A 72,089-nucleotide genomic window follows, 5' to 3' on the forward strand; every position below is an offset into this window, starting at 1 on the left:
ATATAATTTATTTCAGTAATAAACTTGTGGTTTCAAATATATAAATAATTTAATTTAGCAAACATGTAGTAAAAGTTTAGGTTTATTGTGTGAGAGAAGAGAGCGTGAAGGTGTTGCTAGTTTTCTGCCATGCATGTCATGTGAAGGACAATAGTGGGACCTAAATAGTTGTATTTCGCCCGATATAATTTTTGTATAGTAAAAAAGTGTAAATAAATATTCCCTTTGTATCATAATATAAAAGCATTTTTACACTACTCTAATGTAAAAGATGTTCTTATATTATGAGACAGAAGGAGTAACTAGCAACCGCACGCATCTTGATGGAAAGATGAACGATGAATATGTTACCGGTAGGAAACGTTAATGCGCAAAGTGACTTTTTGCCAGCAGCGGGCTATACTATTGGGTACTCCCTCTGTTCTAAAATAACAATCTTAATTTTATACTAGGTCTAAAAAAAGTTATATTAAGCTTAAACATTTATTTTAGAATGGAGGGAGTATTAACCACGCTCTACTCCCTCCGTCCCAAAATAAACGTCGCTCCTTTAGTACAAAAATTGTACTAATTATTATTAAATGTGGGTCACTTATTTTGAAATAGAGAGAGTAGAAGATAATGTGTTTCCATTGAATAAATAAAGGATTGTGCTAACTTTCGGACGTCCTGGTTTTAGCGAGAGATCCACACGACTCGCTCCTACCTGATCACTATCATCTCATGCTTGCTTCCACTGATTTTATAATATCAAAATAAAAGAAAAGTGCTTGAGAGAGGATTCAAACCCAGGTCTATGCAATAGCTATTGAGCCTAATAACCAACCAAGCCATCTTTCCTTGTTGTCTATTGCAGATAAGCAATGTTATTTGAACCTTTCTTATTTCTACCATATCATAAAAAATAATAAAGATTGGTTTGGTAACTTTGGCATGACGAGCGTGATAAATATGGTACGAGCAACATGACAACTATACCATTATAAGGTTGATAACTATAATATGAGAAGGTTAACGCATGGGGCAGTTATGATGTATACCATGTGTATATCACCTTGCTATTAACACGAAAGTTATCGGAGGTATGTTTTCAAATAACCCACCCCGGATCAAAGTTACCATGTTGTTTGTGGGTGAGTTATCAGTTTGGTTGTGCGCATGTTACCATCCTTTTTATACATAATTTATCATGTAATTTTTCAACAACCACCCCCGACCCTCCGCAAGTCAAAAATAGTTACCATGTCTTGGCTAAGTAAGTTATCAACGCTGATGTGTTTAGATTACCATGCTACTAGACACGCATTACCAGGGAAGGGAGGTTCAACAACATTTTTCCCTGGTAAAAAAATACCACATTTCGGTTAAATAAATTATCAGCTCTATTGTGCGTATATTGTGCGTGTAGCGCCTTGCTATTAACACAAAAGTTATCGGGGGTATGTTTTCAAACAACCCATCCCGGATTAAAGTTACCATGTTGTTTGTGGGTGAGTTATCAGTTTGGTTGTGCGCAAGTTACCATGCTTTTTATACATAATTTACCATGTAAGTTTCAACAACCCCTCCTCCTCAGCTTCGGAAGCCAAAAATAGTTACCGTGTCTCGGCTAAGTAAGTTATCAACGCCTATGTGTGTAGATTATCATGCTAGTAGACATGAGTTACCAAGAAGGGCGGTTCAACAACTTTGTCCCCCAGTAAAAAGTATCACTTCGGCTAAGTAAATTATCAACTCTATTGTACGTATATTACCATGTTGATTTTTCATATAAGTTACCGGTGTATGTGTGTCAACAACTTTTTTTGGGGTCAAAAGTTATCATGATGTTTGCGCGTGAGTTATCAGCCACGATGTATGTGTATTACCATGTATTTACACAGAAGTCACGAGGAATATTTGCAGTAGTTTTTTCGAAGTAAAAAAAGCTATCAAGATGTTTGTATCGTAAGCTAGTAGTGCGTAAATTATCTGGCTCATTACAGAGAGTTTATCGGGGATGTTTCAAAATAGATTCTCTTTTTTTGTGACACATGAGAAGAAGAACATTGTTCAAATTTCGTAAGGAGCGGGACATTTATTTCTCTAGAAAACGTTCATCACTATGAAAAATAAAAGGTATAGCATGATGCATCAGTCTTTTAAAAAATTCGAATTAAATGGTTTTGCTCACTGGTCAAGATGGGCTCGGTTGCTTTTCTTTTTCAATCATTTAGTAAGGTATAAAACCAGGTAGTTCGAGTAAAAAAATAGATCAAAAAGTTAGCTCAGTTGGTGGCGTGTCGTGTGCTCAACCAATAGGTCGTGTATTCGGTTACTTGAAACGCCTCATTTTTTTCTTTTCATGCGCGAGACTGAAAAGACAGAGGATCGAGCGGTTTATCAACGAAAAAAGATCGTTCAGATCTATTATTAAATTCTAGTCGACAGAAATTTAACATTCTTGATAAATAGAAGGACTTCTATTTAGAGAGTTATAAAAAAGTACTTTCTTCGTGCCTTTTTTGACACTAATACTTACATTATGTGACCGAGGAAGTAGGAGAAAGAAAAATTAAACCTTCCTCAACTTAATTTAGTCGAAAGTCCACTTCGAAAAATAATGTCATGACCGGTACACCAAATAATTCAATATACCAGCCCCCTAAAGAACGCCAATACTAGAAGGACTGAAACGGAAATACCCACACGCTATCGAAGGGAAGGCGAGGAGGGCAGCAGAAACACCATTCAATCTGCTCTTGTTCCCACCTCGCCGGCCGGCCGCCGCCGCCGCCGCCCTAACTGTGCTGAGCTCTCGCCAGAATCACATACATGAGCTCCACGGCTTCTGCGGCGCCACCAGCCAGGCGCACGCGCAGCCGGCCGCCGTCTGCCTCGTCCCGCAGGTCTGAGGACCCTTCATCCGCCGCCGCCGCCAACGCCAACGGAAATGGGAAGACCTCCCCGAAGCTCGCTTCTCCCAACCATCTCCCGTAAGAGCCTCGATGCTTTCACCCCTTTTAGTATTGGGATTACGAAAGATTGGATTCTGACTGAGGTTGTGCTCTGGTAAGGGGGGAGAGGACGGTGAAGAAGCTAAGGTTGTCCAAGGCGCTGACGATACCTGAGGGCACGACGGTGTACGACGCGTCCCGGCGGATGGCGGCGAGGCGGGTCGACGCGGTGCTGCTCACTGATGCCCAAGGCCTCCTATCTGGCATAGTCACCGATAAGGTGAACTACTTTTATTACTTTTCAGTGGAATATGTTGTGTGCTTTCATAGTAGCCGCGGAGAAATATGATAATCTGAAGCTACGAGGAATCTAAGATAGTAGCTCTTCCCACTTCACTTTTGGAAAAAAATGATGTATGGATTGGATTCTTTGGTTTGGACCTTAGCAAGTGGCCTTTTCTGTTTATAACGAAAGTTATCTGGAGTTTTGCTACCCGAAGTTTGCTTGTTTGGTTTTCCCTAGTGTGAGCCGGTTTTTGTGACCATTGAATTATATTGATATGTTGTGTGATAGATGTTGATCCGATGGGGGAAAAGGTGAATCATACTGAAGAAAATATGTCACCTTCCAACTAGACAGCCCAAAGTTCTTTTTTCTTGGTTTCGGGCTTTTGATCAAGTCATTTTTTGACAATTGCTAGTCGCTCGTTGGAAGTTTGGCTTACTGCTGTAGGTTTTCTTTTGCCCTTTCTTATCCTTCTCTCATTATGCTGTAAAGGGGATACTGATGTCCCTGTACTTGTTTAGTAGTGGTTTCTTGCTAAAAGAAACAAATTAGGTAAAGGCAAGACAAAGTTTTTCTGTGTTTATTTTTGTTGGCTAGTTCTGCTTTGTACTGTACTCTTGAGTAAAATTAAGCACACCATAGTAAGTTGTGAATGTTATTCATAACAGTGAATACTTAATAAGTACTATTATTTCAACTGGCGCATGGTCTTCTTTTACTGCTTTCAAGCTCAAAGCATTTTTTTCCTTGTGATTCAAATTTTGCTGTAGGATATATCCACACGAGTGATTGCAGAGGGGCTGCGGGTGGAGCAAACCATCATGTCCAAGATCATGACACGGAATCCTACTTATGTCTCCGCTGACTCACTTGCAATTGAGGCATTGCAAAAGATGGTTCAAGGTATATTTAGTTAATATTCTCATTCCCGTTATTCTGCCCCTTGGCTAAAAATTGAAGGACTTTTTTGGCAGCGAAGTAAGTGAAAACTCCTATACTTTTAATTTTCACCAAACAGTTGCGATATGCTTTTTGATATATGTATGGCTCTATCAGATTATTCATTTTATTCAGTACTGGTACTATCACATTAGATTAGACCAAAAACTCCATTGGTCCTGCTTTCTTTTTCAAAGGGTAGAATGGTCCTGTTTAATAGAGAGAATATATGACGTGTATCGGTCAGGGACACTGACTTTGTGTAGTAGTACAGTATCACTTTGAGTAATTTTCACCATCACGACTCTTTCCTGAGTATCATACTCAGTTATAATTGATTCAAGCAACTTGGTTGAACTAATTGAGAACGCCCAACTTTAAAACTGCCATGTGTGAATAAATGGGTTTCACTGAAACTTTGATGCAAGAGTTACTTAACTGCAACAACTGATAAGTAGCGAGTACTTGATGGAACATTGAAGAAAATCCGTTTATGTGCAATGTAAATTGCTTATGCTATTATTAGCTAGTTAGTTTCTCTGCATGTGCATGCTTAACTGTTAATTGACTACACATAAAAAAAACTGTTAATTGACTTCTCCCTCCGTTCCAAAGTAGTTGAAGTACTAAGCCAAACTTCTTCAACCTTGACCAAGTCTTTAGAAAATTTATCAATATCTAAAACACCAAATTAGTTTCATTAGACCATGAATATGTTTTCATGCTACAAATATTTGATGTGGTATATATATTACATATTTTCCTGTAGACTTGGTCAAACTTAAAGAAATTACTTAGTAGTACACATTTGGAACAGAGGGTCCTGAAGTTCTAGTGTAACTTGTGATTTTTGGTATTCCCAGAACTACAATATGATGTTTGATATCATATCATGTGATCATTGATGAGCCACTTTCATTCCTACTTCAAGTTGCCCTTATCTGCATGTGTAATAAAAACACGGCTTTGTTTTTCTTTGGCATGTTGCTGAGTTTCTGTCGTCATGACCCTAGTAGAATACTAACTTACATATGTGGGGTCTTGTTGTTTTCTTGTTCTTGCAGAGACCTTGTTTAGATTGATATTTCCTTTCTTCACTAATATTAGCTTTTCCACATGTTGTTTCATCTTTTAGGTAAATTTAGACACCTCCCAGTTGTGGAAAATGGTGAGGTTATGGCTATGCTAGACATTGCAAAATGCCTTTATGATGCGATAGCAAGATTGGAAAAGGCAGCTGAACAAGGGAGTGCGATAGCAGCTGCAGTAGAGGGGGTTGAGCGTCAATTGGGAGGCAACTTTACAGGTCTTGCAATGCAAATATTATCATTGAATTCACTCTCTTGACCCCTGAAGTAGTACCCTGATACGTAAAATGAATGGTCTATTTTTCAGTAATAAGCATGATATGTTTACCTTTCTGAAGCAAAATTAAATGAACATTCTTACTATACTAACTTATCAAGTGTATCATGTTGTATTGAGCTGTTATATGTGTCTGTTTTTCTTGAGCATGTCGCTACTTGTCACACCTGCATCCTGGGTGATTCAGGTGTACTTCAAGTGGCCTGGGGCCGTGTATATGTTTGGGTTCAGTGTGTGGGTAAGGACCAGCGGTGGGAGCATCTGTTATTTAAGTGTGGTGTAACCTGATTCTGAATCTCACCACCTGCTCCTGTTCTCTCACCTTCTTCCTCTGCATGCTATCTTCCTTTCCCTTGCCTACTCCCCGACATGCAATCTCGATCCCTCCGATCGGGCCGCCACATACAGGTATTCAGAGCCACCAATTATGTTCCCAAATTGCGTCGATCCGCTCCATTCTCTACCCTCTCGATAGATCTGTAATGTCACCGCTATGGGTGTGGCCTCGCCCCAGTGATGGCCGCCCAAAATCCCTAGCAGGCTGGATTGTTTCGAGCGAGTGCAAGGGCGACCTCAAAGCCCACCGCTCAGACTCGCCACGTCCTATCCGCCATGGCAGAGAACACAGGATAATTGAAGACACTGCTTGAGTCGATTCTTGGTGGAATTGAGGAGACAAAGACCGCCAGCGACAAGCAGCTGGAGGCCCAGTTGGCTTTCAACTCACAGATCAACCAGGAGCTGCAACATCTGCTTAAGCAGATCGTTCTCACATGCCGCCCTCACAGGCGGCCTTCCATCCGTCTGAGCCGCCCCAATTGTCCATGGAGCCGCTCTAGGGGAATTTCACCGCTGTTCGACGTCGTGCGTGCGTCTGGTTAATGATGGACCACCGGTCTTCACCACACACCTCTCCGTCCTGGACGGCATGACGCCTGGCCAACAGATGCCCCCACCCCCAGTCCAACAGGTGCCGCTGCTGCACGTACTGCCGGTCAAAGAGTACACCTCCAAACCGCCCAAGCATGATTTTCCCTGGTTCGACGGCACCGTGCTGTCCCTCTGGATCAATCGCTGCATCGCCTACTTCGCCCTCTACAGAGTGCCGCGGCAGAACTGGGTGGCACGGCTGTACATCGAGGGCCATGCTGCCCATTGGCTGCAGGCGTACAGCCAAGTCCACCATGAGCTCCCGCGGGACGCCTTCTGCGCCACTGTTATATAGGAATTTTGCCCGGATGAATTCGAGATGGAAATCCACAAATTGCTGCAACTTCGCCAGACAGGGAGTGTGGCTGAGTACAGGCGTCAATTCGACATTCACATGTACCATCTTGTTGCCCTAGGCGCTACACCTGAGTCCCAAGTTCTTCATCACACAGTTTCTTCTGGGATTGAAGGATGAGTTACGTGCTGCTGTTCAGTTGCGATCGCTTACCAGCATCACACAAGCTTCAGTCCTGGCTCAATTCAGGAAGAAGAGGCGACCACCCTCCGCCGCCGCTTCTACCCCCAGCGATTCCGCTGTGCCCACCCGCAGCAGCACGGGCACCGGCGGATGATTTTGGCGGACAGCGGCAACTTCGTGAAATCTGTCTGAGCCAATAGCCTTTGCTTCAAGTGCGGCGATCGTTATTCCAGAGAGCATAGGTGCAAGCCACAAGTGCAGATGCTAACCATTCAAGTGCGAGACTTGGAGAAATTCTCTGTTATGACGCTGTCCGTGCATTGGAACTATGAATGATTCAGAACAAGCCCAAGCTGCACCAAAATGCTGTCTGCTGTCCACACATGCAGTCGCGGGATCAGTCAGCAACTATTATTCATCTCCGAGCTCTGTCAGGGAATCAATTTATGCTACTCATCGATCTGGGCAGCACACATAGTTTCATCAACAAGGCTTTTGTCGAGCGGGTCGCTGCACTGAACATGGCCATACCACCTGTGGAAGTCAGGGTTACCAATGGAGAACGCCTCACCTGTTAGCACCTGGTGTCAGCGGTCAAGTGGTGGATTCAAGGGCAGTCGTTCGTCGGTCAAGTGGTGGATTCAAGGGCAGTCGTTCGTCACCGATGTGCGGGAGCTGGAGCTGGGAGCTTACGATGGCATACTGGGAATGGACTGACTCTCTTGGCATAGTCTAGTGAATTGTCATTGGCAAGAAAAGACAAATCTCATTTGAGCACGAAGGCACCATCATAACCTTGCAAGGTGTTTGTCCAACAGAACAGCCCACTTTGGAAGCTATGGAACCTGAGCAATTGTTGAAATGGCATGCCAGCAATGATATTTGGGCTGCTGACATCATGGACATCCCAGTGGAGCATGCTCTAGCCGAGACATCAGTGCCACCGCACCTCTGCATTGTCCTTGATGATTTCGCCGACGTGTTTGCCGAACTGCGTGGCCTGCATCCTCATCAGCAGTATGACCACGCCGTCACCCTCATCAACAGTACATGCCCTGCCAACTCATGGCCATACCGCTACTTACCCGTGCAAAAGGACAAGATTGAGCGGCAAGTATGTGAGATGCTTCACTCCAGGATCATCGCACATAGCATGAGTCCTTTCTCCGCGGCCGTGCTCCTAGTCAAAAAGAAGGATCACACATGGCGGTTTTGTGTCGACTACCGGCGGCTCAATGACATCACAATCAAAACAAGTTCCCTTTGTCGATCGTCGATGAGTTGCTCGACGAGCTTCCCAGTGCTGCTTCTTCTCCAAGCTGGACCTCTGTGCGGTATATCATTAAATTCGGATGAAGAAAGCCGACGAGGAAAAGACGGCTTTCAAGATGCAACATGGGCACATTCACTTTCATGTCATGCCATTTGGCTTGACCGATGCCCCGACATTTGTAATTGTTTTTCTTGATGACATCTTGGTGTATAGTGCCACCCTATAGGAACATGAAGCTCATCTTTGCATGGTGCTTGCCCTTCTCCAGGAGCACAAGCTATATGCCAAGGCGTCCAAGTGCTCATTTGCGTGCGACCACATCGAGTACCTCAGCCACATAATTTCACGGGCTGGGGTCGCGACCGACATCGGGAAGACGCCGGCGATGATAAAGTGGCCAACACCTATCAACGCCACTAAGCTCGTAAGTGCGCTCCATGCCAGCGCCGTCAATGGCCACTCCTGCACCACCATGACATATCATCGTGTCAAGAAACTCTTTGTGTGGCGGGGCATGAAGGTGGACATTGACAACTATGTTCAGCAATGCACGGGCATTCTTGCCCAGCCAGCAAGCTCGAGCCACTGCCCATGCCAACCATCCAATGGCATGACCTCACGGTGGACTTCGTCGAGGGATTGCCGAAGTCCGAGGGCTACGACACATTTATGGTGGGGGTTGATTGCTTGACGAAGTTTGCCCACTTCATTCACTTGCGCCACTCCTTCACCGCTGCCTAAGTGGTCCGAGCATTTTGGGACAACATTGTCAAGCTCCATGGCATGCCCGCGTCCATCGTCCCTGACCGCGACAAGGTGTTCACCAGTGCGCCGCGGAGAGAGCTTCTTTCCGGCGTGGGCTGTTGGGAGCCAATCGATCTATAGTTCACGATAGGATACAAGCATCGATCTCGGTTACAACTCGAGTTCTCGCAGAGACAGTCTCGCGGATCTTGCGGTAGGAGGAAGGAAGGTAAGAGAGGAGAAGAGGGCGCTGAGGGCGCCGGTAGCTCGGGCTTGATCGGAGTGCTTGGTGACAGGGCACAACGCAGTTGGGATACATGAAAGACGGGATGAAACTTGGCGCCCGCGGGAAGCTCTAGCTCGTACGCGACAGGGTTGGCGACGTGGGTGATCTTGAACGGCCCGAAGTAGCGGAAGGCGAGCTTGTGGTTGGTGCGGCGGGACATCGTAGTCTGGACATATGGCTGCAGCTTGACGAAGACCTTGTCGCCCACAGTGAAGGTGCGGAGCGTGCGCTTCTTGTCCGCCTGGGCCTTCATAATATTGCGGGCTCGGTGGAGGTGTTCTGAAAGAACTTGCTGCATGTGCTTGCGTTCTTCGAGCCATTCCTTGAGCGGGGGAAGTTTGCAGGTGGAGACTGCTTCAATTCCCCAGTGGTGGGGTTCATGCCCATAGAGAGCTGCAAAAGGAGAATTATCCAGAGCAGAGTGATAGCTAGAGTTGTACCAGAATTCCGCGAGAGCCAGGTACTGGTGCCACTTGTGCGGGCAGGCATGAATGAAATAGCGCAGGTAGATCTCCAGACACTGGTTGATGCGCTCTGTTTGCCCATCTGTTTGTGGGTGGTATGGGGTACTCAAGTTTAGCTCTGTGCCGATGGTCTTGAACAGCTCGTGCCAGAAACTGCTTGTGAACACTGGGTCTCTGTCGGAGACCATAGCTTCTGACAGTCAGTGCAGTTTGTAGACGTTCTCCAGGTATGAATGTGCTACCTTGGCCGCCGTGAAGGGGTGACTCAGGGAAGAAATTGAGCATAGCGAGTGAATTTATCGACGACCACAAGTATGCAGTTGTATTTACCCGACATGGGGAGGCCATCGATGAAGTCCATGGTGACAACCTTCCAAGCACCATCGGGGATAGGTAAAGGCTCGAGCAGACCTGGGTATCAGATGCGCTCGGGCTTAGCCTGCTGGCAGACAGTGCGAGATTGCACGTACTGGCGCGTGTGTTCCTTCATCTTGGCCCAGGCGAAGAGTCGGCGGAGGCGCCAGTGTGTGATTGTTGTGGCCGAATGACCGCCGATAGTGCCGTCGTGGAAAGCACGGAGCACGCGCTGCTGCAGGTTGGGGAGCCTCCCAGCCACAGCCTATTGCGAAAGTATAGCAGGCCGTCGTGCATGGTGAAGCGCAATTTGGGATCTGGTCAGCGCGACAGGTCTTGGATGATCTTCTGGGCTTGAGGATTGGAGTTGTAGCTGGCAGCGATGTCTGACAACCAAGCGGGAGTGCAGACAGAGATTGCTGTCAGGGAAGCTTCATGTGTGCGCCGCGAGAGGGCGTCAGCCGCGGTGTTGGTGGCACCGGACCGGTAGCAAGTTTTGTAGCGCATCCCCAGCAGTTTGGTGAACGCCTTCTGCTGCCGGGGGTGGACAGGTGCTGATCATCAAGGTGAATCAAGCTGCGCTGGTCAGTTCTGATGAGAAACTCGGCGTTGTGCAGGTATGTCCGTCATTGTTCTACAGCCATTAAGATTGCCATACACTCTTTCTCGTAAGTGGAGAGGCCTCTGTTGCGTGGTCCGAGAGGTTTGCTCATGTAAGCAATCGGATGGCCATCTTGCTGGAGGACAGCGCTGACGCCATGGGCACAGGCGTCTGTGTCGATGACGAACTGTTTGTTGAAATCAGGTAGTTGCAGAACTGGGGCAGATATGAGCTTCTCTTTCAGACTATCGAACGCTTGTTGTGTGTCGCTTGTCCACACAAAGAGCTGATTCTTCATCAGAAGGTTGAACAGGAGGGGGCGAGCAATGATGCCGAAGTGTCTGACGAACTTGCGGTAGTAGCCTGTCAATCCAAGGAAACTGCGCACATCTTTAGCGCATTGGGGTGTCGGTCAGTGTTGAACTGCTTGAACTTTGGCCGGGTCGGTGGAAACGCCTTGGGTGTTGATCACGTGGCTGAGGTAAGCAATTTATTGCTGCGCGAAAGAACACTTCGACTGTTTGACTTGCCAATGATCGTTCCGTAGCAGTTGTAGCACTTGAGCGATGTGTTGGAGGTGTTCAGACAATGTTTTACTGAAGATGAGAATGTCGTCGAAGAAGGAGATGGCGCAGTCGCGTAGGACTGGCTTCAGCGTGGTGGTTATGGCGCCATTGAAGGTTGCTGGGCCGCCGGCAACCCCGAACGGCATGGCGTGGTATTCCCAGTGGCCGGAGTACGTTTGAAATGTTGTCTTGTACTCCTCTCCTTCAGCCATTCTAATCTGGTGGAATCCCGTGCGCAGATCCAGTTTTGAGAACCACTTGGCACCAGCGAGTTCGTCAAGTAGCTCGTTGATGATGGGCACCGGATACTTGCTGACGACAGTCATGGAGTTTAGACAACGGTAGTCAATGCATAGGCGCCACATGTCGTCTTTCTTCTTGACTAGGAGTGCCGGTGAGGAAAAGGGACTGGAACTCTTCTGAATTACTCCGGCATCAAGCAGTTCCTGAATTTGGCGCTCGATTTCTGTCTTGAGTTCAGGTTTGTACCTGTATGGCCGGGGGTTGACAGGTTGCGTGCCTGGCATCAGAGGTATCTTTTGGTCGCACTTGCGTCTGGGTGGCAGAGTTCTTGGGTCCTCGAACACATCAGCATACTGTTCCAGCAGTCGGAGTACTTCAGCTGGCATTGGTGTGTCTGTGCTGCCATTGCTGTCCAGCGAGTTCAGATGGACAATGTGGGCGACAGAGGCTTGTTTGCAGGCTTTGAGCAGTTCTGGGGCAGATATAACCGAACACTGTGTCTGATCCGAAGAAATGGCAGATAACCTCAACTGACTAGCTGATGTAGTAACTGTCAAGTACTGATCGATCCAATTGATGTGCATAGGACTGTGTTTCCGCAACCAGCCCATACCGAGGATGGCGTTGTAGGAGCCCAGCTTGAGGATCTTGAAATAGGTGGTGAATTCGTGCCTTTGAGTGATCCACTGACACTCGGGGATACAGTGGGAGCAGGGAATGGTGGCGCCATTCCCCACACGCACTTTGCAAGGCCTTGACAGGGGAGCTGCGCCTGTGAGTTTGGCTGCCAGGGCGCTGTCCACAAAGGAGGTGGAGCTGCCAGAGTCGACGAGCATCAGGATCTCGTGTCCTTGGAGCCATGCATGGAGCTGAAGAACACCTGGGTCGGGGGAACCGTCATTCGCCTGGCGCAAAATGGTGCACATGTTTTCTTCTTCTGATTTTGGTGATGCGGGTGGAGACTCAGTATGAACATCGTCCTGGGCGAACATGGCGAGGAGCTCACCGACGACGTGCATCTGGATCGTGGGTGGGCACACGTGGTCCTTCCCCCACCGTTCTCTACACTTGAAGCAGAGGCCCTTCGCTCGGCGGAACCGTCGAAGGGCCGCGACCTTGCTGGCTTCTGACTGGGCACGTGCAGCGTCGGTCCCTCGTTGATCTTCATAGATTGTTGTTGGTGTGGCTGGTCTGCTGAAGAAGGATGGCGTGGCCGCGCGAGTGAACGAGGTTGGGTTGCGGTTGGTGGAGCGCCCGTAGGGAAGTTCACCGTCGGCTACTTCCTCCTGAAGTAGTGCCAACGAGCAAGCCGTGTCGAGGTCCGGTGGTTGTTGTACAAGCACTACCGCACGGTTGTCCGGTCTCAGCCCCTCGAGAGAACGAGTTAAGAAAAAAATAAGGGTGAGTTGCTTCAGATTAAGATATCAAATGATTCATGAAGGACTCAAAACGCTCGATGAAATCAGCGACTGTGGTGTTCTGTTTGATGGCATAAAACTGGCGGATGAACATTTGGTGTTTGTCACGGCCGAAGCGGGTGCAGAGGAGGGAAGTGAAGGACTCCCAATCCAACCCGATCAACTTCTTCTGAACCAACTGCAGCCAAATGCTTGCAGGGCCCGAGAAATTGAGGATGGCCATGGGAACTCGGTAGGTATCGTGGACCATGAACATCTGGAAGTATTGCTCGCAGGGCGTCTTCCAGAGTTGTGGATTTTCGCCTGTGAACACGGGGAAATTCATGGATGTGGTTGGTTGGCCAAGGGAAGCGAGAACTGGGGCCGAAAGGGGAGGGGTGGTGATGGGTGTGAGTTGTACCCATGATTGGAGTGCCGCCGGTGACACGATGGTCGCCCCTCCACCCCCCCCCCCCCCGCGCGCGCGCGCGGTGAGATCAGTGTCGCCGTGGTCACTTGGCCCGTGGAGATCTCCTCCTCGCATAGGAAGCAGCGGAGGGAGGGCTTGCGTCACTCCAGTTGACGACGGCGGCCTTTAGAGTGGTGACCGTGGTCTCCAGCTTCGCGTAGCGGGCTTCAAGATCTGGCTTCCAGGGGAGCAGGTCCTCGATCTGGGAGGACTGCGTCTGCAGTTGCTTGAGGACGAAGACGGAGTCGGTCTTGGCGTCCTGATGCGGCTTGTCCAGGTACTCCTTGAGTGTTGGATCCATGGCGGCGAGGGAGACTTGCCGCGCGTGGATGCGTTGCCGGGTCTCCAGAGTGGGCGCGGCGGGGAGGAGTGGTGGTCGTCTCTGATACTAGGATGTTAGGAGCCAATCGATCTATAGTTCATGACATGATACAAGCATCGATCTCGGTTACAACTCGAGTTCTCGCAGAGCCAGTCGATCTTGCGGTAGGAGGAAGGAAGGTAAGAGAGGGGAAGAGAGCCGCCGTTCGTTCTGATCCAACTGGATGCCAGACACGACGCGCTGGGGGGTACAAGTAGCTGGCGGTTGGATTGCGCCGAGCCCTAGGTGGCCCACTTGGGCCCGATGTATCTCCTGTTGGGCTGTGCGATCCGAGGCGGCCTGTTGGAGGTTCTGTTGCTTTGTCAGCAGTGGCGCTGACATGGGCACGCAGCTACTGTACTCAACAGCCTACCACCCGCTGTGGAGAGAGCTTCTTGCCGGTGCTGGGTTCAGTGTGTGAGCAAGGCCTTAGCCGTGGGAGGTTGTGTTATTTAAGTGTGTGGTGTAACCGGAAACAGGGCATGGGAGTTGACGATGGTATTCTGAATCTCACCACCTGCTCCTGTTCTCTCACCTTCTTCCTGTGCAAGCTATTCTCCTTTTCCTCATCTACTCTCTGACATGAGATCTCGATCCCTTTCGATTGGGTTGTCACACTTGTTTGTCCTTAAGAACTATATTTTGGTGTATTTCTGTCTTACCAATCAATTTAAGGTCTTAACTGTTTTTGCATACAGCTCCTTATGCTTTCATAGAAACTCTAAGAGAGCGGATGTTCAAACCTTCTCTGTCAACCATTGTCACGGAGGGCACAAAGTATGTATTTTGTCTGTTGTGATGATTTCCTTTCAACTGCAAGATGTTTGGATAGTGAGAATTAGTGTGATGTCAACTTTCAGGGTAGCAATTATTTCCCCTTCAGATCCTGTGTATGTGGCGACACAGAAAATGCGGGAGTTTCGAGTTAATTCAGTGGTGGTCACTACAGGGAACACAGTGCAGGGGATCTTTACGTAAGCATTCTGTAGTAGCATCATACTACTGTTATTATTTATCTATTTTTTCTTTCCAGTTATTGATAGATATTGATTCTCAAATGCAGGTCCAAAGATGTTCTTATGCGTGTTGTGTCACAGAATCTTTCCCCAGAGTTGACCTTGGTAGAAAAGGTATCCGCGCCCTACATGACACTTGTCTTTCTTCAAATGGCATCTCATTTTGTATAATTACTTATAACTCAATGAGTTAGTTGTGAATTTTATAAAGGTGATGACTGCAAACCCTGATTGTGCTACATTAGACACGACAATTCTTGACGCACTACATATAATGCATGATGGCAAATTCTTGCACATTCCTGTTCTTGACAGAGGTATGACCCAATTCTTATCTCAGCCTGTGAAGTGAATAACTCGTAAGTTGCCAGATGCTTCATCTGGTACATGTATTTTTTGAACAGAGGGGCAAATTGCTGCTTGCCTGGATGTCCTGCAGCTTACCCATGCAGCCATTCAATTGGTGATCCCTTACTCCTTCCAGCCCTTGTCTTAAGCTCTGCCAAAGATTCCTATCCTAATTTCGTCAATGTACTATTTATTTTTAGGTTGAAGGGGGCAATGGGACTGCTAATGACGTGGCAAACTCAGTAATGCAGAGGTTCTGGGACTCTGCGCTTGCTTTGGAGGCTCCAGATGACGAATTTGATAGCCGTAGGTTCGTCCATGGTTCATTTGTGGATTTCTGTGCATATACTTTTGGTTTCTCCCTAATACAACGCTCTCATACATTGCTCAGCGAAGCATCCTTACTTATGGCGTCAGAAGCTGGGGATGGACGGAGTAGTATATACCCCCCTATCATTGGTAATTCGTTTCCCTTTAAGCTTCAAGACCGGAAGGGACGTGTGCATAGATTCACTTGTGGTAAGTGCTCACTTGATAGGTTGCACAAATATGTTGAACCTTGTTGCATGCTCCAGATATAACCTGGATCTTTATTTATATGTTATCTTCCATAAAATAAACTTTTATGTTGTTGCTACAGGCTCGGAGAGCTTAGATGAGCTTGTCTCCTCTGTAAGGCAAAGATTGAGTATTATTGATGAAAAGGACATCATTCAAATCTTGGTAAGATTAAGTAATTTGACATGAAAGCATTCAAATGTTTCAGTAGGCATGCAGAGATTAGGTGTTTGAGTCTGATAGTAAAGGTCAAGCTTTCCCTCTGCCAGTGATGAAATCACTGCCTTTATGTAATTAAAGATGAAAGCGATTCTTATATGCCTATACCTTACACCATTGGCTGTACCTCATTGGCCATGCTACATATGGATTTCAAGGGTCATTCTTCTGTCATCAACTCATCATTCATCAACCCCCACATGTTAGTAAATTATTTGCCTGGACTGCCCAGCTTAATTTTAATCGTGATTTGGAATTTAGTACGAAGATGATGAGGGCGACCGGGTGCTGCTGACAACGGATACTGATCTTGCTGGCGCTGTGCTCCATGCCAAATCATCTGGGTTGAAGGTATTCTGTATTCTTGGATGACATGTTGCGATATTGCGAGTTGCATGACTCCTCAACTATTAGCTGTTTGATTTCTCATGAAAGTGAAAATTCCACTGACAGGTTCTCAAGTTGCATATCGAGGACGAGTCAAATCCAAACACAGAGGCGGTAAAACCATTACAGGAGCTAGCACCTCGCAGCAGGAATGGTGTGTCTTCTGTTAAAATTGGGCTCATGGCTGGTGCAGTTGCTCTCAGTGGCACGGCAGTCATGGTGTACTTGAAACGGTCCAGGGTGTGATTACCAGATGAATCAGTACTTTCCTAAACCCGCATCTCAACAGCTGACATCCATCCACTTTAGAAACTATTGTTATCTTGGTATCATTGCATACTAAGAAAAGAAAGAACGAGTCACATGAGGTCACATGTTTCCAGTCTGTCAGGCAATTGAAAGGTCGAACATCAGGCGGTAGGAGCTGCCTACATTTGTCCCGCCACCACATTTTGCACAAACATCAGTGATTTCATGGGTCATGGCTACGGTGAAATGTATAAACACAAGTGTTTATACTAGTTCATACTTTTGCACCTTTTTGTAGATAAACAGAGGATTTAAAATCATTTTGGAGGATACCATTAAGTGGATTATTCTCTCCTAGTGTCCTACAAAAAATCAAATGTAAACAATCGGTATCTCCGTGATATTAATATATACTCTTTATCAAAAAAATGTAAACAATTGGGTCATGCACACTGTCAAACACACTACTCATTCTGACGATTGATTAATGATTTCAAGGTAAATTTACAGTAAAAAAAACAATGCCCATTATTCGATCATGTGCCCTCTCAAGATCTTATCTGCACAGTAGAGTTGGGTGGCCCCTGGTTATATCCCTTTATATATGTGATGGATTGATAATGAAGTCATGATTAGTAAAAAAGGATTGGGTTGGTGTGTGGGTCAAGTTATGGTTGCTGGCTGCACATGTTAGTGGTTATCTATCCCTTTTGTTGAGGTGGTTGGTAGTTTCTTAACCTCCCTAGGTGGCTTTGAGTGGAGTCGAGCGATCTCGTGCTCCTCTTCCAACTATCACAAACTTGCTTTTGTAGCTTGAAAGACAGTGTTTGGATTAGGCAATCATATCCAACCTTTAAGATCAGATACAACTTTACAGCCATGTGTATATCTGTCTGGTCTTTCTGTACTAGTGTCTAGTGGCACATATTTGTTTATTTCTATCAACTGGGCTTAGATGGTGTCCATAATTTGCCATGACTTGACTAAGAGAGCTACGATAGTATTGGGTTAAGTACCGTAAGTTTGGCTTTCAAAATAAAACGTAAGCTTGCTTTGCATATGGTCTTCCCCATGACAACAAACCCTAAGACCATATGCCCTGTTGTCTAGCAGTTGGCTAAGAGCCACCATCAGCGCCTCCTGATTAAAGCCACCCATGTCCATGACAGAATTGTAGAGGGCAGGTTGTACGTCAACATGCTTGCTCTCCTTGATGGTGGTTGCCACCTCCTTAACAATCTCGGTCATGTTGTTAAAAACTCTCAATTCCTTGTCCATCAAATTGCCCCTCTTCCTCCTCCTTTCAACAGTAGGACTGTGATATGCAGTCATGAAGGATATTGTCTCTCTTCCTTCTTTCAACAGCAGGACCCTGATCAGCAGACATCAAGGACGATGGTCTCTAACTCCTCGTGTACAAATACTCATGCATAGCAAACTGAGAGGCTCATTGGAGCCCATGGCATGCTTGCTGATAGCCACCCCATGAAAGAAGATCTACTACATCTACTAGTAGTTCTACATTAAAGTGTTGAGGAACTCAACATCCTTAGGGTGGTGCTAAGAAAGAAACACATTATTATTAGTTGTGATTTACATGTTAGTAAGCTAAACAAGTCGTAATGGTATGTTAGCTAAGGGCAAGTACAATGATGATATCTTAGAAGTGTCATGTAGGATAAAAGTTGATGGTTGAGGTGACAGAGAGAGAAATCATAAGAAAAGACTTGTCTTCTCTTATTTAAGAGACGATCTCTTAACACAATATGTCTCATCATGTTTTAAGAAATAGCTAGTTATTAAAGATAAGGCTAAGAGATAACCCATTATAGACATGCTTTTATTGTCATCTCTAAATTACATGCATGGCTTAAAATAAGATTGTCTTATCAACCATTGTATATGCCCTAACTGTGGTGTGGCCTTAGTGTCGCTGTGTCGCCAATAGAATCGTGAAGGTGTCACGATCTCATTGTGCATCGCTAAGATCTTTGAACCTGGACGTTTGGATTCATCTGGCTCTCCACTTTCTGAGGTGGTTGTAGACTTGGGTTGAGGTTACCACTTGGTTGAAGACCTTCTTTATCAGAGTTCAGGTGCACCTTTTGAGACCCTTGTGGGTCCTCACCATAGTGGATATGATCTCGCACATCTTGTTAAACACGAAGGTGGACATGTAAGGATGTCATTTCATTGAGCTTTCTTTTCCAAACATGTTTACCTTCCCAACCTTATGGATGCTTGATGTGCAACATCAATAGGCATCGTCACACAAATGATAGCTGCCTAATAGGGCCCTCGAACACATCTGAATTTGGAGGCATATAGACAAGGTTAGGAGTCCTCAACATAGGACATCATGAAATGGTTGCCGGACAAGACAATGGTCTTACTAAAATCTCAGATGCTCAAATTCTACAATCACTGTCGTTAGGACTAATTCAACACACTACACATGAACAAAAGGAAAGACAAAACATACTACACATGTAGCCCCAATCATGAAGTTTAACCACCGCGTATGGACTAATCTTCAACCTCAAAACAAACCATTAAGTTCAACACACTAACACATCATATCAACCATACTTGCATACTAGCATACTGCACATGCTCTAAGCGTCAAACTAGTACCACATCTACCATAGTGTCATTGAAGCCGACATGGAAAACAACACGAACATTATCAAAGCCTACAAGCCAAATCTAGCATGCTAGTGATCTATTACCACTACAATTTGATCCACCACAACATCACATACTCATAGATCTACATTCTACTATATTACCACATGCTCACATATCTAATCTCGAATGAGCAGGGAGGAGGGAGTGATCAAACTTACAACCATTGGTGAAGCTGGGTGGTGGAGCAGGACAACTCAGATAAGAGGATGTAGAACGTTCGTCACCGCAGCCTATCGCTGACTCAAGAAGATGCATTGCTTACCTTCTCGTTAGTGATGAAGTCGCCCGAGACGAAGTGCTCGAGGGGGAAGGGGGATTAGGCAGGGAAATGATGGTTGTGGTTTCGGTGGTGAGCCAAAGAGAGCTAAATAGGGCAACTGATTCGGTAGGAGGTGACCCAATTCCCCCACCGCTTTTCCGAAAACACGCGTGAGCTCATGTCATATTGTATCTTGCATGAGCTCGGTGCCGTGTGCCCCTTCACTGCACGCCTGACTAAGAGGTTCATACTATACACGCCAAAAATAAAGATAGACATCCAAACGAACGAAGATTGCGTCGAGGAGACCTTCACTTGACCAAGAGGGTGCCGACGCACACACACGCGAATTTGATCCGCTTTATGTTTGTTTGGGTCGTCTATAAGGGCGACGTTCGCCCCCATTTGGTCCGCCACGCCGAGTTTTGTTTTCCCATTTTTTATTAATTTGGACATTCTATGCATATATATCAAATAAACAAATAAAAACATTACACAATATTGAATAAATAAGTCACATTGTTTTACATAACAATAAGTAAAAAACTCATAGTTTACAACCAAATGATTTTTTTTACCAAATACATTAAAAGGTACATCTATTGGTTGCCTACGTGAGTCCACATATGCTCAACAAAATCATTCTCAAGTTCAATATGAGTTTCCATTCACACATTTCTTGATGAAATTGGATGAGATGTGCAAAACATTGCTGCTTCATACTCACGCTCGACGTTTCACCCTGGAAATCCCACCCTTGGTCAAAGATGATGTCATCACACCCATCCTCTATGATCATGTTGTGCATGATCACACAACATGCCATCACCTCCCATGTCTTCTCAAGGCTCCATGGTTTAGCAGGGTGTCGAACAATAGCCCATCAAGATTGGAGCACACCAAAAGCACGCTCCACATCCTACCTAGCACTCTCTTTTTCTTTGGCAAACCTAGTCCTCTTTTCTTGTATGGGCTCGAAGATTGTCTTGACAATCATAGACCACCGATGATATATACCATCATCTAGGTAGTATCTGTTGGGTAACGTAGCATAAATTCAAAAAAATTCCTACGCCATATTCAGATCTTCCTATGGAGAGACCAGCAACGAGAGAGGGGTGAGTGCATCTTCATACCTTTGAAGATCGCTAAGCGGAAGCGTTGCTAGAACGCGGTTGATGGAGTTGTACTCGCGGCGATTCAGATTGTGGTGTGATTCCGATCTAGTGCCGAACCACGCCACCTCCGCGTTCAACACATGTGCAGCCCGGTGACGTCTCCCGCACCTTGATCCAGCAAGGAGGAGGGAGAGGTTGGGGAAGATCTCCGGCAGCACGACGACGTGGTGTCGATGGAGAGACGAGGTCTCCTGGCAGGGCTTCGCCAAGCACCGTGGGAGAGGAGGAAGAAGGGGGGCAGGGCTGCGCCGAGGGAGATGGAAAACTGTGTGTAAAACAGCCCCAAAACCCCCACTATATATAGGAGGAGGGGAGGGGGGTGCCACCCCTAGGGTTCCCACCCTAGGTGGTGCGCCAACACCCCCAGATGGGAGGTGCGGCGGCCAGGGCAGGGGAAGGGGGTGGCGCACCCCTAGGTGGGCCTTAGGCCAACCAGCGCCTAGGGTTTCCCCCCCTCTCCACCTCCTGCGCCTTGGGCCTCCTTGTGGGAGGCGCACCAGCCCACTTTGGGTTGGTTGCCCTCCCTCTTTTGTCCCATGCTACCTCTTGGGGCTGGTGGCCCCTCCCGGTGGACCCTCGGGACCATTTCCGGTGGTCCCGGTGGTCCCGGTACATTACCGGTGACGCCCGAAACATTTCCGGTGTCCAAAACCATCCATCCTATATATCAATCTTTACCCCCGGACCATTCCGGAGCTCCTCGTGACATACGGGATCTCATCCGGGACTCCGAACAACTTTCGGTAACCTCGTATAACAATTCCCTATAACCCTAGCGTCATCGAACCTTAAGTGTGTAGACCCTACGCATTCGGGAGACAGGCAGACATGACCGGGACACCTCTCCAGCAAATAACCATCAGCGGGGTCTGGATACCCATGGTGTCTCCCACTTGCTCCACGATGATCTCATCGGATGAACCACGATGTCAAGGATTCAATCAATCTCGTATACAATTCCCTTTGTCTGTCGGTATAGAACTTGCCCGAGATTCGATCGTCGCTATACCTATACCTTGTTCAATCTCGTTACCGGTAAGTCTCTTTACTCGTTCCGTAGCACGTCATCGTGTGACTAAATCCTTAGTCACATTGAGATCATGATGATGTTCTACACCCAACAGACACTTTCAGAGGTACCCGTAGTGCACCTTTATAGTCACCCAATTATGTTGTGACGTTTGATACACCCAAAGCACTCCTACGGTATCCGGGAGTTGCATAATCTCACGGTCGAAGGAAAAGACACTTGACATTAGAAAAGCTTTAGCATACGAACAATACGATCTAGTGCTATGCTTAGGATTGGGTCTTGTCCATCACATCATTCTCCCAATGATGTGATCCCGTTATCAATGACATCTAATGCCCATGATCAGGAAACCATGATCATCTATTGATCAACGAGCTAGCCAACTAGAGGCTTGCTAGGGACACATTGTGATCTATTTATTCACACATGTATTACTGTTTCCTGTTAATACAATTATAGCATGAACAATAGGCGATTATCATGAACAAGGAAATATGATAATAACCATTTTATTATTGCCTCTAGGGCATATTTCCAACAGTCTCCCACTTGCACTAGAGTCAATAATCTAGTTACATTTTGATGTATCGAACACCCATAGCATTATGGTGTTGATCATGTTTTTCTCGAGGAAGAGGTTTAGTCAACGGGTCTGCGACATTCAGATCCGTATGTACTTTACAAATCTCTATTACTCCACTCTGGACATGGTCCTGGATGGAGTTGTAGCGGCGTTTGATGTGCTTTGTCTTCCGGTGAAACCTGGGCTCCTTGGCTATGGCAATGGCCCAAGTGTTATCACAGAAGAGCGTCATTGGACCCGACGCGCTTGGAACCACTCCAAGGTAGGTGATGAGCTCCTTCATCGAAATTCCTTCATGAGCCGCTTCTGAAGCAGCTATGTACTCCGCTTCACATGTAGATGCTGCCACGACTTCTTGCTTGCTGCTGCACCAGCTCACTGCCCCACCATTCAAAACATATACGTATCCGGTCTGTGACTTAGAGTCATCCGGATCTGTGTCGAAGCTAGCGTTGACGTAACCCTTTACGAGGAGCTCTTCGTCACCTCCATAAACGAGAAACATCTCCTTAGTCCTCTTCAGGTACTTAAGGATATTCTTGACCGCTGTCCAGTGTTCCATACCGGGATCACTTTGGTACCTCCCTACCAAACTTATGGCAAGGTATATATCAGGTCTGGTACACAGCATGGCATACATTAGAGAGCCTACGGCTGAAGCGTAGGGGACAATACTCATCTTCTCTCTATCTGCTGCCGTGGTCGGTGACTGAGTCTTACTCAATCTCATACCTTGCAAAACTGGCAAGAACCCTTTCTTTGAGTTTTCCATATTGAACTCCTTCAATATCTTGTCAAGGTATGTACTTTGCGAAAGACCTATGAAGCGCCTCGATCTATCTCTATAGATCTTGATGCCTAATATGTATGCAACTTCTCCAAGGTCCTTCATTGAAAAACTCTTGTTCAAATAGGCCTTTATGCTCTCCAACATCTCTATATTATTCCCCATCAATAATATGTCATCCACATACAGTATGAGGAAAGCTACAGAGCTCCCACTCACTTTCTTGTACAGACAGGCTTCTCCGTAAACCTGTATGAACCCAAACGCTTTAATCACCTCATTAAAGCGAATGTTCCAACTCCGAGATGCTTGCACCAGCCCATAGATGGAGCGCTGGAGCTTGCACACTTTGTTAGCACCCTTAGGGTTGACAAAACCTTCTGGTTGCATCATATACAACTCTTCCTTAAGGTTCCCGTTAAGGAACGCTGTTTTGACGTCCATTTGCCAAATTTCATAATCATAAAAGGCGGTAATTGCTAACATGATTCGGACTGATTTCAGCTTCGCTACGGGAGAGAAAGTCTCTTCGTAGTCAATTTCTTGAATTTGTCGAAAACCCTTTGCGACAAGTCGAGCTTTATAAACGGTTACATTACCGTTTGCATCAGTCTTCTTCTTGAAGATCCATTTATTTTCTATGGCTCGCCGGTCATCAGGCAAGTCCACCAAAGTCCATACTTTGTTCTCATACATGGATCCTATCTCGGATTTCATAGCTTCAAGCCATTTGTTGGAATCCGGGCCCGCCATCGCTTCTTCATAGTTCGAAGGTTCACCGTTGTCTAACAACATGATTTCCATCACAGGGTAGCCGTACCACTCTGGTGCGGAACGTGCCCTTGTGGACCTTCGTGGTTCAGTAGTAACTTGATCGGAAGCTTCATGATCATTATCATTAACTTCCTCTTCAGTTGGTGCAGGCGCCATAGGAACAATTTCCCGCGCTGCGCTACTTTCCTGTTCGAGAGGGGGTGTAATTACCTCATCAAGTTCTACCTTCCTCCCACTTACTTCTTTCGAGAGAAACTCTTTCTCTAGAAAGGATCCGTTCTTAGCAACAAAGGTTTTACCTTCGGATCTAAGATAGAAGGTATACCCAATAGTTTCCTTAGGGTATCCTATGAATACACATTTCTCCGCTTTGGGTTCGAGCTTTTCTGGTTGAAGTTTCTTCACATAAGCATCACAGCCCCAAACTTTAAGAAACGACAACTTAGGTTTCTTGCCAAAACATAGTTCATACGGTGTCGTCTCAATGGATTTAGACGGTGCCCTATTTAAAGTGAATGCTGCAGTTTCTAATGCGTATCCCCAAAATGATATCGGTAAGTCGGTAAGAGACATCATAGACCGTACCATATCTAATAAAGTGCGATTATGACATTCAGACACTCCGTTGCGTTGCGGTGTGCCAGGCGGCGTCAGTTGTGAAACGATTCCACACTTCCTTAGGTGTGTGCCAAACTCGTGACTCAAATATTCTCCTCCACGATCAGATCGTAGATACTTAATTTTTCTATCACGTTGATTCTCGACCTCACTCTGAAATTCCTTGAACTTTTCAAACGTCTCAGATTTGTGCTTCATCAAGTAGATATACCCATACCTACTCAAATCATCGGTGAGAGTGAGAACATAACGATAGCCACCGCAAGCTTCAACGTTCATTGGACCACACACATCAGTATGTATTATTTCCAATAAGTCGGTTGCTCTCTCCATTATTCCTGAGAATGGAGTCTTAGTCATCTTGCCCATGAGGCACGGTTCGCATGTGTCAAATGATTCAAAGTCAAGAGACTCTAATAGTCCATCAGTATGGAGCTTCTTTATGCGCTTAACACCGATATGACCAAGGCGGCAGTGCCACAAGTATGTGGGACTATCATTATCAACTTTACATCTTTTGGTACTCACACTATGAATATGTGTAACATCACGATCGAGATTCATCAAGAATAAACCATTCACCAGCGGAGCATGACCATAAAACATATCACTCATATAAATAGAACAACCATTATTCTCTGACTTAAATGAGTAGCCGTATCGCATTAAGAAAGACCCTGATACAATATTCTTGCTCAAAGCTGGTACTAAATAACAATTATTAAGGTTTAAAACTAATCCCGACGGTAGATGTAGAGGTAGCGTGCCGACAGCGATCACATCGACCTTGGAGCCATTCTCGACGCGCATCGTCACCTCGTCCTTGGCCAGTCTCCGCTTTTTCCGCAGTTACTGCTTTGAGTTGCAAATGTGAGCAACAACACTGGTATCAAATACCCAGGAGCTACTACGAGCGCTCGTAAGGTACACATCAATAACATGTATATCACATATACCTTTAACGTTGCCGGCCTTCTTGTCCGCTAAGTATTTGGGGCAGTTCCGCTTCCAGTGACCTTTTCCCTTGCAATAGAAGCACTCAGTCTCAGGCTTGGGTCCATTCTTTTTCTTCTTCCCGGCATCTGGCTTACCGGGCGCGGCAACGACTTTGCCGTCTTTCTTGAAGTTCTTCTTACCCTTGCCCTTCTTGAAACTAGTGGTCTTGTTGACCATCAACACTTGATGCTCTTTCTTGATTTCTACTTCTCCAGACTTGAGCATCGAGTACAACTCGGAAATGGTCTTCTCCATCCCTTGCATGTTGTAGTCCAGCACAAAACCTTTGTAGCTTGGTGGGAGAGACTGGAGGATTCTGTCAATTATAGCATCATCCGGAAGTTCGACTCCAAGTGAAGTCAGACGACCGTGTAACCCAGACATTTTGAGTATGTGCTCACTGACACAACCGTTCTCCTCCATCTTACAGCTAAAGAACTTGTCGGAGACTTCATATCTCTCAACACGGGCATGAGATTGAAAAACTACCTTAAGCTCTTGGAACATCTCATATGCACCGTGTTGCTCAAAACGCCTTTGGAGCCCCGTTTCCAAACTGTATAACATGCCACACCTAACTAGAGAGTAGTCATCACTCCGCGTTTGCCAGACGTTCAGAATGTCCTGGGCTGCTGCGGGAGCGGGAGGGTCACCTAGCGGCGCATCAAGGACATAAGCCTTTTTAGTTGCTTCAAGGATGAGCTTCAAGTTGCGAACCCAGTCCGCATAGTTGCTACCATCATCTTTCAGCTTGTTTTTCTCTAGGAATGCGTTGAAATTGAGGTTGAGGTTGGCCATCTACAATATTTATAAAGACAACTTTTAGACTAAGTTCATGACAATTAAGTTCATTTAATCAAATTAAGTATGAACTCCCACTTAAATCGACATCCCTCTAGTCATCTAAGTGATACATGATCCATGTTGACTAACCCGTGTCCGATCATCACGTGAGACGGACTAGTCACCATGGTGAGCAACTTCATGCTGATCGTATTCAACCATACGACTCATGTTCGACCTTTCGGTCTCTTGTATTCGAGGTCATGTTTGTACATGCTAAGCTCGTCGAGTCAACCTAGGTGTTTCGCGTGTGTAAATTTGGCTTACACCCGTTGTATGCGAACGTTAGAATCTATCACACCCGATCATCACGTGGTGCTTCGAGACAATGATCCTTCGCAACGGTGCACACTTAGGGGAATACGTTCTCGAAATTTTAATAGGGATCATCTTATTATGCTATCGTCGTTCTAAGCAATAAGATGAAAACATGATAAACATCACAATGCAATCATATAGTTACATGATATGGCCATTATCATCTTTGCTCTTTCGATCTCCATCTTCAGGCATCGCATGATCATCATTGTCACCGGCGTGACACCATGATCTCCATCATCGTGTCTCCGTGAAGTCGTCACGCCAACTACTACTATCACTACTACTATAGCTAACCGTTAGCAATGAAGTAAAAGTAGTAAGCACATGGCATTGCATCTCATACAATAAATTAAGACAACTCCTATGGCTCCTGCCGGTTGTCATACTCATCAACATGCAAGTCGTGAAACCTATTACTATAACATGATCATCTCATACATCATACATGCAACATCACAACTTTGTCCATATCACATCACATGTCAAACCCTGCAAAAACAAGTTAGACGTCCTCTAATTGTTGTTGCAAGTTTTACGTGGCTGATTTGGGTTTCTAGAAAGAACGCTTTCTTACCTACGTGACAGCTACAACGATGATATGCCAAAGCTATTTACCCTTCATAAGGACCCTTTTCATCAAATCCAATCCGACTAGAGTAGGAGAGACAGACACCCGCTAGCCACCTTTATGCACGGTGTGCATGTCTGTCGGTGGAACCAGTCTCACGTAAGCGTACGTGTAATGTTCGTCCGTGCCGCTTCATCCCACAATACCGCCGGAGAAGAATAAGACTAGTAGCGGCAAGCAATTGACAAATCATCGCCCACAACCTTTTGTGTTCTACTCGTGCATAGAATCTACGCATAGAAAACCTGGCTCGGATGCCACTGTTGGGTAACGTAACATAAATTCAAATTTTTTCCTACGCCATATTCAGATCTTCCTATGGAGAGACCAGCAACGAGAGAGGGGTGAGTGCATCTTCATACCTTTGAAGATCGCTAAGCGGAAGCATTGCTAGAACGCGGTTGATGGAGTCGTACTCGCGGCGATTCAGATCGCGGTGTGATTCCGATCTAGTGCCGAACCACGGCACCTCCGCGTTCAACACACGTGCAGCCCGGTGACGTCTCCCGCACCTTGATCCAGCAAGGAGGAGGGAGAGGTTGGGGAAGATCTCCGGCACCACGACGACGTGGTGTCGATGGAGAGACGAGGTCTCCCGGCAGGGCTTCGCCAAGCACCGTGGGAGAGGAGGAAGAAGGGGGGCAGGGCTGTGCCGAGGGAGATGAAAAAGTGTGTGTAAAACAGCCCCAAAACCCCCACTATATATAGGAGGAGGGTAGGGGGTGCCACCCCTAGGGTTCCCACCCTAGGTGGTGCGGCAGCCCCCCCAGATGGCAGGTGCGGCGGCCTGGGCAGGGGGAGGTGGTGGCGCACCCCTAGGCGGGCCTTAGGCCCACCAGCGCCTAGGGTTTCCCCCCCTCTCCACCTCCTGCGCCTTGGGCCTCCTTGTGGGAGGTGCACCAGCCCACTTCGGGCTGGTTTCCCTCCCTCTTTTGGCCCATGCTACCTCTTGGGGCTGGTGGCCCCTCCCGGTGGACCCTCGGGACCATTTCCGGTGGTCTCGGTGGTCCCGGTACATTACCGGTGACGCCCGAAACATTTCCGGTGTCCAAAACCATCCATCCTATATATCAATCTTTACCTCCGAACCATTCCGGAGCTCCTCGTGACGTACGGGATCTCATCCAGGACTCCGAACAACTTTCGGTAACCTCGTATAACAATTCCCTATAACCCTAGCGTCATCGAACCTTAAGTGTGTACACCCTACGCATTCGGGAGACAGGAAGACATGACCGGGACACCTCTCCAGCCAATAACCATCAGCGGGGTCTGGATACCCATGGTGTCTCCCACTTGCTCCACGATGATCTCATCGGATGAACCACGATGTCAAGGATTCAATCAATCCCGTATACAATTCCCTTTGTTTGTCGGTATAGCACTTGCCCGAGATTCGATCGTCGCTATACCTATACCTTGTTCAATCTCGTTACCGGTAAGTCTCTTTACTCGTTCCGTAGCACGTCATCGTGTGACTAAATCCTTAGTCACATTGAGATCATGATGATGTTCTACCGAGTGGGCCCAGAGATACCTCTCCGTCACGCGGAGTGACAAATCCCGATCTCGATTCGTACCAACCCAACAGACACTTTCAGAGGTACCCGTAGTGCACCTTTATAGTCACCCAATTATGTTGTGACGTTTGATACACCCAAAGCACTCCTACGGTATCCGGGAGTTGCACAATCTCACGGTCGAAGGAAAAGACACTTGACATTAGAAAAGCTTTAGCATACGAACAATACGATCTAGTGCTATGCTTAGGATTGGGTCTTGTCCATCACATCATTCTCCCAATGATGTGATCCCGTTATCAATGACATCTAATGCCCATGATCAGGAAACCATGATCATCTATTGATCAACGAGCTAGCCAACTAGAGGCTTGCTAGGGACACATTGTGATCTATTTATTCACACATGTATTACTGTTTCCTGTTAATACAATTATAGCATGAACAATAGACGATTATCATGAACAAGGAAATATGATAATAACCATTTTATTATTGCCTCTAGGGCATATTTCCAAGAGTATCGTTATTGTATTGGTGGTCGTTAATTTGAAAGTTTACCTTTGGGTACTTGCCTTTCGATCGCCTCGCAAACACCTGAAGCACATTGATGTCATTGTGAGAACCTGCCATGTCGAAAAACAATGCCAAATCCAAAGATCTTGTGATGCCATAGCTTCAAGATGACCATGTGAGCTTTACATCTCTCTTATATTTCCCCTCCAATCAAATGGACAATTCTTCCACTTCTCGTGCATATAATATATGCTTACAAGTATTCCCAGAAAGCCTCTCCGATTCATTGATCGCTAACAATCATGTTGTATCCGCAACATTTGGTTCTTTCAAGTACTGCAGGCCAAAGACCATAACCACAACTTTGCAAAACCTGTACAATGACGCAAGACATCTGGACTCACTCATGCGGACATACTCATCCGCAAGATCACTAGGAATTCCGTGCGCAAAGAATACGCATAGCTGCAATACATTTATGATAAGAGGAGAAACCAACCTTTCCAATGGCAACAATCTTACATTTGAAGTAATCATCATACTCTACCACCTCCTCCTGAATACGGATTAACACATGTCTTGCCATCTGGAAGGGTCACTAGAATAACTTTAGAGGGAATAGTGGGTCATTGAGCTAAATATAATAGTTGTAGAGTAGGCAATGACTACTTTCTCCGTTACGATTCAATCCAGAGCATGGCCCCAGATCAATCCCTTAAACTTTGACCGTTGCACTACAATGTGCTCATTGACTACCAAAGTAGCTATCACGTCATCATTCTCATCGTTAGACGATTCTTTGGATGACGGTGAACATATGAAGTTCTCATAAAAAATCTCATCAAGTGATGAAACCGTACCTCACTGGACGCAGAGGCGTGCGTGGACATGTCTCGGTCGAGTGAGGCAAACAGCAAAACACCTTACATGCAGCGATGGGGGGTGAGGCGGCGGCGAGTCACGGTCGGTGGACGGAGTCCACAAAGACAAAGGCGAGAGATTTGTTGAACCCGCATTCTCTGACAGGGACCTTGGAGGTAGCGGGGGATGCCGACAACACTCGGGTAAGCAGGTCATGTCCTTCTCCTCGGCGGGAAGAAGCGGCCACAAGAGCGACAAAAGTGGGCTGAAAGGACGTGGATGTTGCCTAGAGGGGGGGGGGGGCTGAATAGGTGCTTTAAAATAATTATGGTTTAGGCTTGAACAAATGTGGAATAAATCTAGCATTTATTGTATCAAGCACAAAACCTAAAACAGCTAGGCTCACCTATGTGGACCAACAACTTATGGTAAACAAGATAAACAACCAAGTTATATATATATATATATATATATTGAAACAATATGGCTATCACAAACTAAAGTGCATAAGTAAAGGGCTCATGTAAGAGATAACTTAGGCAGGCACAGACGATGATGTATCCCGAAGTTCACACCCTTGCGGATGCTAATCCCCATTTGGAGCGATGTGGAGGCACAATGCTCCCCAAGAAGCCAGTAGAGCCACCGTAAACTCCTTACACCCTCGCACAATACAAGATGTCGTTATTCAATTAAGGGATCCTTAAGGACGGTCACCGAACTCGTACAAATGGCGACCCTTGGGGGCGGTTACCGAAGCCATACACTTTGATAATCCTTGGGGACGGTCACATGAACCCATACAAATTTCTCGGGGCAATATCCACAACCTAATTGGAGACCCTAACACTTGCTCTGAGCTTTACACCACAATTAAATGAGCTCCGAGACACCACCAACCGTCTAGGGCGCCAAAGCACCCAAGAGGCACAAGATCTAGGGTGCCCAAACACCCAAGAGTAATAAGCTTCTCAACTTTTCGCTTCCACGTATCATCATGGAGGACTCAAACCGATGCAACTAATTCAATGGCAAGAACACATGAAGTGTTCAAGTTCCTCACTCCCAAATCCCACTACAACAACAAAAGCTATAGAGGAATATGAGAGGAAGAACATGTAACTCACAACGAACTTCAAGATCTAGATCCAAGGGTTCCCCTCACACAGAGGAGAAAGTGATTGGTGAAAATGTGGATCTAGATCTCCCGTCTCCTTTTACTCAAAAAGGAGCAAGAATTATTGGAGGGATTGATAGTTAGAAAGCTCTAAGAAGGGCAACAATGGGGGAAGAACACGAGCTCAAAGCTTAAGGACCATTGGGGAAGAATCCCCCCTTAAGTAAGCGCCCCCCGAATCCAACCGTTATGCCCACAAGTCGTGCACAAGAGGTACTATCGCTTAGCACGGTTAAAACAGCCCAACAAGACATAACAACATGAACGGTAGTTCTGCGAGAGCAGTACTACCGCTTGGGGGAGCAGTACTACCGCTTGAGCAGTACTACCGCTTGGGGGAGCAGTACTATCGCTTAGAGCAGTACTACCGTTGTACTACCACTCGAGCAAATTAGCAATAGAAGCATAAAATAAGCGGAAGTGGTTGTGGTAGAAGGAAGCGAAAGTAACTCTCAAGCGGTACTACCGCTCGGGGGAGTAGTACTACCGCTCTACTACCACTTAGAGCAGTACTACTGCCCAAGCAAGACAGAAGAAAGCTCCAATACACACTCCAAAAAAGCAAACTCAAGCTCTTCCAATAGACAACAACAAGTACTATCCAACAACGACTGGTTATAATAAGAAGTGGCAGTGGAAAAATGCCAATGATATAGACATGTGAAACCTCTATGAATGAAGAACCGACAAAAACTCCAACATTGAAAACATCAAAGAATATGCATATGAACTCTGATTTTTTATGAACTAGAGCTTGTCATGAAGATGACCATAAGCTCTAAACCCCGCATAGAGAAACACCAAACAAGAACCAAAAAAGATGGTGGAAGGATGCAATGGTTTGAGCTCTCTACGGAAGATACGATCAAGCTACTCAATTGAGAGCCCCCGATGATAGTTCGACAATCGATCCTATAACCTGGTCTCCCAACAAACATCATGAGATCTATAAAATAGAAAACCTATCAAGCATAAACCTTTGCATTGCGCATAATCCACTTCAGGTAGATGACGACGATCTTGTCCTCCTCAAGTTGTACCACCTTTCTTGATTGCACCAGCTTGATGAAGACTAGTAGATTGCTCCTCCATACTCCAGTATGGGTGAGTCTCTTGTGAGCACATCTTGACATGTCCATTATCACCATAATGGACGACAAGCTTCAAGCATGATCTCTTCGTGATGCTCCACTTGAACTTGCATAACACAACCTTGATGACGATCACCACTTCATGTCATCATCCATGGGTTATATGAAATCTTCCTCTTTATGCAAGCCCATGGAAAAATACCTAACCCCTTATAGAACTACCACACAAATAGATCATGAGTTAGTACACAAAGCGCAATGGACAATGCTTACCATACCGTGAGATTACTTGATCCCACACGGTACATCTTCTATGCTTTGTGTGTTGATCAACTTGAATGCAATCTTTGTACTTATTTTTTGATCAACATTGTCTCTTATATTCTATTCATAAAGATGATATCTTGAAGGTAAACATGAATGTTCACACAATCTTCTTATTCAAGACATGCTTGCAATAAGCTCAACTCACACATGACCAATCTTTGGATAAATCCTTGAATACCACCTTAGTCATCACATAAACTCCTTGAAACCAATAAATGGACTTAAAAAAAAATTCTATGGACAAATCTTTTGAATATAACTCAAGGCAACCATTAGTCCATAGAGAAGGTCATCAATTACCAAAACCACATATGGGGGCACCATGCTCTTTCATGGGCGCCGATGGATGGGACGATGGTGGCACCCTGGGTGGATATGGCGGTGGGGGTGGGGTGGTGGTGCAGAGGCCATCAATTAGGTGGCAACGTCAATGGTCATGAGGGGGTGATGGTCGTGGGAGAGTATGACCTATGTTCCACAGATGGGTGGGCCAGGGAAGGACATGGGGAGAACACCGCAGGCGTGTGTTGCATGTCCGCGCAAATGCAAAACCAACCCAAATTTAAAACAGAAATGTGTCCAAATGGATATGAAAACGAGCACCCGTTAAGTTGGGTTGTTGTTTTATTTGTGCCTACCCAAACGAACGTGGACGGATGAAACGGGTTGACATTTGGAGTTAACTCCAACGCACGACCACAAGCATACGTTGGTCTTGTCCGAGTTTTTTGTTTACATCGGCCAAATGGGGGGCCGTCCAACCACATTTGACGAAATATGGCCGGTGCACCCAACCATCCGATGCATTTCATTTGCGCACTAGAATTTTATGCAAGCATCTAAATTTTGGGCCAACAACCATGGTTCATGCCGGAGTCCGTCGTATGTTCCGGTGGCTCACATACATGCAGGCCTACAAAATGAAAATGTCACTATTCATGTCGGCACACTTGCTGGCACACAAAAGGACATAGTTCATGCATCTTGGCCAACAAAAATCATGGTGCTCTCAGCCATAGTTCACCCATCTTGCTCGAGCAAATATTTTTTCCTCTTCTCAAACCAAAGCCTTCTCCTTGGGAACACCTTGTTCAAGTCGATGGTCATGATCTCCACTTCCTTAGCGATGATTGTGAGCTTCACCTTGTTTGATTTTGTCTTTGCAAAGCTCGCCTCAATCTAGAGCTTCTTGATTTGGACGTTCTCCTAGATATCGAGCTTCTTCTTTAGTATCTCTATGTAGGCCTTCATATGCTCCTCCTACTCTTGGCACATCCTTTCCTCGCCTTCATCATATTGGCCACCCTTCGACGCGGCCGCCACCGTTTTGGCTTTGTGTTTCCTCGACATCGCAGCCTTGGCCATCACCCTCGAAGATGATATTCTACATGAAATCCTGGTAGTAGACCGGGTCATCATGCGTTGACGGTCGGTTCACGTTTCATTAAATGGGTTGCATGTGCTAGGAAAGTTGGCTGTTGGAATCACCCTAGGCCACTTCATTTGCATCCCGGTGGACGACTGACCGACACCGAAAACATGGGTGGCGTTGAGATTGACGGACGCACACACGAGGATGGCCGACGCGATAACACTAGTTTCTAGTGAGCTATCTCTAGGCGATGTGGAGAGGCGGGTATGTCGGGTTATGTGAGTGTTGGAACCCTGGTGTGCGTGGCGTTGTGGACGTGTGCGGCAACTCCTCTCGTAGAGGGCTGCTACTTGTAAACCGCGTTTGGATTTTCCCCAAAGAGGAGGGAGATGCAACATAGTAGAGATAAGTATTTCCTCAATGAGAACCAAGGTTATGGAACCAATAGGAGAGTCATGGAAAACCTCCTTTAGCAACACCTACACACAGAGAACCAAGCACTTGCACCCAACGCGGGCAAGATGGTTGTCAAGCCCCTTGCACTCGTTACTTGCAAGGATTAAATACTAATAGATAGATAATAGAAATAAATAAAAGTAAATAAAATAGTAAATACATGACAACAAAGTATTTTTGGAGTTTTTGTTATTATGTTTAGGTAGACCTGGGGGCCATAGTTTTCGCTAGAGGCTTCTCTCTTGAACATAGCATACAATGGGTAAACAAATTACTGTTGAGAAATTGACAAAATTACGCATAGTTATGACATGTTATTCACAACAATGATCATGTATATAGGCATCACATCCATAAACAATTAGATGATCTCCTGCCTCAATCTATTACTATTACTCCACTCATCGACCGCTATCCAGCATGTATCTAGAGTTTAAGTATGAAACATAGTAATGCTTGGAGTAAGATGACATGATGTGGGCAAAATAATACAAGCAATATGTTCAGACCCTATCATTCTATCCTTAATCACAACAATACAATACATGTCATGTCCCTTTCTGTCATTGGGATTGAGCACCGGAAGATTGAACCCATCACAATGCACCACTCCCACTAAATATAAACCAGTCTAGTTGGCCAAACCAAACCGACAGACCAGAGAGAAATACGAAGCTATAACAATCATGCATAAAATAATTCAGAGAAGATTCAATATATATCATGAATAATCTGATCATAAACCCATAATTCATCGAATCCCAACAAACACACTCAAGAGGATTACATCGGATAAATCACCACGGGAATTGCGATGAACTTTGTACTGAAGATCAAAGAGAGAGAAGAAGCCATCTAGGTACTAGATATGGACCCATAGGTCTGTGGTGGAATACTTAAAAATCACCATGGAGGCAACAAGATTGATGTAGATGGCCTCCGTGATCGACTCCCTCTCTGACAAGGCGTCGAAAAAGGTCTCCAGATGACCTCCATCGGAATAGAGACTTTCGGCAGCGGAAAAAGTGTTTCGGATGGATATCCGTTGGTTTCATGATTTTGTAGAATTTATGGAGGTGGAATTAGGTTAGATGGAGCCACGAGGATCCACAAGGCATCAGGACGCACCTACCCCCTGGACGCGCCATGTTGCGTTGTCGTTTTCTTGTGTGTAGTATGGTCTCCGTCTGAAACTTCCAGGTCCTATTTTTGTCCAAAAAAATCATCAAAAATGTTTCGTAGCATTTGGACTCTGTTTGGTCCAGGTATCTTGAAAAGTCAAAAACACTGAGAAAACGACAACTCGCACTTGGCAATGGATTAATAGGTTAGTCTCCAAAAACAATATAAAATAACATATAATTGCATATAAAGCATACATGATTGATAATATAATAACATGGAATTATCGATACGTTGGAGACGTATCAACATCCCCAAGCTTAATTATTGCTCGTCCTCAGGTAGGTAAATGATAAAAACAGATTTTTTTTAAGTGACATGCTACCCAACTGTGACAGCCTGAGACGGACGCTCCAGAAGATTCCCCTTTTATTCCATTGCCGCCGTGCGATTAGATTGCATGTCACATTCATCATCGCATCATTCGCATCATCTGCATTGCATCGGCACCCCGCTGCCGTCAGTTTCAAAAACTTACATCCGTTATTAGTTGCCAGTTCTCCCCGTGTTCGTCGTTGACCATTTTGAGACCAACCACACACGCACGCGCCCGCAACATCGTTAAAATATTGTTTGTAAAAGTGTGTATAAAACATTCTCGAATTGGGTTGAAACTTGGCGTGCGGTCTTATTTTAATGTAGGTAGGCCGCCTGCCAAATTTCGTGGCAATTGGAGTTTGTTTGATACACGTACCGTTAATTATATATCGGCACTATAGCCGGTTTAATTGTCGGACGTTTTCGCGTTTAATACTCTGCCACGGGCCACACTATTTCCCTCTCATCCCCCCATAGCCCAACTACACAGTCCACTAGACCCATCTAGCAACTTCCTTCGTTCGTGGTCGTCGGATCGCGATCGGACGGACGAGGTCCAACCCACCATAGCCTAACCCTATATAAGACCCACCCCATGGAGAGAGCTCTCTCTCTCTCTACTAGGGTTTCCTCTAGCCAAATTTGCAGCCACCCCCTAGAAAATCCCACCTGCTAAGCCAAACCCTCTAAATCCCGCAGCCCTAGCCTCCCCAGCCCATCTCATCCATCAAATCTTGATCTAAGGGCTCAGATCGCCCGGAAACCCCACCTACCGGACATGTCCGCGGCCAAATCGGACATGTGCGGGTGTCCACAACCTCCCGGAGCCATGGAGGAGCCCGAGCTCCCATAGCCTCCGCGCCCGAGTAGCGCGCTGCAGCACCCGCCATTCCCCGTCGGAGCGTGTGGCCCCCGAGCTCCTTCGTCGGAGAGCCGCCGTGTGGCCGCCTCCTTGCCGCAACTACAACGTTAGTCGGCGCCGTCCAAGCTGCCGCGGACCACCGCCGGTAGCCACCTGGAGCTGCTCCGCCGCCGGCCCTCCCTAGGTCTTCTTCGGCCATGGATCCGACAGATCCCTCCTTCCCCAACCGGATCCACCTCCCCGCTGGTGCCTCGCCCCCGCCTCGCCTGCTGCCCGCCGTCGCCGTCGGCTGCCGTCGCCACCATGGCCTCGCTCGCTCGGGATGAGGACGACCGACGCAACAACACGTGGGCTGCAACTCGCGTTGCCATGGGCCGTCCTCCAACTGCCCGCGCCCCAGCCCAGCAAGCCTCGAGGCCCATCGGGCGTGCTCCCCCGTGCCTGGCCGAGCCGGCCTCCTCCTCGCATCGGCCCAGCACCGCGCCGAGGCCGGCCAACCCACCTTCAAGCTGGGCCTCAAGCCCACAAGGTGAGCGCCCCGCTAAGCCCCGCCCTGAGCGCGTTTTAATCAAATGCCGCTCGCTGCCATGTTAGGCCCAAATCATATTCGACCCTTTAGTTTTTATTTAGGTTTTTCGGATTTATTAATTTCAGCAAAAGGCATATTTTCAAACGTCCGTAGTTTTTAAACCGTGCGTCGGATCGCGACAAATTATATATGTGGAACGTGTAGAATTTTGCGTAGATTAATATTTTTCAACTCTCATGCATAGTTAAAACTTTTTAGCATACTGTTTGCATCGGTTTGCGTGTCGATGTGATAGAAATGATTTAGGTCGTAGTTAATTAACCGTAGCTCCGTTGGAGATGAGCCATATATGTTAATAGACCAGAATGACGAGTAGAATGTGAACCACTTTGTTTTTCCGTTTAACAAACATAAAAAGTGATTAGGACAGATCTGGACAGATTGCAAAGTTAACGCGTGGGGTCGTTTCAGAAATGCTATATGTTGTTTCCGGCCTCATTTAAAATGCTTAGATAGAGTTTAATTTGTGCTTCACCCCTTGCCATGTTTAACAATATTCAATATTTCCGTGTAAATAAACGGGAGTGAACTAAATAATTAAATATGGAGTTTCGTCAATACGCAACTTGTTGCATATTGGGCTTCACTTAATGTGTAGTGTTTGCGTGATGTGAATTGCCATGCCATGCATTGCATATTTGAAATGGTTATGCATCATCTTAGGTAGTGCATCATGTCGTGCCTATGACGTGGTGAATACTGTGTGTTGATACTTGTTTTCGGTTTGCTTCGTGTCGATTTTAGTTCCGCAAGCGTCTCGGATTGTGAGGATCCGTTTGACTACGTCGGTTCGTCTGCTTCACGGAGTTCTTTCTTCTTCCAAGCGGTATTACATGCACGATGATCATTTCCCTAGATACCATTACTATCATCACCAAGCTAGTTGTATCGTTTCTATCATTATGTCTTGCTGCCTACGACCTGTTTAATATCAACCTCCCAACCTTGCCATGAAAACCTTCAACCTTTCTACAACCTAAGAAACCACTGACTGGCTATGTTACCGCTTCCTTAACCATTTGATAGAGTTGCTAGTTGCAGGCGCAGTTGCCTCCATGTGATAACATGGGTTCCTTGTTATATTACCATATTAATGCTATTTAATTTAATGCACCTATATACTTGGTAAAAGGTGGAAGGCTCAGCCTTTCTAGCCTGGTGTTTTGTTCCACCTTTGCCCTCTTAGTTTCGGCTACCGGTGTTATGTTCCATAAATGAGCGCTCCCAACATGCTTGGGGTTGTTATCGGGACCCCCTAGATTCTCTTTTTGGGATAAAGCTCGTCTGGCAAGGCCCAACATTGGTACTATTTGCCCAATAAAAAACTAAAACATGCATAGGGTTTGATCACCCCATGGATAATTAATCAATCCCCGGGCCAGTGCTCCGCATCAGTGATGGTCCAACCTGTCAACCGCCAGTGGCTACCAGGGGCAACTCTGTGATTGGCCTACCGAAAGTTTGGACAATCTATCGTGTCCTCAGAACGAGATACTCAGCTCCTATCAGGATCGTCGACACGCCGGGCGGCCTTGCTGGACTTGTTTTACCTTTCTCAAGCGTCTTGTGCGAGGGATTCCGAGGATACTTTTGGCTATCTCGAGGTTCAGGTTTTCCAATAGGAACCCGAGGAGATCACGGGTTTCCCCGATCGAGGTCATTCCGTCGCAGCGTGTGGTAGTTTGTGATGGACTAGTTGGAGCATCCCTGCATGGTTAAATCTTTCGGAAAAGCCAGGCCCACAGTTATGTGGCAATGTGGAAACTTTGTTTAACATCCTGTTATAATAACTTGAAGTAAGCTTAATTAAAATATGCCAACTGAGTGCGTAACCGTGACTATCTATTTTGTGAGCTCCTTCTCCGTTCGAGGACACGGTGGGGTTATGTCTGATGTAAGTAGGTGTTCAGGATCATTCTTTTGATCATCAGTAGTTCACATCCGCTATGCGTAGATCATCCCCCCTCTTTACTCTTGTACTCGTAAGTTATCCACCAAATAAATGCTTAGTCGCTTGCTACAGTCTCACCACTTAAGCATACCTCACCCATTAAGCTTTGCTAGTCTTGATACCTTTGGAAATGAGATTGTTGAGTCCCCGTGGCTCACAAATTACTACAACACCAGTTGCAGGTAAAGGTAAAGTGATATTATGATGTGCGCGCGATGATTGTGCTATTTGGAGTTTCTTCTTCTTCTTCTTTGTCGATCTAGGATCGGTTCCAGGCCGGCAGCCTGGGATAGCAAGGATGGACATCGTTTTTATCGTTTGTTTTCGTCCGTAGTTGTACCCTGCTCTTCTTCATGATGATTGTATGTATTGTACTGATGTGACTCTGATGTAGCTTGTGGCGAGTGTAAGCCAACTCCTTATACTCATCTTTTCATTGTATGTACTTGCAAGGATATCCATTCTTGCGAAACGACGAGATGCGTTTCTATCCCTACCGAGGCCCTTGCGCCAAAATAAGGATAGGACCGCATCTTGGGCGTTACACCAATATGTAATCTCTTTTAGGTATGATCTTGAGAAATGTTGAACTAATTGATATCAACATAATAATATCCATAAGCACAAATGACATAATCATTGATATTCAAAATATATGTTCCTTAAAGAATATTACTCCCTAGTCATTTTTATCACATTAGCATGGCATGACTCCGTCCTCACCGCATAAGTATAAATCATGAGCACCTCGGTGTCAAGTCAGGTAATTGGATCGTATTTCTAACATGCTTCAACATTTTAAACCTCACTTAGTACACGAGACTGAACCATGGATATGTCATATGGGTGGAATAGAATATGGTGGTAGAGATCAAAATGAGTCAAAGTGGAAAAACAATTCTCACATCAACTAAGCGGACAACGTGCTACGGATATGCCCGTCAATCAATATCGATGTGAGGAGTAGGGATTACCATGCAAGAGTTGCTTGATACTTGTAAACTGCGTTGGGATTTTCTGGGAGGTGCAACACAGTAGAGATAAGTATTTCCCTCAGTGAAAACTAAGGTTATCAAACCAATAGGAGGACCACGCAAGTTCTCGTCTTCAGCGCCTAGACACAAAAGAGCACACACTTGCACCCAATGAAGGGAAGAGGGTTGCCAATCCCCTTGAACTCGTTACTTGCAAGCCATAAGTAGTGATAGATAGATTATATATATAATAAAATAACATTAAATAAGAGACATCAATATTTTTGGTGTTTAAAATATATTTGTGAAGACCCCGGGGGGCATAGTTTTCGCTAAAGGATTCTCTCTCGAAGAAAGCATACGGTTGGTAAACAAATTACTGTTGGGCAAGTGATAGAAAAGCACATAGTTATGAAATATTTATTCATGACAATGATCATATATATAGGCCTCACATCCATAAGCAAGTAGACCCACTCCTGCCTGCATCTACTACTATTACTCCACCCATCGTGCGCTATCTAGCATGCATCTAAAGTATTAAGTAAAAAAGAGTAATGCTTAGGGCAAAGTGACATGATGCCGACAAAGCAAACTCAATAGATATGAATAAACCCCATCATTTTACCATTAATGGTAGCAATAAAATACGTGTCATGTCCCTTTCTGTCACTGGGATTGAGCACCGCAAGATTGAACCCATTACAACGCACCACGCCCGGTGAAGATAAATCAATCTAGTTGGCCAAACCAAATGATAGATCGAAAAGAAATACAAATCTATCATAATCATGCATATAAGAACTTAGAGATGACTCAAATGCTTTTCATGAATAATCTGAACATAAACCCACAATTCATAGGATCCCAACAAACACATTGCAAATTGGATTACATAAGATAGATCACCACGGGAATCGTGGTGATATTCACATTGAAGAACATATATATATACATATATGTATATATATATATATATAGAGAGAGAGAGAGAATGAGAGAGAGAGAGAGAGAGATCTACGAACCTGTACGTCTGTGGTAAACTACTCACACATCACCATGGGAGGAGAAAGGTTGATGTAGAGGCCCTCCGTGATTGATCCCCCCTCTGGCTGGGCAACAAAATAGGGCTCGAGATGTGATCACGGCGGAACAGAGACTTGCAGCAGCGGAAAAAGTATTTTAGGTCGGTTCAATCTTGGGGTGCTCAATCCGAGTGAAAGAAAGGGACATGCAACATATTGCATTGCTTCCACTAAGGGTAAAACAATGGGGGCTCATTCATATTAATTGGATTTAGTTTGTCTACATCATGTCGTCCTCCAAGCATTACTCGGTTTTTACTTAATACTCTAGATGTATGATGGATAGCGGTCGATGGGTGGAGTAGTAGTAGTAGATGCAGGAAGGAGCCAATCTATTTGCTTATGTACGTGATGGCTATATACATGATAATTGCCATGAATAAATATAGCATGACTATCCGCTTTTCTACCAATGGCCCAATAGTAATTTGGTTGCCCACCTTGTGATTTCTTCGAGAGAGAAGCCTCTAGCAAAAATTATGACCCCCCGGTCTCTTCACAAATATATCACTACACTACAAAAATACCTTGATGCCTTTTATTATTTGCATTTACTTTTTCTATTTAATATATTTTTATTATCTATCTATCACTACTTATCGCTTACAAGTAACGAGTTCAAGGGGATTGACAATCCTCTTGCCCATGTTGGGTGCAAGTGTGTGCTCTTTTGTGTGTAGACGCTAAAGAGAGGAAATTGGATGGTCCTCCTATTGTTTCGATAATCTTGGTTCTCACTGGAATACTTACCTTTACCGTGCTGCATCATCCCCTCCTCTTCGGGGAAAATCCCAAAGCATTTCACATGTATGAGGAAGGATATCTCGCGCATTGTGGGGGAGTATCACCAAGTTCGTATCAAGTAACTTCACACAAATTATCATTCACTTGTTCTATTTTTTACTTGTTGTTATATTTTAGTGATATAAAAAACAAAAAAAAACAAAAAAGTATCTTTGCTAGTTTACTTGTTTGCTTGTTACTTTGCTACTTTGGTCACTATGTCTCTACATAGATTCTATAATATTTATTACAACCAAAGGTTGGCCGCAATTGAAAGCTCCATGAAAACTTTCATGACCACACAACATGAGCACAATAAATTCTTTGGTGCCGAAATCAAGGAACATTCTAGCTTGCTAGATGCTATTAGTAAAGAACTTGATGAAGTCAATAGGGAAGTATCTAATCTCCAATCAAAATTTGCTCAAACTGAAGAATTTATAGGAAAGATATCTGATAAGCGAACCACTCTAGTAAAGAGCATGGCCACTAAACCAGAATATTTCCCTATTATTAATCATGATGAATATCTTAAAATGATTGGTACTTATCCCATTAAATCTTTGTTTACTAATCAAAAAATAGATGATAAAGGGACTATAGATGAGCCATCTTTATCTAGAAGGCACCCCGTTTGTTCGGTGGTGAGTATCTTAATGATAAAAAATAGGTTTGGGGAAGTCAGTAATTTAACTAGTGATGCCCCACTATCTTGGATTACAAGGATTTTAATTATGAGAGTTGTTCGTTAGTAGAATGTATTTCCTTGTTGAAATCCATTATTACCTCACCCAATGCCTATGAACAAAATAAAGCTTTTACCAAACATGTAGTAGAAGCGATGGTAAAATCTTATAAAGAGAAACTTGAGCTAGAAGTTATCTAGAAAATATCATGATGAATGTGTAGAATCCGAAGTATGTCTAGGGGGAGGGGTGATTAGACTACTTGACAAGATAAAAACTTAGCCTTTTCCCAATTTTAGTTGTGGGCTGGTTTTAGCAATTATGACTAGTCAAGTTCACCCTACACATGCATATCTAAGAGTGTTGTAGCGAAAAGTAAAGACATGCAAATGTAATGTAGAGGGTAATGTAGGAAGATCAAACACAAAGATTGACATGGCGATTTTGGCATGGTTCCGATAGGCGGTGCTATCGTATGTCAACGTTAGTAGAGACTTCAACCCATGGAGGGTAACGACTACGGGAGCCCATGGAGGGTTCCACACACAAGGGTTCCACAAAGAGGCGGCCTTGTCTATTCCACCATGGCTTACGTCCACACAGGACTAGCGTCACTCATGGTAGATCTTCACGAAGTAGGCGATCTCCTTGCCCTTACAAACTACTTGGTTCAACTCCGCAACACGAAGTAGGAGGCTCCCAAGCGACACCTAACCAATATAGGAGGCACCACCCTCCAAAAGGTAATATATGCGGTAGATCGATGAACTCCTTGCTCTTGTGCTTCAATAGAAAGTCACCTCAACATTCAATCACTCTCTCACAGATTTGACAGGGGTAGGAGAGATTGATCTTGTGGAAAGCAACTTGGGGAGGCTAGAAACCAAGGTTCAAATGGTTAGATTGGAATCTCTTGATCTGAACACATGAGTAGGTGGCTCTCTTTGAGAAAAAATGGATCACGCAAGTGTAAGTGTGTTCCGAGTGCTTCCTCTATGAATGCGAGGAGGTGGATGGGGTATATACAGGCATCCCCCAAAATCCAACTGTTACAACATTATTTCCCAACTCAGTGACACCGAAATGAATCTCAGTGGTACCGAGTTGCACTAAATGTGGTAACTTTTGAATTCTCAGTGAGACCAATATATAAATCTTGGTGGTACCGATACGATGATCTAGACCTGATCCCAAATCTCGGTGAGACTAATTCCATTCTTGGAAATTCCGATTTCTGGAATTTGCTCAACAGAAAGTTGGTCACTAAATCTAGGTAGCACCAATATAGAAGTTGGTGGTACCAAGAGATTAGGGTTTGGCAAAGGATGTTTCTGGTGGAAAATCGGTAGGGCCGAATGGAAAAAGTTGGTGGCACCGATTTTTCTAGTTTAGTTTTGGACAGAGATATTTTGTGGGAGAATGAATGAGTATTTTTGGTGGCTACCTCTAAGCACTTGAGAAACTAATTCATCATAATACCTCACTCCCTTTTAAAAGTATTGTCTTTCATATGGACTCAAAGTGACTTCTCACAAATGAAAAATGTAGAGTCTTCTTGCTTGACGCTTGAGCTAATCCTATTCCTTCCTTTATCAACGGGTTTCTCCTCACAATCCTTTAGACAAAGAATCTTTGAAATTTTCTGAAATATACTTGGATAAGATCATTAGTCCAATGATGCATATGTTCTGATCAATTATCGAAACCACCTTAGGCACCAGTTGTGCTTTCAATCTCTCCCTTTTTGGTAATTGATGACAACATATAGATCAAAGCTTCGACAAAAGATATAATGAATGATTAGCATCGATGCCTTGAGAAGTATGTGAAAAGAAAGAGCTCCCCCTAAATTTGTGCATTATTTTAAATTTTCCTTTGAATGCAAATGCACAATCGAGTAGGATCATGGGTCACTCTTCCATGTCACATACAACTTGGTGGTGCGCATAAATGATATGAATGAATTGTAATGCACATAACACCAACTAGGCAAGTGAATGATCATCATGTAGATAGCTCAAAAGTAATAACATGGTAACATCAAACAATCAAAGTATATGATCAAGCACTTCTCCTAAAGGATAAAGTCATCCAGAAGACCAAAAGTTTTGAAAAACCAAATAAGAGCAAATAAAAAGCAAATCTCTCTTTCTCTCTTGAAGCCCTATTTGATCTATGCACTTCTCCCCCTTTGGCAGCAAGTTACCAAAAAGTTCAAAGGTCTAGAACTAATCGTTTCTCTGGGCTCGATTGCCTCTGATAGCTAATGATGGAGTGGAAAAAAGAGCATCAACGAAGGCTTCTGCAGATGTCCCTGGAGCACGAGGTGTAGACACTGGAGGTGGAGGAGCAAGAAGGTGCTGAAGCTTGGGCTGATGAAGTTGGTCTTGTTTCAGAGCTGACACAACCGCTGACCTAGTCTGGGTCGTGAACTCAGTAGTAGTGGGAAGGGGTGACTCTTCATCATCACTGCTCGAGTGGGATATATGCACTAAATCAACTTCATGCTAGATCTGCTCAACAGTGGTAGTCAACTCCATTACCTTGATATCCAGGTCATGGAATTTTGTCTCCACAATCCTCTAGAGGCTCTTGTGGTTCAACAAGATCTCATGAATTTTCTTCTGCATCCCTTGGACGGTGCTGACAAGGAATGACATATGCTCATCTCTGGTCTTGAGCTGTGGAGCTGGAGATGGAGCATTCCTAGCGGCCTCTACCTCTGCTCCCTCTCGAGCTGTAGCTGAGCTGGGATGGCTAGAGTCCATCACAACTTCATTGTCTTCAAACTTTGGCTGAAGTGGCAGGTGGGGACAATCAAGTAGATATGCAAGCTTGCCAATCTTGGCATTGATGAGCATCTGAATATATGGAGCATATCCACGCGATCACTTCTAGTCTGTACGAGTCCTCCTGACAGTCTCAACTATCAAGTCCATTACTCGAAACCGGGTGTGGGTGTCTAGATGATGTAGTATATTGATGGAATAACCTCTAATCATCTTACCATCTCCTGATTTGGGCATCAGGGCGTATCTCATAATGGTGTTTTTAGTAGGTATTCGTACTTGCAAAAAGTAGACAAAGCCAAACTTGTGCGTCTGCACACATTTATGGGGCACTGGCTTGTACATATTTTCCATGGAGTTATGATTCATCTTGGGTTATGAGTATACATCCAGGTCTCCTTCTTGTGCCTTTGTGACACCAATAATAGTGGCCCACTCGTCCATGGTAGACTCATACTGGTGACCTTCAGTCATCCATACAATACTTCCATTAGAATAAAAATGAGCGATGGAATATAATTGCATGATCATCGCATCGTTTCATGCAGTCATCTCTTTCCCTACAAAATCTTCAATGTCGACTAGCTTGAAGTTTTCTCTCACATGAGGAAAATAATGTTCATTGGCCTTGATGTATTCCCAATTGACATATCTCATGTCACTGACTACAGGACTCTTGTCAAGCAACACCATCTCATAGAAATCTTGTTGCTCTTTGGTGTGAAAGCGGGGATCAATAACAATTATCCTTTTGACATCATAAGGATCAACTTCCATCCAGTTCCCCAGTCCTTGATCTATTCTCCTTTCATGTCCTCAGCAACTGGATGACCATCATTGTGCGATGGCAAATGAGTTCTCGACTTCATTAGCATAGGTGCATCCTCTTCCTCCTCTCCAACAAACTCTCTGGATGCATAGCCTTTGTTCTTCTTTGTTGCAGGGGTGTCCTTGGTAGTCCTCTTGGGAGCTACAAGCTTCTTAGGAGCTGAAGACTTCTTGGGAGCAGAATGCTTCTTTGGCATTGCAACAGCCATTAGCTTCTTCTTCTTAGGAGGTGGGACCTCAGCTGGAATTTCTTCCTCCTCGTTATCAACAGCTTCTGCTGGGTCTTCGTACATTGAGGTTGGCCTACCAACATCATGGACAATTCTCTTTCTCACTCTCTTTTGACCTGACTTCTGTGCAAGACTAGCTTCCGGAGCTTTTATGTCATCAGGTCTCGCATCTCGTTCCTCAGAGTCTTCCTGACTGTGGTCTTCTCTTTGTGCTTCTAGGGAGTAGTTTCCTCTCGGATAAGGTCAACATCTTCTTCATATGAACTCAACTTCCTTCTGGACCTGGTAGCTGCCTTGGGCAAGCCATGTGAGCTAAGTGTTCCTTGGTTAGAAGGTGTCCTCTCAGGACTAGTGCCTGAGTCCATTTTAGCACTAGGCTCACTAAAGTTGTTCTGATATTCTCAGATCCTGACATTCTGTCAAAACGGCCAAGCAGACAAGCAGACCCTATGAAAGGATATGTAGGAGCTAGAAAGGATGAGCATCATAAAAATCAGAAGTTTTTAAAAAATTGAACTCTGAAAAGTTAGGTTTAACATTCAGCAATAAGGGATTTCAGTTCCACCGAGTCGAAAAATTCGTAGCCACCGAGACTGACTTTCTCATTAACACAAACTTGGCACCCGTTTTGGTTTCACCGAAAAGGACAACTCGGTATCACCGAGATCATTCTTAGTAGCCTGAAAACAAAATCGATAAGACCGACTTTTTTTAATCGGTAACACCAAGATTTAATCTTGCGGACGAGTAACCCTAATAATCCATTGTTCTCTAATCTATGAGAATTCTCTTATGGATAGAATGAGTGCACAAGTGGACAAATTTCATCACAGCCTAATTGCGCAAGAATCAGAATTTGGAACGCAAAAAGGGCCAAATCAATACCCTAGCTTGGTGACGGATCCGCTATGGCGGCGACGACGGTGAAGATTCCTGTCGATGGCGAAGACTCGTGTGGCGAGGGCGCATGAGAGATTCAAGGTGATGTCCAAGGGACCAAGGCGCGGCAACAAGGTGGTGCGGGAGGCGAGGTTTGAAGAATTTTTCCAACCGTCGGGTCCATGATATATATATATATATACACATATACATATATATATATATATCCTAGCTCTCGGTGACAATAGGATGGAATTTTAGGTGCCACCGAGTTCCATAACTGTCAGTACACAGTGAAACTCGGTGAGGCCAAAAATGACAACTCGGTGGTACCGAGATGAGAAAATCCGATCAACCCTAGGCTTCGGTGGGACTGAGATTTTGAGGTTGGTCACACCGAGATGCACTTTTGGAGGTTTTGAAATTCAGCCCTTGGCGAGATGGATCTCCGAGTGCTCCTCACACATAGTGTCCCTAAAGTGCTTGCTCAAATTTTGTGATGTAGAATGAAAAGAATTTGAGACGAGAAAGCATAGATAGCTAGAGGGAGGTACTTAGGCATTCCTGTATATCCAAATGGACAATAAAAATAGAAAGCGAGTTAACAACAATTGGATATCATCGAATGAGAAAAATATGCATACCAACATGCTCACACAACAAGATGTCAAATAAAACATGGTGAACATGCACAAATTTTGTAGCATCAATCAAGCACTTTGGAAATGATGAAGTAATCTATATATGAGTATATTGACTTAGAGCCAATTAAGAATACTTGATCATAGGTCATACTCATCGATTAAGCACAGGTGGGGTTACCACTTTTACATAAAGCATTAATGTGTTCACATCTTTTGGGAGATGCTTATACTCAAGTCTTAGAGTAAAGCTCCCCCTTGATGTGACATCCCCCTAAGAGGGATAAACTAACCTTGGGTTTTGTCGTAGAAGACTTCAAGTAGGTGTAGTAGTGGTGGATGCTCATTGTAGATGAAGATCATCTTTGAGTTGGGAGCAATCCTTGTTGTTTCTTACTCTTCTCACCTACATGGGTTAGTCCCAAAGCACAAGGAACATATGGAAGAATATCTATGGACATGGAATAAAGTGCATGTGAGTTGATGTCCAAAGATGCATTAATTACCTTGTCCATTGCTTACCTTTGACGGAAGGTGTGACTCCTTGAACTGATGCATACGGTTGGAGTTGATTGCATATAGTTCTTGCCAAAATTAATGAGAGTGAATTTCATTGGCGGAGTCACCCCTGAAGAACTCTATAGTTCTTCCTAATGGGGACCCACATCAACTTGATGGGGATCCTTGGAGTTGTGGTAGCACTAGATGAGGTTGTGCTAGAAGTGTCCTTGGAAACCCACTCAACCTTGGCTTGGGGTTCTTCTTCAAATGAGTCAATCTCCTCTTGAATCTTGTCCTTGCCCTTGTGGTCTTGTGGTGGAAGGTCATCTTGAAATCTTCTTTCCTTGGGAGGAGTAGGATCATACTTATCCTCTCGAGGAACAAATTTTGTAATGGGATATGAACTTTCTTCCCATTAATCTCCGTTGTCATTGGAGTAGCCAACACCTTGATTCTTCTGATGTCCTCCTTGCTTGCGCACAATTTCCTCAAACTGCTTACATGCGGCAAGACTCTTGAAGACACCTCTCTCTATAATTCCTTTCAATAAGTCATTTTCTTGCTAAAGTGTAACTTGGATAAGAGAATCATTAGTGGAATCAAGACAACTACTAGCAACAATATCATTTGATCTAACTTAAGCATTGTTGTTACTAGATGAAGAAACTTTCTTGCCTTTGTTACTAGTGTTCATAGGTTTGACTTGTTGGAATTATGCCCTAGAGGCAATAATAAATATAGTTATTATTATAATTCCTGTATCAAGATAATCGTTTATTATCCATGCTATAATTGTATTGAATGAAGACTCATTTACATGTGTGGATACATAGACAAAACACCGTCCCTAGCAAGCCTCTAGTTGGCTAGCCAGTTGATCAAAGATAGTCAGTGTCTTCTGATTATGAACAAGGTGTTTTTGCTTGATAACTGGATCACGTCATTAGGAGAATCACGTGATGGACTAGACCCAAACTAATAGACGTAGCATGTTGATCGTGTCATTTTGTTGCTACTGTTTTCTGCGTGTCAAGTATTTATTCCTATGACCATGAGATCATATAACTCACTGACACCAGAGGAATGCTTTGTGTGTATCAAACGTCGCAACGTAACTGGGTGACTATAAAGATGCTCTACAGGTATCTCCGAAGGTGTTAGTTGAGTTAGTATGGATCAAGACTGGGATTTGTCACTCCGTGTGACGGAGAGGTATCTCGGGGCCCACTCGGTAATACAACATCACACACAAGCCTTGCAAGCAATGTAACTTAGTGTAAGTTGCGGGATCTTGTATTGCGGAACGAGTAAAGAGACTTGCCGGTAAACGAGATTGAAATAGGTATACGAATACTGACGATCGAATCTCGGGCAAGTAACATACTGAAGGACAAAGGGAATGACATACGGGATTATATGAATCCTTGGCACTGAGGTTCAAACGATAAGATCTTCGTAGAATATGTAGGATCCAATATGGGCATCTAGGTCCCGCTATTGGATATTGACCGAGGAGTCTCTCGGGTCATGTCTACATAGTTCTCTAACCCGCAGGGTCTGCACACTTAAGGTTCGACGTTGTTTTATGCGTATTTGAGTTATATGGTTGGTTACCGAATGTTGTTCGGAGTCCCGGATGAGATCATGGACGTCACGAGGGTTTACGGAATAGTCCGGAAACGAAGATTGATATATAGGATGACCTCATTTGATTACCGGAAGGTTTTCGGAGTTACCGGGAATGTACCGGGAATGACGAATGGGTTCCGGGAGTTCACCGGGGGAGGGCAACCCACCCCGGGGAAGCCCATAGGCCATAAGGGTGGCGCACCAGCCCTTAGTGGGCTGGTGGGACAGCCCAAAAGGGCCCTATGCGCCATAGAGAAAAAAATCAAAGAGAAAGAAAAAAAGGGGAGGTGGGAAGGAAGGGAAGGACTCCCACCCACCAAACCAAGTCCAACTTGGTTTGGGGGGGGGGGGAGCCTTCCCCCCTTGGCTCGGCCGACCCCCTTGGGGCTCCTTGAGCCCCAAGGCAAGGTCCCCTCCCTCCCACCTATATATACGGAGGTTTTAGGGCTGATTTGAGACGACTTTTCCACGGCAGCCCGACCACATACCTCCACGGTTTTTCCTCTAGATCGCGTTTCTGCGGAGCTCGGGCGGAGCCCTGCTGGGACGAGGTCATCACCAACCTCCGGAGCGCCGTCATGCTGCCGGAGAACTCTTCTACCTCTCCATCTCTCTTGCTGGATCAAGAAGGCCGAGATCATCGTTGAGCTGTACGTGTGCTGAACGCGGAGGTGCCGTCCGTTCGGCACTAGATCGTGGGACTGATCGCGGGATTGTTCGCGGGGCAGATCGAGGGACGTGAGGACGTTCCACTACATCAACCGCGTTCATTAACGCTTCTGCTGTACGATCTACAAGGGTACTTAGATCACTCATCCCCTCTCGTAGATGGACATCACCATGATAGGTCTTCGTGCGCGTAGGAAATTTTTTGTTTCCCATGCGACGTTCCCCAACAGTGGCATCATGAGCTAGGTTCATGCGTAGATGTCTTCTCGAGTAGAACACAAAAGTTTTTGTGGGCGGTGATGTGCGTTTTGCTGCCCTCCTTAGTCTTTTCTTGATTCCGCGGTATTGTTGGATTGAAGCGGCTTGGACCGACATTACTCGTACGCTTACGAGAGACTGGTTTCATCGTTACGAGTAACCCCGTTGCTCAAAGATGACTGGCAAGTGACGGTTTCTCCAACTTTAGTTGAATCGGATTTGACCGAGGAGGTCCTTGGATGAGGTTAAATAGCAACTCATATATCTCCGTTGTGGTGTTTGCGTAAGTAAGATGCGATCCTACTAGATGCCCATGGTCACCACGTAAAACATGCAACAACAAAATTAGAGGACGTCTAACTTGTTTTTGCAGGGTATGCTTGTGATGTGATATGGCCAATGATGTGATGTGATATATTGGATGTATGAGATGATCATGTTGTAATAGAAATATCGACTTGCACGTCGATGGTACGGCAACCGGCAGGAGCCATAGGGTTGTCTTTATACTAACGTGTGTGCTTGCAGATGCGTTTACTATTTTGCTAGGATGTAGCTTTAGTAGTAATAGCATGAGTAGCACGACAACCCCGATGGCAACACGTTGATGGAGATCATGGTGTGGCGCCGGTGACAAGAAGATCGTGCCGGTGCTTTGGCGATGGAGATCAAGAAGCACGTAATGATGGCCATATCATGTCACTTATGAATTGCATGTGATGTTAATCCTTTTATGCACCTTATTTTGCTTAGAACGACGGTAGCATTATGAGGTGATCTCTCACTAAAATTTCAAGACGAAATTGTGTTCTCCCCGACTGTGCACCGTTGCTACAGTTCGTCGTTTCGAGACACCACGTGATGATCGGGTGTGATAGACTCAACGTTCACATACAACGGGTGCAAAACAGTTGCGCACGCGGAACACTCGGGTTAAGCTTGACGAGCCTAGCATGTGCAGACATGGCCTCGGAACACATGAGACCGAAAGGTCGATCATGAATCATATAGATGATATGATTAGCATAGGGATGCTTACCACTGAAACTATACTCAACTCACGTGATGATCGGACTTGAGTTAGTGTAAGTGGATCATGAACCACTCAAATGACTAGAGAGATGTACTTTTTGAGTGGGAGTTTAGCGAATAATTTGATTAAGTTAAACTCTAATTATCTTGAACATAGTCTAAGACCACTTTGAATATATTTGTGTTGTAGATCATGGCTCACGCGACAGTCATCGTGAATTTTAATACGTTCCTAGAGAAAGCTAAGTTGAAAGATGATGGAAGCAACTTTGTAGACTGGGCTCGTAATCTTAAGCTAATCTTACAAGCTGGGAAGAAGGATTATGTCCTTAATGCTGCGTTAGGAGATGAACCACCCGCTACGGCTGATCAGGATGTTAAGAACGCTTGGTTAGCACGTAAGGAGGACTACTCAATAGTTCAATGTGCAGTCTTGTATGGCTTAGAACCGGGACTTCAACATCGCTTTGAGCGTCATGGAGCATTTGAGATGTTCCAGGAGTTGAAGTTTATCTTTCAGAAGAACGCCCGGATCGAGAGGTATGAGACCTCCAATAAATTCTATGCTTGCAAGATGGAGGAAAACTCATCTGTCGGTGAACATGTGCTCAAAATGTCTGGGGTACTCAAACCGTCTAGCTGAGCTGGGGATTGAACTCCCGCAAGAAGCTATCACTGACAGAATCCTTCAATCACTGTCGCCAAGCTATAAAGGCTTTGTGTTGAACTACAACATGCAAGGGATGAACAAGTCTCCCGGCGAGTTGTTTGCGATGCTGAAAGTCGCAGAGTCTGAACTCCGTAAAGAGCATCAAGTGTTGATGGTGAATAAGACCACTAGTTTCGAGAGAAACGACAAAGGCAAGAAGGGCAATTCGAAGAAGAGCGGCAAGCCTGTTGCCAATCCGACGAAGAAACCCAAAGCTGGACCTAAGCCTGAAACGGAGTGTTACTATTGCAAGGGTATGGGTCACTGGAAGCGCAATTGCCCCAAGTATCTGGCAGATAAGAGGGCGGCCAAAGAAAAATCAGGTATATTTGATATACATGTTATTGATGTGTACTTAACCGGCTCTCGTAGTAGTGCCTGGGTATTCGATACCGGTTCTGTTGCTCATATTTGCAACTCGAAACAGGAACTGCGGAATAGACGAAGGCTGGCGAAAGATGAAGTGACGATGCGCGTAGGAAATGGTTCCAAGGTTGATGCAATCGCCGTCGGCACAATGTCACTTCAGTTACCATCAGGATTAGTGATGAACTTAAATCATTGTTATTTAGTGCCTGCGTTGAGCATGAACATTATATCTGGATCTTGTTTATTGCGAGACGGTTACTCTTTTAAGTCAGAGAATAATGGTTGTTCTATTTCTATGAGTAACATCTTTTATGGTCATGCACCGAATGTGAGAGGATTGTTCATATTGAATCTTGATAGCGATACGCATATACATAACATTGAGACCAAAAGAGTTAGAGTTAACAATGATAGCGCCATATTTTTGTGGCACTGCCTCTTAGGTCATATTGGTGTAAAGCGCATGAAGAAACTCCATGCTGATGGACTTTTGGAGTCACTTGACTTTGATTCACTTGACACGTGCGAACCATGCCTCATGGGCAAGATGACTAAGACTCCGTTCTCCGGAACAATGGAGCGTGCAAGTGACTTGTTGGAAATCATACATACCGATGTGTGTGGTCTGATGAGCGTGGAGGCACGCGGCGGATATCGTTATTTTCTCACCTTCACTGACGATTTAAGTAGATATGGTTATGTCTACTTGATGAAGCAAAATTCTGAAACATTTGAAAAGTTCAAGCAATTTCAGAGTGAAGTGGAAAATCATCGTAACAAGAAGATCAAGTTCCTACGGACTGATCGTGGGGGTGAATATCTGAGTTTCGAGTTTGGTACTCACTTAAGACAATGTGGAATTGTTTCGCAGTTAACACCGCCTGGAACACCACAGCGTAATGGTGTGTCCGAACGTCGTAATCGTACTCTATTAGAGATGGTGCGATCTATGATGTCTCTTACTGATTTGCCGTTATCTTTTTGGGGTTATGCATTAGAAACAGCTGCATTCACTTTAAATAGGGCACCATCAAAATCCGTTGAGACGACACCATACGAACTGTGGTATGACAAAAGGCCAAAGTTGTCGTTTCTTAAAGTTTGGGGATGTGATGCTTATGTCAAAAAGCTTCAGCGTGAAAAGCTGGAACCCAAAGCGGAAAGGTGCGTCTTCATAGGTTACCCAAAACAGACAGTTGGGTACACCTTCTATCTCAAATCCGAGGGCAAAGTGTTTGTTGCTAAAAACGGAGCTTTTCTCGAGAAGGAGTTTCTCTTGAGAGAATTGAGTGGGAGGAAGATAGAACTTGACGAGGTTGTCGAACCTCTCATCCCTCTGGATGGTGGCGCAGGGCAAGGGGAAACCTCTGTCGTTGCAACGCCGGTTGATGAGGAAGTTAATGATGATGATCATGAAACTCCAGTTCAAGTTTCTGTTGAACCACGCAGGTCGACGAGACCACGTGCTGCTCCAGAGTGGTACGGTAATCCCGTCTTATCAATCATGTTGTTAGACAACAATGAACCTGCGAATTATGAAGAAGCAATGGTGGGCCCAGATTCCAACAAATGGCTGGAAGCCATGAAGTCCGAGATAGGATCCATGTATGAGAACAAAGTGTGGACTTTGGAGGTACTACCTGAGGGCCGCAAGGCCATTCAGAACAAATGGATCTTTAAGAGGAAGACGGACGCTGACGGTAATGTGACCGTTTATAAAGCTCGACTTGTGGCAAAGGGTTTTTCACAAGTTCAAGGAGTTGACTACGATGAGACTTTCTCACCCGTAGCGATGCTTAAGTCCGTCAGAATCATGTTAGCAATAGCTGCATTTTTCGATTATGAAATCTGGCAGATGGATGTCAAAACGGTGTTCCTTAACGGTTTCCTTAAGGAAGAATTGTATATGATACAACCCGAAGGTTTTGTCGATCCTAAGAATGCTAACAAGGTGTGCAAGCTCCAGCGATCGATTTATGGACTGGTGCAAGCATCTCGGAGTTGGAACAAACGCTTTGATGAGGTGATCAAAGCATTTGGGTTTGTACAAGTGGTTGGAGAATCTTGTATTTACAAGAAAGTGAGTGGGAGCTCTGTGGCGTTTCTAATATTATATGTGGATGACTTATTACTGATTGGAAACAACGTAGAGTTTTTGGAGAGCATAAAAGGTTACTTGAATAAAAGTTTCTCTATGAAGGACCTAGGAGAAGCTGCTTACATTCTAGGCATTAAGATCTATAGGGATAGATCAAAACGCCTGATAGGACTTTCACAAAGCACATACCTTGATAAAGTTTTGAAGAGGTTCAAAATGGAACAGTCCAAGAAAGGGTTCTTGCCAGTTCTACAAGGTACGAGATTGAGTAAGACTCAGTGCCCAGCAACTGATGAAGATAGAGAGCATATGCGCTCCGTCCCCTATGCTTCAGCCATAGGTTCTATCATGTATGCGATGCTGTGCACTAGACCGGATGTTAGCCTGGCCATAAGTATGGCAGGTAGGTTCCAGAGTAATCCAGGTGTGGATCACTGGACAACGGTCAAGAATATCCTGAAGTACCTGAAAAGGACTAAGGAGATGTTTCTCGTGTATGGAGGTGACGAAGAGCTCGCCGTAAAAGGTTACGTCGATGCAAGCTTTGACACAGATCCGGACGACTCTAAGTCGCAAACCGGATACGTATTTATTCTTAATGGGGGTGCGGTAAGCTGGTGCAGTTCCAAGCAAAGCGTCGTAGCAGATTCTACATGTGAAGCGGAGTACATGGCTGCCTCGGAGGCGGCTAAGGAGGGTGTCTGGATGAAGCAGTTCATGACGGATCTTGGAGTGGTGCCAAGCGCACTGAATCCAATAACCTTGTTCTGTGATAACACGGGTGCCATTGCCTTAGCAAAGGAACCACGGTTTCACAAGAAGACCAGACACATCAAACGACGCTTCAACCTCATCCGCGACTACGTCGAGGGAGAGGACGTAAATATATGCAAAGTGCACACGGATCTGAATGTAGCAGACCCGCTGACTAAACGTCTTCCACGGCCAAAGCATGATCAACACCAGAACTGTATGGGTGTTAGATTTATTACAATGTAATTCACATGATGATGTGAGGGCTAGATTATTGACTCTAGTGCAAGTGGAAGACTGTTGGAATTATGCCCTAGAGGCAATAATAAATATAGTTATTATTATAATTCCTGTATCAAGATAATCGTTTATTATCCATGCTATAATTGTATTGAATGAAGACTCATTTACATGTGTGGATACATAGACAAAACACCGTCCCTAGCAAGCCTCTAGTTGGCTAGCCAGTTGATCAAAGATAGTCAGTGTCTTCTGATTATGAACAAGGTGTTGTTGCTTGATAACTGGATCACGTCATTAGGAGAATCACGTGATGGACTAGACCCAAACTAATAGACTAGCATGTTGATCGTGTCATTTTGTTGCTACTGTTTTCTGCGTGTCAAGTATTTATTCCTATGATCATGAGATCATATTACTCACTGACACCAGAGGAATGCTTTGTGTGTATCAAACGTCGCAACGTAACTGGGTGACTATAAAGACGCTCTACAGGTATCTCCGAAGGTGTTAGTTGAGTTAGTATGGATCAAGACTGGGATTTGTCACTCCGTGTGACGGAGAGGTATCTCGGGGCCCACTCAGTAATACAACATCACACACAAGCCTTGCAAGCAATGTAACTTAGTGTAAGTTGCGGGATCTTGTATTATGGAACGAGTAAAGAGACTTGCCGGTAAACGAGATTGAAATAGGTATACGGATACTAACGATCGAATCTCGGGCAAGTAACATACCGAAGGACAAAGGGAATGACATACGAGATTATATGAATCCTTGGCACTGAGGTTCAAACGATAAGATCTTCCTAGAATATGTAGGATCCAATATGGGCATCCAGGTCCCGCTATTGGATATTGACCGAGGAGTCTCTCGGGTCATGTCTACATAGTTCTCGAACCCGCAGGGTCTGCACACTTAAGGTTCGACGTTGTTTTATGCGTATTTGAGTTATATGGTTGGTTACCGAATGTTGTTCGGAGTCCCGGATGAGATCACGGACATCACGAGGGTTTCCGGAATAGTCCGGAAACGAAGATTGATATATAGGATGACCTCATTTGATTACCGGAAGGTTTTCGGAGTTACCGGGAATGTACTGGGAATGACGAATGGGTTCCGGGAGTTCACCGGGGGAGGGCAACCCACCCCGGGGAAGCCCATAGGCCATAAGGGTGGCGCACCAGCCCTTAGTGGGCTGGTGGGACAGCCCAAAAGGGCCCTATGCGCCATAGAGATAAAAATCAAAGAGAAAGAAAAAAAGGGGAGGTGGGAAGGAAGGGAAGGACTCCCACCCACCAAACCAAGTCCAACTCGGTTTGGGGGGGGAGCCGTCCCCCCTTGGCTCGGACGACCCCCTTGGGGCTCCTTGAGCCCCAAGGCAAGTTCCCCTCCCTCCCACCTATATATACGGAGGTTTTAGGGCTGATTTGAGACGACTTTTCCACGGCAGCCCGACCACATACCTCCACGGTTTTTCCTCTAGATCGCGTTTCTGCGGAGCTCGGGCAGAGCCCTGCTGGGACGAGGTCATCACCAACCTCCGGAGCGCCGTCACGCTGCCAGAGAACTCTTCTACCTCTCCGTCTCTCTTGCTGGATCAAGAAGGCCGAGATCATCGTCGAGCTGTACGTGTGCTGAACGCGGAGGTGCTGTTCGTTCGGCACTAGATCGTGGGACTGATCGCGGGATTGTTCGCGGGGCAGATCGAGGGACGTGAGGACGTTCCACTACATCAACCGCGTTCACTAACGCTTCTGCTGTACGATCTACAAGGGTACGTAGATCACTCATCCCCTCTCATAGATGGACATCACCATGATAGGTCTTCGTGCGCGTAGGAAATTTTTTGTTTCCCATGCGACGTTCCCCAACATGACTTGTGGAACAAAATTAGACAAGAGTAATTGTTTCGATAGATAAGAACTCTTCTTTCGAAGATCATCATTGATTTCTTTTAGAAACTCATGCTCTTGCCCTAAATTTAGCTTCTCGAAGCGTAGCTTCTCATGAGTTCTTGCAAGCTCTCTATGATCTTCTAGAGTAGTTTCATGAGCTAACTTAAGTGTCTTTAATTCTTTAGTTAGTCGTTTAATATATTTCTAATCATCATCATTCGATTTCTCTTGACTAGCATGGTTATTTTCAAGTTCATTTTCAACATTATCACTAGTCTTATCAAGGAGCAAGTCATCTTCTCCTAACAAGTCATCCTCATCACTATCAAAGTCAAGGTACTAGAGGTGTGATACCTTGGGGCCTTTTGCCATGAAGAAATTTCCAATCCATTCATTTGGTGAATAAAATAAGTCATAGGAGTTGGAGGAAACGAGTGCAAGACCGGGAACACCTTCATCTTGACTATAGTCAAATTTGGAATGATAGCTTCTCTCGGATTGGTTGTCAGACTCAGAGCCGGAAACCCTTTCACCAACATGAGCTTGATGTCTTCTTCTTGAGATGCTCTTAGTGTAATTGTCCTTCTTCTCCAATTCCTTGCCTCTTTGGGAGTGTCTTCGTTCATAATGATCTTCTCTACTCCTTCTCTCTCTACGAGGTGACCCATTTCTTGAGCTTCGTCTTCTAGGTGACTCTTCTTTTCTTTTGTGGGGAGACGCGCACTCATTGGAATAGTGTTCGAGATTTCCATGGTTGTAGCAGTTTCGGTCATGACTAGACGAACGCTTCTCATCATATCTATAGCTTGAGCTTCTCTCTTTGCCTCTATTCTTGTAGAACTTGTTGAATTTTCTAACAATGAGGCTAATCTCTTCATTGGTAACAAGGTTGTCATTTGAAGTAGCAGGAGTATCACTTGAAGCTTTGTAAGCACCGCTTGACTTGTTGTGCAACTCATCTTTGTCCTTGAGTGGCATTTCATGAGCAACGATCCTTCCAATGAGTTCATTTGGCTTGAGATCCTTGTAGTTTGGCATCATTTGGATTAATATGCACACGGTGTCGTATCTTCTAGCCAAGGCTCTAAGTATCTTCTTGATGATGAATTTGTTGGTCAAATCTTCTCTTCCTAAGCCGGCAATCTCATTTGTGATGAGAGCTAACCTATAGTACATCTCACCGACCCCTTCACCATCCTTCATCTTGAACTTGTCAAGCTAACTTTGAAGCACATCCAACTTAGATTCCCTCAGAGAGTCAGTACCTTCATGCATATCAATCAAAGTATCCCAAATTTCCTTTGCATTCTCAAGGCGGCTGATTTTGTTGAATTCTTTGGGACACATGCAGTTGAATAGGATATCACAGGCTTGAGCATTGTACTGCTACATCTTAAACTCATCCGCCATCGCATTACGATCCGATTCTCTTCTTTCTCCGAAGAAATTACCTTCCACACCAACACGAACAAAAACCCAAACGACATAATTATAACCAAGAATATGCATTTTCATCTTATGCTTCCAACTAGCGAAGTTTGTACCATCCCAATATGGACCTCTATGGTGATAATTTCCCTCACTAGACGCCATACTCTCCTAGGTTGTGAAATTCATGCAATGGAGACCATAGCTCTGATACCACTTGTAGGATCCAAGTATGTCTAGAGGGGGGGGGGCGTGATTAGACTACTTGACAAGGTAAAGACTTAGCCTTTTCCCGATTTTAGTTGTGGGCCAGTTTTAGCAATCATGACTAGTCAAGTTCACCGTACACATGCATATATAAGAGTGTACCAGCGGAAAGTAAATTCATGCAAATGTAATGTAGAGGGTAAGGTAGGAAGATCAAACACAAAGGTTGACATGAAGATTTTTGGCATGGTTTCGATAGGTGGTGCTATCGTACGTCCACGTCGGTGCAGACTTTAACCCATGGAGGGTAACGACTGTGAGTGTTCACGGAGGGCTCCATCCACAAGGGGTCCACAAAGAAGCGGCCTTGTCTATTCCACCATGGCCTACATACACACATGACTAGCCTCACTCACGGTAGATTTTCACGAATTAGGTGATCTCCTTGCCTTTACAAACTTCTTGGTTCAACTCCACAACACTAAGTAGGAGGCTCCCAAGCGAGACCTAACCAATCTAGGAGGCACCATCCTCCAAAAGGTAATAGATGTGGTAGAACGATGAACTCCTTGCTCTTCTGCTTCAAAAGATAGTCTCCTCAACACTCAATCACTCTCCCACAGATTTAGCAGGGGTAGGAGAGATTGATTTTGTGGAAAGCAACTTGGGGAGGCTACAAATCAAGGTTCAAATGGTTGGACTGGAATCTGTTGATCTCAACACTTGAATAGGTGGCTTTGTCTTAGAAAAATGGATCTAGCAAGTGTAAGTGTGTTCTGAGTGCTTCCTCTTCAAATGAGATGAGGTGGATGGGATATATACAGGCATCCCCTAAAATCCAACCGTTACAACATTATTGCCCAACTCGGTGACACCGAAATGAATCTCGGTGGTACCGAGTTGCACTAAATGTGGCAACATTTGAATTCTCGGTGAGACCGATATATAAATCTCGGTGGTACCGATTCGATGACCTAGACTAGTTTCCAAATCTCGGTGAGACCGATTCCATTCTCGGAAACTCCGATTCCAAGAATTTGCTCAAGAGAAATTTGGTCATTGAATCTCGGTGGCACCGATATAGAATTCGGTGATACCGAGTGATTAGGGTTTGGCAAAGGATTTGTCTCGTGAAAAATCGGTAGGACCGAATGGAAAAATTTGGTGGCACGAATTTTGCTGGTTTAGCTTTGGATGGAGATATTTTGTGGGAGAATGACTGGGTATTTTTGGTGGCTACCTCTAAGAACTTGAGCAACCAATTCATCACAATACCTCAAAGTGACTTCTCACAAATGAAAAATGTAGAGTCTTCTTGCTTGAAGCTTGAGCCAATCATATTCCTTCATTCATCAAGGGGTTTCTTCTCACAATCCTTTAGCCAAAGCATCTTTGAACTTTTCTGAAATATACTTGGATAAGATCATTAGTCCAATGATGCATATGTTGTGATCAATTATCAAAACCACCTTAGGTAGCAATTGCGCTTTCAGAATGGGAACCTACTATCAAAATAAAGCTTAAAGAATATGAGTGTAATGCTTTGTGTGACCTTGGTTTTAGTGTTTCAACGAGACCTAAATCTCTTTGTGATGTGCTTGGTGTCACCTATATACAAGATTGTTCCCTTAACTTGCCTCTTGTGTATTCTATCTTTAACAAAACTTTGGGTAGAATAAATGATGTGCTTATCCTCGCTAATAGAAATTGTGTGCATGTATGTTTCATTATGCTTGATATTGAATGCAATACATCCTGTCCAATTAAACTCGGAAGACCATTCTTACGAACTATATGTGCTATTATTTATATGAAGGAGGGAAACATAAGATTCCAGTTCCCACTAAAGAAACACGAAACACTTACCTAGAAAGAGAATTAAACCAACTTATGAATCTATCATGAGGGCCACTTATTGATTGAGTGTCAAATATGGCAACACTTGAAACTATGCATTATGCCTAGCTAGGGGCATGACACGATAGCACTTGTTGGGAGACAACCCAATAGTTATATTATTTTTGTTGTTCTACTTCCTGTTTGTGCGAGTTAACATGATTATTATTACTATAGTGATTGCGTTTTAATGTTTAAATTAGTGTTTGTTCCAAGTAAAGCCTTTGGGATAATTTGAATGATAAGTAGAATTGATATGGTGGAAAAACAGAAACTTTTACGTCTAGTGTAGAATTTCTCTGTTTTTACTAGAACGTATTTTTTTATATGAATGCTTTACACAATATTGGTATAAAAATTCCTCATGTTTTCCTATTTTTTCAGAATTCTGAGAGTTACATAAGTATGGTGTTTTTGCTGATCACTAGAGACTATTGTGTTTTAGACGGTTTCTGTTTTTTGCTTGCATAGTTTTCTTGTTTTGATGATGCTATAGATTATATGTGGGGATATAAGTCATGGATGTCGGAATCGGGGCTCCGCACACCCAAGTAAAGGTTCGGACACTCGGGTGTGCTTGCTCCCCAACCCCGTTCAACCTCTCAACCTCACGACGACTCTACGGTGGTGCGAGTTAAGGTGACGAGTTAGGACACGCGGGAGTTTACCCAGGTTAGCGCCACCGTATGGTCTAAAACCATACTCCTGCTTTGATATATTTCTTGTGGTGGAAGAAGGGTACAAAGGTGGGTTCTTACCCTAGTAGAACACACTGATCTCCGGATCCCCCTCTACGGAGGTTGGGCTCCTCTTTTGTACCGGCCTTGGTCCTCTTCCCTAGAAAACACACCCGACGGGAAGGCAACCACAACGACCATTTTGAAAGGAGTCAAGCCTGATGCCCACTCTGGCAAAGGTGACCTTCACATGTAAAATCTTTCCTTAGTGACGCACAGGTGGGCTCGGGGGTGACCTCCGTGCCGCCGAGCCCCTGCCTTGGCCCTCTTGCACTGATTAGGAAACCTTTGGTGGGTCACTTTGGGAACCCGCAGCCGGCCTCATCTCCCTTAGCACCAAAGGGGAAAGCCTCCCGTTTCCACTTGCTGGCACTTGTCTTGGCGGCTCATAGAGTGGCTCACGTCACCCACATGGGGGTGAGGCCGCGCAACCCTGGTAGACCGCCCTCGGCAGATCCGCCTCTCAGGAGTAAGGGTGTCGGCAGGTGCTTCTCCTGTGTGAGCCTCGCGACGAACCTTCTCGGGAGAGGGCCCCGCGAGCGGCCACTCACGAGGAAGGGTCCTCGCAAATTCTTTTTTCCATGGGCCTTGATAGGGGGCGCTCCAAGGCCCGCAAAGCATAGTGGGCCCTGGTCCGTAGGCCGGTGGGCCTGGGTACCCACGGTCCTAGAGCCCCGACAATAGCCCCCGAGCCCGCGGCGTTTATGACTCAGCACATTGGAGCAAGACGTCATGAGCTCTCAGCGCCGGTGGGCCCACCCCAACATGTAGTGCATGTCGGGATGCGGGGTGCCCCACCTTGTCGCCGTGCATCGGTATTCACCCTGGCCTGCATAAAGCAGGAACGCAGGGTGGCGATATCATTACTCTCTTCCCCGCCATTCCCCCTTCCTGCAACTTCTCCTTCCATGCTAGGATGTGTCAGATCCAATCTTCAAGCAAGTCGCCTCCTCGCCACCTTGCCGCAGTGCATTGGTATGTGCCAGACGTCTGGAGCGGGGGGATGCCAAGAGCCCCCAGCGCGTGAGGCGGAAGCGGTTGAGGCCGCTCTAGCCACGATAGCGGGAAACACTGGGGCAGCGGCGGCTCTGGAAGCGCCCGCCCTGCTGGGCCCTGACAGGATGCTCCAGCGCGGGGCTGTGACCGACGTGCAGAAATTGCTCTCCCGGCTCGAGGCAGATTTTTGAGACGGCAAGGCGCATCTTTCCGTGGAGCGCGTGAGGTTGGCCGAGGGGTGGAGCCAACTTAATGTCTCTGCCAAGGTGTCCCTGAGCGAGGCCGAGGCCGTCCGTGCAAACGGCCGGCGGGAGGCCGCTGATGCCAAGGCCACCAGTGCTAGCGTCCTTGCCGAGAGGGAAGCGCTCGTCAAGCGCTGTGAGGAAGCAGATGCCGGCCTCAAGGAGCTTCGGCAGGCCGCCAAGACTCGCAAGGCAGTCCTTTCCCACTGCGACTCTGAGTTCGCGAGGGTGGCAGCTGAGCAGGTCGCGGAGCGAGGGAATCTAGAGACGCTCGAACGTGAGGTGGCTGAGGTCGGGTTGCCCACGTGAAGCAGGTCTCAAAGGCCAGCATGAAAGCGGTAACGGACCACGCCATGCTCTCTCTCTGGACCATAGGGCTCGCCATGCACTGGGTTCCATTTGCAGGTCGAAGCTCGAGTTCTCCCTTGTTCCTCGGGACGCCGACTACACCGAGTTTTCTTTCGAGCTCATGAAGGAGCTCGAAGAGATGATCAAGAAGGTGGATAACGCCCTGGAGGAGTGTCGTGCCCTCCTCTCCTTGGCCATGACCTACGTCTTCAGCCATCTCTTCCTTCGCGAACCCCACTTCAAGTTTGTAGGGCCGATGGGCCCTGTGCCTGAGGAGTCCCATGACAATATGTCGACCGTTATGGGGGGACACGTGGGCACGCTACTCGAGAAGTTCTCCTACAATGATGACAAGGAGTACGACGTGAAGCCCCGTGCCATGCCCTGAAACAGACTGCCTTTGCCTCGAGGAGGCATTAGACTTGTGTGGAACAATTTGGATTATGTAATAACTGCTTGCCAATTGTAGTGTCTATTTCCGCGTTCGGTTTTCTCTTGCTCGTCTTTGTGCTCTACGTCGGCAGGGCCCAACCCTGCGCGTATCTCAGCCATCGCTGGATTACGAGGAGGAGAGAGAGGCTACAGTGCTAGTGCAAGCCCCGAGTCGTGATGCTCAGGCGCCCCGCTTTGACGCGCAAGCGACTTGCTTGAGGACCTACGCGTTCCTCCTCACGATCTTTCATGCTCTATGTCGACAGGGCCCAACCATGCACGTATCTCGATCGTTGTTGGATTACCAGGAGGTGAGAGGCTATAGGGCCAGTGCAGGCCCTGAGTCATGATGCTCAGGCGCCCCCTTGACGAGCAAGCGACTCCCTTGAAGTTCCTATTTTCTCCTCTAGATGTGTTAGTGCTCTACGTCGGCAGGGCCCAACCCTGCGCATATCTTGACTGTCGTTGGGTTACAAGGAGGTGAGAGGCTATGGGGCCAATGTAGGCCCTGAGTCATGATGCTCAGGTGCCCCCTTTGATGCGCAAGCGACTCCCTGGAGGATCCTAGTACTCATCGTGTGGAACCTTTGCACTCTGCGTAGGTAGGGCTCAACCCTGTGCGTATCTCGACCACCACTGGATTACTAGGAGGTGAGAGGCTAAAGGGCTAGTGCAGGTCTTGAGTCACGATGCTCAGGAACCCCCTTTGACACGCAAGCAACTTTGATTCCATGATGAAGGCCTTGAACTCTGCATCACCAGGGCCCAACCCTGCACGTATCTCGACCATCGCTGGATCACAAGGAGGTGAGAGGCTACAGGGCTAGTGTAGGCCGTAAGTCGCGATGCTCAGGCGCCCCCCTTGGGGCTCCACATACCCAAAGAAAGGTTTGGACACTGGGGAGTGCTCTCTCTCCTACCATGTTCAACATCTCAACCTCACGCCGACTCTACGACGGTGTGAGTTAAGGTGACGAGTTAGGACGCGCGGGAGTTTACCTAGGTTTGGGGCACCGTATGGTGTAAAACCCTACTCCTGCTTTGATAGATTGCTTGAGGCGGAAGAAGGGTACAAAGGTTGGTTCATGCCCTAGTACAACACACTAAGCTCCGGACCCCCCTCTACGTAGGTTGGGCTCCTCTTTTATACCGGCTTTGGTCCTCTTCCGTCGAAAACACACCCGACGGGAAGAGCAGCCACAACGACCATCTTGAAAGGGGACAAGTCTGTTGCCCACCCTCGCAAAGGCGGTCTTCTCCGGTAAAACCTTCCCTTAGTGACGCGCATGTGGGCTCGGGGTGACCTCCATCCTGCTGAGCCCCTGCCTTGGCCCTCTTGCACTGATTGGGAAACCTTTGGTGGGTCGCTTTGGGAACCTGCAGCCGGGCTCGGTTCCCTTAGCACCAAAAGGGAAAGCCTCCCCTTTCGTGCTTGCTCGCACTGGTCCTGGTGCCGCACACAACGGCTCACGTCACCCACGTGGGGAGCCAGGCCGTGCAACCCCGGTAGGATGCCCGCGGCAGATCTGCCCCTCATGAGGAAGGGCGTTGGCAAGTGCTTCTCCTGTGTGAGCCCATCGAGGAACCTTCTCGGGAGAGGGCCCCTCACAAGTAAGGGTCCTCAGAAATGCCATTTCCATGGGCCTTGATAGGGGGCGCTCCGAGGCCCGCAAAGCGCGATGGTCCCTGGACCGCAGGACGGTGGGCCTGGGTACCCCGAGTCCCGGAGCCCCTGGGTACCTTATGTAATAACAAAATATGAATGAATTTATAACATTACCTAAATTTATGGTTCGCCTATCATACAAACGGATCTCACGAGTTTTCTGTTGAATTTTGTGTGCTGAAATTTCCAAGTTTTGGGTGCGATCACGATGAATGAAGGAATAAGGAGCGTCAAAGAGCCTAATCTTGGGGCTGACCAAGGCACCCCAAGGTAAACTCTAGCAAGACTCAAGCATATAAGCTTGGGGATGTCCCAGAAGGCATCTCCTCTTTCATCTCAATCTATCGGTAAGTCACTTGGAGCTACATTTTTATTCATCACATGATATGTGTTTTGCTTGGACGGTCATGTATTATATTTTGCTTTTGTTTTAGTTTTCCACAATCATTGTTTGCTGGGGACACCTACTTCACAGACACACATGTTCATCATGATTTGTTAGAATACTCTATGAGCTTCACTTATATCTTTTGAGCTAAGCATTTGCTCTACTGCTTAACTTATATCTTTTAGAGCATGTTGGTGTATATATTTTATAGAAATAATTGCACTCTCTTTATTCACTTAAATTTGTTTGGGAGTTTAATAAATAATGATGGTATTTTGTATGGGTTATAAGACTAGTCCAAAAAATAATAGGTATTCAAGGTCTGCATAATCAAAACCTTCATGTAGCACATAAAAGAGAAATTGTGAGTTAATGATATGGATGTGGTAATGTGAAAGGGCATGAGTGCATGGTTGTTGGTTAGCAGAAATACCGATATTTAAAGGGTGTTAATTTTTGTTCATCTAAATATTGGTTATGGCATGGTGATAATGTGTGAGCATTCTTATTCCTTGTTGAAATCCTAGTGTTGTTTACGCCAGCGCGCGCGATAGTTAACTCCTACCAACCTCCTCCCTAGGGGCATGCGGGTAGTACTCTGCTACGAGAGAGCTAATAAAGCTTTGCAATAAGTATGTCAGTTTTTATGACTAATGTGAATCCATGGATGTACGCACTCTCACCTCCTCATATTTCTAACCTCTTCAGTACCATGCATTGCCCATTCTCCCCTCGAGGATCAGTGCAAACTTCGCTGGTGCATCCAAACCCTGCGACATGATGCACTCTCATGCACATAAGCCACCTAATAACTTCCTCAAAATAACCACCATACCTACCTATCATGGCATTTCCATAGCTATTCCAAGATATATTGCCATAAAACTGCCACTGTTCCATCACATGACTTGCGTGTTCATCATCATATTGCTTTGCATGATCATGTAGCTAACATAGTATTTGTGGTAAAGCCACCATTCATCATTACCTACCTATTATGCTAGTTCATTGCTCATCAAAGTACACTGCCAAAGGCATTCATATAGAGTCATCTTGTATAGTAGTTTTTCATATCGATTTATAAGTAAATAAAAGTGTGATGATCGTCATTATTATGGCACTGCCTTTGTGAGGAAAGGATGATGGAGACTATGATTCCCCCACAAGTTGGGATGAGACTCCGAACAAAAAATAAAAGAAAAGGAAAGGAAATAAAAAAGGGGCAGAAAGAAAGAAAAAAGAGAAAAAATAAGAAAAAAATAAAAAATATCTGTAAAAAAGAGAAAATGAGAGAAACGAGAGAAGGGGCAATGCTACTATCTTTTTCCATACTTGTACGTAGAGGGAGCACCATGTTCTTCATACAAAGACTCTTGTGGGTTGTCATTTTCATATGCTAGTGTGAATTTTTCATTATAGAACTTGGCTTGTATATTTCGATGACATACTTCCTCAAATGCCCGAGGTCCTCATGAGCAAGCAAGTTGGATGCACACCCACTTAGCTTCAGCTGAGCTTTAATACACTTATAGCTCTGGTGCATCCGTTGCATGGCAATCCCTACTCCTCACATTGACACCGGTCCGATGGGCATCTCCATAGCCCATCGATCCGCCTAGTTATGCAAAAGTTTCTTCTCCATTTTTACCCCTTTGAAACCTACCACCATATTCTGTTCCACCTATATGCCATGTCCATGGTTCACGCTCATGTATTGAGAGTGGTATAAAATGTTGAAGCGCATTAAAAAGTACGATCCAATTTCTTGGCTTAACACCATGGTGCTTGACATTTGTATTTGTGTATTGAAGACGGAGCCATGCCATGCTAATATGATAAAATGAATGGAGGGTAAACATTCTTTAAGGATAATATATTTTGAAAGTTGATAACCATGTTACTAATTTTTATGGATATTACTGTGTTGATGTTTGTTAATTCATCATTTCTCAATGATCATACGTGTAAAATGTTACATGTTGGGTAGCATGTCACATCAAAAATTCTGTTTTTATCATTTACCTACTGAAGGACGAGCAATAGTTAAGCTTGGGGATACTAATATGTATCCAACATATTTATAATCATTGATTGTTCCATGCTATTATATTATCATTCTAGGATACTTTTTAATCATTTTCTTATTGTTTTATATTATTTTTAGCACTAACCTATTAACCCACTGCCAAGTGCGAGTTGCTGTTTTCTGCATGTTTTTTGCCATTCAGGAATACTATACCAAACAAAGTCCAAATACCCCAAAACTTTTTGATGACTTTTCTGGACAAAAATAAGACCTCAAAGCTTCGGAGGAAGAATAGATGGATTACAGGTGTCATCAAGCCAATAGGGCGTGCACAAGGGGGTGGCTACGCCCTGATGGCTTGGGGCCACTTCCCAGCTCTCCTCGCCTCGGTCTCTTTGCCATAAATTCACATATTTCCCCAAAACCTTAGGGAGCCTCCTGAAACACTTTTTTCACCACCGCAAGTCTTTGTTCCACCGTGTGCCTATTTGGAGCCCTATTTTGGTACTCTGCTGGAGGGGGATCGATCATGGAGGGCCTCTACATCAAGGTTGCTGCAACCATGGTGATGTGTGAGTAGTTCACCAAAAACATACGGGTTTGTAGTACTGTTAGTACCTAGATGGGTATCTCTCTCTATGTTCTTCATTGCCAAGAACACCACGATTCCCGCGGCGATCTATCTTATCTAATCATTTTTACGGTGTGTTTTTTTGGATCCGATGAATTGTGGGTTTATGTTAAGATATTCATGAATAAATATTTGAGTCTTCTCTGAATTCTTATATGCATGATTGTTATAGCTTCATAATTCTGTGTTATCTATCGGTTTGGTTTGGCCAACTAGATTGATTTATCTTCAGTGGGAGAGGTGCGTTGTAGTGGGTTCAATCTTATGGTGCTCAATCCTAGTGACAGAAAGGGACATGACATGTATTGTATTATTGCCATTAAGGGTAAAATGATGGGGTTCATTCATATTAATTGGATTTACTTTGTCCACATCATGTCATCATCCTCCAAGCATTACTCTGTTTTTACTTAATACTCTAGATGCATGACGGATAGCGGTTGATGGACGGAGTAATAGTAGTATATGTAGGACGGAGTCAGTATACTTGCTTATGGACATGATGCCTATATACATGATTTTTGCCATGAATAAATATTGCATGACTATCCGCTTTTCTATCAATTGCCTAATAATAATTTGTCTACCCACCATATGCTTTCTTCGAGAGAGAAGCCTCTAGTGAAAACTATGGTCCCCGGGTCTCTTCACAAATGTATTACAAAAATAGAAAAATACATTCCTGCAATTTATTATTTACATTTAATTTTTACATTTAATATTTTTATTATCTATCTATCACTACTTATCGCTTGCAAGTAACGAGTTCAAGGGGATTGACAACCATCTTGCCCGCGTTGGGTGCAAGTGTGCGCTCTTTTGTGTGTAGGCGCTGAAGACGGAGAATTGTGCGGTCCTCCTATTGGTTTGATAACCTTGGTTCTCACTGAGAGAAATACTTACCTTTACCGTGCTGCATCATCCACTCCTCTTCGGGAAAATTCCCAACGCAGTTCACAAGTATCATGTGGCTTTGTGGTGTTTTACCATTAAATAGGATTTATAGAGGCGGATTGAGGGCAAGGGGCGTCGGGAGGTGGCCCAAAGCCATCAAGGTGCGACCCCCCTGGGTGCGCTCTATTGGCTAGGGGCACCTCATGTGCCTCAGGTCTCCCTCCAAAGCTTCCTGGTCTTATCTTTGTCAAGAAGAAATCATCAAAAAGTTTTGTTGCATTTGGACTCCGTTTGGTACTGATTTCGTGGAAAGCCGAAAACACGGAGAAAATAACAATTGACACTGGGTTAATAGGTTAGTTCTAAAAAATAATATACAACAACAAATAAATGCATATAAAGCATCGAAGATTGATAATATAATAGGATCAAACAATAAAAAATTATATACGTTGGAGAGGTATCGGCAACCCCAAGCTTAATTCATGCTCGTCCTTGAGTAGGTAAATGATAAAAATAGAATTTTTGATGTGACATGCGCCCCCGACATGAACAGATCTAGGATTTCAAGGAGTAAGAATACTCACACATCATCACCATGCCATATCCATTATTTAGATGAACAACAAGTTAACACACCTTAACTATCGATATTTCTACTAACCAACAACCATGTAATCACACCCTTTCATGTTACCACATCAATATCATTAACCCACAATTTCTCTTTTTTGTACTGCATGAAAGTTTTTATTATATCAACCATGAATACCTATCCTTTTTTGACTAGTCTTATAACCCATACAAATTACCGATGCCCCCTATTAGACTCTCAAACAATATAAGTGAAGAATGAAAGTGCAATTATTTCTATAAAATCTACACGCCACCATGCTCAAAAATATATAAGTGAAGCACTAGAGCAACTGCTTAGCTCAAAAGGTATAAGTGAGGCATATAGAGTATTCTAACAAATCATGTTGAACATGTGTATCTCTCAAAAAGGTGTGTCAAGAAAACAATGATTGCGGAAAACCAAAACAAAAGCAAACTATAACACACGATGCTCCAAGCAAAACACATATCATGTGATGAATAAAAATATAGCTCCAAGTGACATACCAACGGAATGGAGACGAAAGAGGGGATGCTTTCCTGGGCATCCCCAAGTTTAGACACATGAGTCTTCCTATATGAAAAACGGATGATTTCCTTAATAATGTTTCCTTCACAATTTCTTTAACGATTTCTGTTGGCATGACTCGAAAGCTTGCATTGACGTAACGCGTTCCGGGGTATCCTCTCTTTATCACCTCCATTACCGAGAAACATCTCCTTAGTCCTATTTAGGTACCTAAGGATAATATTGACCACTGTCCAGTGGTCCACTCCTGGATCACTGTTGTACCCCCTTGCCAGACTCATGGCAATGCACACACCACATGTGGTACATAGCATGCCATACAATATCGAGCAAATGGATGAGGCTTAGGGACGACCTTCGTCCTTTCTGTTTCTTCTGTCGTGGTCTTACTCAACTTCACACCTGGAAATATATGCAATAACTCCTTATTTGACTAATCCATTTTTAACTCCTTCAAAATCTTTCAAGGTGTGTGCTTTCCGAAAGTCTTATCAAGCATCTTGATCTACCTCTATAGATCTTGATGATCAATATGCAAGCAGCTTTACCCATGCCTTCCTTTGAAAATCTCCTTTCAAAGAACCCATTATGCTTTCCAGAAATT

General features: G+C 45.1%; 1 protein-coding gene across 1 annotated transcript; it reads left to right on the top strand.

Moving 5' to 3' along the window:
• Positions 1 to 2,647: 2,647 nt before the first annotated feature.
• Positions 2,648 to 16,890, top strand: LOC123453127 (CBS domain-containing protein CBSCBSPB3-like). The gene is made up of 14 exons (XM_045129894.1): positions 2,648 to 2,975; positions 3,057 to 3,216; positions 3,993 to 4,125; positions 5,297 to 5,467; positions 14,391 to 14,469; positions 14,553 to 14,666; positions 14,756 to 14,822; positions 14,920 to 15,025; positions 15,113 to 15,171; positions 15,257 to 15,366; positions 15,448 to 15,575; positions 15,697 to 15,779; positions 16,095 to 16,184; positions 16,287 to 16,890. The coding sequence occupies exons 1-14, from the start codon at positions 2,815 to 2,817 to the stop codon at positions 16,464 to 16,466; spliced, it is 1,641 nt and encodes a 546-aa protein (XP_044985829.1). The 5' UTR covers positions 2,648 to 2,814; the 3' UTR covers positions 16,467 to 16,890.
• The last annotated feature ends 55,199 nt before the right edge of the window (positions 16,891 to 72,089 follow it).

This window comes from Hordeum vulgare, chromosome 5H (assembly GCF_904849725.1).
Source record: "Hordeum vulgare subsp. vulgare chromosome 5H, MorexV3_pseudomolecules_assembly, whole genome shotgun sequence".
Taxonomy (NCBI): domain Eukaryota; kingdom Viridiplantae; phylum Streptophyta; class Magnoliopsida; order Poales; family Poaceae; genus Hordeum; species Hordeum vulgare.

Coding starts and splice junctions, on each gene's coding strand:
- LOC123453127 (XM_045129894.1), top strand. CDS start 2,815: ATGAGCTCCACGGCTTCTGCGGCGCCACCAGCCAGGCGCACGCGCAGC. Junction 14,470..14,552: donor ATTGTCACGGAGGGCACAAA/GTATGTATTTTG, acceptor GTCAACTTTCAG/GGTAGCAATTATTTCCCCTT. Junction 14,667..14,755: donor ACAGTGCAGGGGATCTTTAC/GTAAGCATTCTG, acceptor TCTCAAATGCAG/GTCCAAAGATGTTCTTATGC.